General features: G+C 32.9%; 8 protein-coding genes across 10 annotated transcripts in view; 6 read left to right on the forward strand and 2 right to left on the reverse strand.

Annotated features, from left to right (window-relative positions):
- Positions 1-3,515: 3,515 nt before the first annotated feature.
- Positions 3,516-6,666, reverse strand: LOC100261538 (receptor-like protein 6). The gene has a single exon (XM_059735624.1). It carries the CDS (start codon positions 6,640-6,642, stop codon positions 4,198-4,200), a length of 2,445 nt encoding a protein of 814 aa, XP_059591607.1. The 5' UTR covers positions 6,643-6,666; the 3' UTR covers positions 3,516-4,197.
- A 9,741-nt stretch (positions 6,667-16,407) lies between these two features.
- Positions 16,408-16,904, forward strand: LOC100251299 (SKP1-like protein 4). The gene has a single exon (XM_002265103.2). It carries the CDS (start codon positions 16,428-16,430, stop codon positions 16,884-16,886), a length of 459 nt encoding a protein of 152 aa, XP_002265139.1. The 5' UTR covers positions 16,408-16,427; the 3' UTR covers positions 16,887-16,904.
- A 3,752-nt stretch (positions 16,905-20,656) lies between these two features.
- Positions 20,657-21,224, reverse strand: LOC100266734 (SKP1-like protein 4). Its single transcript, XM_019217121.2, has one exon. It carries the CDS (start codon positions 21,202-21,204, stop codon positions 20,731-20,733), a length of 474 nt encoding a protein of 157 aa, XP_019072666.1. The 5' UTR covers positions 21,205-21,224; the 3' UTR covers positions 20,657-20,730.
- Positions 21,225-24,054: 2,830 nt separating this feature from the next.
- LOC100256453 (SKP1-like protein 4) lies at positions 24,055-24,616 on the forward strand. The gene has a single exon (XM_002265032.3). The coding sequence runs from the start codon at positions 24,055-24,057 to the stop codon at positions 24,511-24,513; it is 459 nt and encodes a 152-aa protein (XP_002265068.1). The 3' UTR covers positions 24,514-24,616.
- A 1,628-nt stretch (positions 24,617-26,244) lies between these two features.
- On the forward strand, positions 26,245-47,501 carry LOC100854377 (pentatricopeptide repeat-containing protein At4g33170). The gene is made up of 12 exons (XM_019217069.2): positions 26,245-26,377; positions 27,174-27,272; positions 29,162-29,217; positions 33,645-33,877; positions 34,541-34,544; positions 34,681-35,245; positions 36,166-37,141; positions 39,817-39,928; positions 40,155-40,187; positions 41,950-45,290; positions 45,581-47,065; positions 47,178-47,501. The coding sequence occupies exons 1-10, from the start codon at positions 26,323-26,325 to the stop codon at positions 45,187-45,189; spliced, it is 5,373 nt and encodes a 1,790-aa protein (XP_019072614.1). The 5' UTR covers positions 26,245-26,322; the 3' UTR covers positions 45,190-45,290; positions 45,581-47,065; positions 47,178-47,501.
- Positions 34,377-40,449, forward strand: LOC100249573 (pentatricopeptide repeat-containing protein At3g20730). Of its 2 annotated transcripts, none has more exons than XM_010646842.3 (5): positions 34,377-35,245; positions 36,166-37,474; positions 37,928-38,066; positions 39,250-39,700; positions 39,817-40,449. In XM_010646842.3, the coding sequence occupies exons 1-2, from the start codon at positions 34,567-34,569 to the stop codon at positions 37,257-37,259; spliced, it is 1,773 nt and encodes a 590-aa protein (XP_010645144.1). In that variant the 5' UTR covers positions 34,377-34,566; the 3' UTR covers positions 37,260-37,474; positions 37,928-38,066; positions 39,250-39,700; positions 39,817-40,449. The 2 variants fall into 2 exon arrangements, with proteins under 2 accessions (XP_010645144.1, XP_010645143.1); XM_010646841.3 differs by having other exon boundaries at positions 37,965-38,066.
- Positions 47,502-49,975: 2,474 nt separating the features above from the next.
- LOC100254688 (uncharacterized) lies at positions 49,976-51,849 on the forward strand. The gene has a single exon (XM_010646840.3). It carries the CDS (start codon positions 50,284-50,286, stop codon positions 51,514-51,516), a length of 1,233 nt encoding a protein of 410 aa, XP_010645142.1. The 5' UTR covers positions 49,976-50,283; the 3' UTR covers positions 51,517-51,849.
- Positions 51,850-62,684: 10,835 nt separating this feature from the next.
- LOC100261543 (3-mercaptopyruvate sulfurtransferase-like) overlaps positions 62,685-71,822 on the forward strand; it is a 15,300-nt gene continuing 6,162 nt past the window's right edge. Inside the window, exons 1-7 of one of the 2 annotated variants that reach the window (XM_002264712.5) lie at positions 62,685-63,031; positions 65,444-65,632; positions 67,054-67,113; positions 67,356-67,418; positions 68,129-68,253; positions 68,366-68,528; positions 70,095-70,154. In XM_002264712.5, the coding sequence (XP_002264748.1) occupies positions 62,930-63,031; positions 65,444-65,632; positions 67,054-67,113; positions 67,356-67,418; positions 68,129-68,253; positions 68,366-68,528; positions 70,095-70,154 (762 nt within the window). In that variant the 5' untranslated portion in view covers positions 62,685-62,929. Of the gene's footprint in view, positions 63,032-64,558; positions 64,751-65,443; positions 65,633-67,053; positions 67,114-67,355; positions 67,419-68,128; positions 68,254-68,365; positions 68,529-70,094; positions 70,155-71,822 lie in introns of those variants that run through there. The other variant, XM_059735197.1, reaches the window with a different exon arrangement.

The raw sequence follows: 71,822 nt of genomic DNA on the forward strand, positions 1-71,822 counted from the left end.
GACGGATGGACTGGGCCCACGAAATTAAGCATAATTAATTTCATGGTATATTCAAAAGGTAGCACAATCTTCCTCAAATCTATTGATGCATCAAATAATATAAAAGACAACAAATACATATATGGTTTGTTGAAGGATGTGATCAAGGAAGTTGGCAAACAAAATGTGGTCCAAATAGTTACAGATAATGGGTCGGCATTCGTGAAGGCAGGGAAGTTGTTAATAAAGAAATACAATCTTTATTGGACTCCGTGTGCAACACATTGCATCGACTTAATGTTCGAAGACATCGGTAAAAGGACGAGTGTTGCAAATGTGATTACAAAGGCTCGAAAGATAACCAACTTCATTTATAACCATGGTTGGTTGCTTGCACAGATGCGGAAGGTGTGTGGTGGAGACATAGTTCGTCCTGGAGCAACAAGATTTGCAACCAATTATATAGCCCTCAACAATCTTTTGAAAAAGAAAGTAAACTTGAAGAAAGTGTTTATCAGTGATGAATGGGCACAACACAACTTAAGTCGTACATTAATCGGCAAAGAAGTTGAATCACTTATGTTTGACCATGCGTACTGGGAAAGAGTGGGAAAGTTAGTGTCAATATATGAGGCGCTATACATAGTTCTTCGCATTGTCGATTCAGAAGTTGTTCCTACAATGCCATTTGTGTTCGAATTGATTCGAGTTATGAAAGAGAACCTCATTCGACTTAATGCTAAAGAATGGGTGTTAGAAATAATTGCAGATCGTTGGGATAGAACTCTTAAACATCCTCTTCATGCAGCAAGTAAGGATTATTCATCTTTGAAATTTATTGGTATTTAATATGTTTCTTTCATAACATTCTAATTTTACATTTCTACTTTACTATTGTAACATTCTTTCTTAATCCAAGATTTCAATATAAACGTGGAGTTGGTACTGATCCTGATCTACTTCAAGCTGTTCATGAAGTCTTTGCGAAATTAGATCCTACATTAGAAGGTCTTAGTTAATTTGGAAATGAGGTAAATTATTAGAGTTATAATATAAATTAAATAATTGAATTTCATTTACTCAACTTTTTCACTTTCAATTATTTAATATGTAGATTATACTATTCCGAGATGCAAAAAGAGGATTCGGTGATCGAGCAGCGATTGCTTTGAGGTCAGAAATGGTTTCCGGTGAGTATTATTTGTGAATTAATAATTCATTTCATTAGCATATTATTGTAACTTTCCAATATAAGTATTGATATCATTTATTTGGTTGTAGCTGAATGGTGGTTCATGTATGGAAATCACACTCCTACATTAAGAAGGTTGGCCATCAAGGTTTTATCGCAAACTGCATCATCTTCAGCTTGTGAGAGAAATTGGAGCACGTTTGCCTTAATTCATGCAAAACAAAGAAATCGGCTTGCTTACCCGATGCTCCAACAATTAGTTTTCTGTTATTATAACATGAAACTAAAGATACGTGACATAGAAGCAGAACATGACAAAGTTGCAGAGAATGATTACCTCGATTTACTTGACATTGCAACTGAGGTTGGTGAAGAAGAAGATAACCAATTGTTTCAATGGGTTAGACCTCTTCATTTAGATGATGAAGATGGAAATCCTGACCCACGAATTGCCGCACATGTCCGAGAAGCAGGTGTTGATGTTGATCGAGTGTTATCCGAAGAAGTTCATACTATAGTTTCGGCCAAGACACGAGAGATTCATTTCGACAAGGAATTTCTCAGCCGGCAGTCACTTCTCGACCTTCTTTTGACTCCACGAGTGTTGAACATAGTAGTAGACCTAGTGCTACTGGTACTTCCGCTTCTGCTTCCGGTTATGATGGTTCAAGAGGAAAGGGGACCAATGATGGTAGCGACCCTAGAAATGATGAAGGGGATGTTAGACAACAACAACAAAGTGGACAACCATTGGCATTTACTTGTGAAGATGATTTCACACATTGTACTCAAGATGAAGACCACGGCTCTAGAAGAGTCGGTCCAGGTGTTGGAGCCATTGGAAAGCCATATAGAGGAAAACAACGAAGGATGATGCCATACAACGAGGACTCATTGTCGGCCAGTTTTGAGTCGATGAGTGTAGAGACTCAATTCAGTGATTCATCAAACGAAGCCAACATTTATGCCCCTTATGCAATGAGTTATGGTCAACCTCCTCAAAATCTTTCAAGTTCCACTGATGAAGAGTATGAAAGGTATAACTATCCTTCTTCCACACAAATGCCATACTACCTTCCACATCAGCTGCAACAACAAGGATTTCAAACGAGCACATGGGAAAACCCTGGATTTCCAATCCATGGACAAGTTGTTGGTAGGACTCAAGAAATTTATGCATGGCATGTTCGTACATACAATCAATACTATCGAAACTCCATGTCCTAGTATGAATATTGTCTTCAACAAGATGGGCTCCCTTCATCTAACAATAACAATATGATGGAACCACATCGATCTTCATTTTGGTATTAAGGACCATTGCAATGTCATATGTATTATGTTTATGTGTAAATTGTTTTCATTTAATAAAATCAAATATTTCTTAACTCAATTCTAACTTTCTAAGTGTACAATTCCAAATTTCATATTTTCTATTCTTAAAATCCAAGTATCGTAAACTGTTTACCGATATTTTTTTCTTTGACCATATTTATGTCAATTACACTTATAAAATAACTTTAACATGTATATTCTTGCTTATTTTATCATTCTTTGGATTTTTCTAAGCATTCCCATCAATTTTGGATCATTTTTGTCTCACCGATATTTGATGAAAAATATCCACCGATATTTCTCTGATATTTCTGATATATCCGTAAAATCCAAGTACCGATATATCCGTATTTACCGATATTTCAATCCTTGGAACTAGATGCAGCGAAGGACCATGAACAACTCAATGTTGAAGAAGTTGTAAAATTTATGGTTTATTAGACAACTTTAACTTAATTTAATGCTAAACAAATTCATAATTACTTATGTATGATGTTAATAGGTAAATTTTACTAGTGAAAAGAAACACCAGAATATTGCTACTTTTTGTCTATGCAGTTTCTTCAATTAATTTTTTATTGTTGAATTAATTGTTTGTGGAAACTTATAAAATAGGGCATAATTAGGAGATTTCCTTTTCTGGCATATTACAATTTCAAATGAGAGAATATGATGTTTTTTAAAAGCATCATGGTAATTAGATAAAGGCAGAAGATGACGCTTTTCATAAGTGTTAAGGTTAAGGATACCAATAAAATGATGCTTTTCATAAGCATCAACGTTGAGGATCCAAGAAAATGACGTTTTTTTAAGCGTCAACGTTGAACATGCCATATAATGACACTTATTACGAGTGTCAATGTTGTTGCTACCTGTACAATGACACTTATTACGAGTGTCAATATTGTTTCAACTTGTACAATGACACTTATTACGAGTGTCAATATTGTTTCTACCTGTATAATGACACTTTATCGAGTGTCAATATTGACATGAATGAAATTATAAACATATGATGACACTTAAAAAGTGCCAAGGTTTAAAATTATGACACTCACTATGAGTGTCATTGCTGAGTTGAAAATACTATGGCGCTTCTAAAATGCGTCAACAAATGGCAATTTATAAGATGACAGTAAAAAATATGACGCTTTTGAACAGCGTCATCTTATATCTATCTTGATGTTTAAAAAACGTCATCTTTTGACATTTTCCTTGTAGTGGGCCTAACTTCTTCTTGCTCCATGCCTACAAGTGCTCCTTGTTGACTTTCTAACCTTCTTGTGTCTATCTCCTTCAATCATTCTTACAAACCATTTAGGCTTTCTTGTTAAGAAGACGAGGCACCCAATAGACAATCCAACTACTAGTCCACAGCCATACCCCATCAATATGACTTTCCAATCAAATCCAGTATCAGATTCCACCTCCTCTTCTTTGGGAGGTTGTGGTGCTTCATCAACTACACATTTCTTAGATAAGGGAAATCCACATAATCCTATATTCCCACTATATGAATTATTTGTGAATGAATCAAATTGGTTGCCTCGAGGAATGACTCCAGTGAGATGATTTTTTGAAAGATTTAGGACTTCAAGAAACGTTAGACTTGTCAACTCCCTTGGAATTCTCCCACTGAGCTTGTTCGAAGAGAGGTCTAACGATTCAAGCACCATTAGATTCCCCAAAGATTATGGAATATGCCCTGTAATGTTGTTATGAGACAAGTTGAGTTCTCGAAGTGAACTAAGACTACCAATGAAATCTGGAATGTCTCCTTGGAATCTATTGCTTGACAAATCAATTATTGTGAAAGTAAACAAGATACTTACAAATTCAAAATCAAATCCTTTGATTGTTACCATTATTGAATCTCGATAAGAGTATTCGCCCATAAATTTTAATTCCATTTTATCCTCAGTCGCATTCATCATTGCCTTGAAATTCTTCAAATATATTTTCGATAAACTGGCAGAGAAACCATTGCGTGAGAGATCCATTATTCGTAACTTGGGAAATGGAAATTGGAAATTTGAACCCCTTACGTGACCATGGAACCTATTTGAACGCAAGATCAAAACTTGTAACTCCGGAAGAGTTTCCAACCAATGGGGGAATGTATCATTTATTCTGTTATTTCCAAGGTCTAAAACTTGCAACCTTCTACAATTGATCAAAGATCGTAGTAGAGGCCCTTCCAATTGATTTCCATTGAAGTCAAGATTCCTGATAAGATTGCCCTTTGAAAACGTTTTAGGAATGGTACCATAAAGTTGATTCATTCGCAAATCCAAAACTGAGAAAGACTTACTGAAGTTTCCCAAACATTGTGGAATTAAGCCACTCAAGTTGTTATTGGAGAAATCTAAAACTTCAATATAACTCATTTCACAAATCAATGATGGAAGTGGCCCTTGAAGCAAGTTGGAATGAAGGTCGAGATATTGCATAATCCTCCATGGAAATCTCTCAAACCTGGTTAGCATGTTTTGAGAAAGATTTAAGTAAGACAGTGTCTCCGTACCCACATTCCATGCCCATTTCGGAAGTTGTCCATAAATCTTGTTGTTTGAAAGATCTAAAAATGCCAATAACTCTTGACTGCATAAAAATCTTGGGAATTCACTTATGTCGCAAGAAGACAACAACAATGTTTCCAAGGATGGTAGTGCACAGTTGGAATGGTTGTAGTTGCTCAATGTCAGAATGTTATATGAAAGATCGAGATAGACAAGATTTTCAAGATTCATGAACATGTCTGTCTCCACAATGCCACCCAAGTTATTTGAAGAAAGCTGGAGATATGTAAGATTTACAAGTTCAAAGATGGAACTTGGAACTGGCCCATCTAACTCATTATTACTCAAATCAATGGACTCCAATGAAGGGGATTGGAATTCATCAATATGACCATTGAGTTTATTATGACTGAGATCTAACTCTATCAATGATGGTAGACTAAACAACCAAGATGGTATTGTCCCATTGAACAAGTTATTGGACAAATGGACAGAGGATAGACTTGAAAGTTCCTTCACATGAGAAGGAATGACACCTTCTAGCTTATTGTTTGAAAGGTCTAAGAAAGAAAGTTCTGTTAGATTGTCAAGTGACGCTATGAACTGACCTCTGAAACTATTACTGGAAATGTCTAATACACTTACCTTTCTAAACCTATTGAAAACATTTGAGATTTCACCATCAAATTGGTTTCTTGAGAGGTCCAAGTAAGTGATTTGTGTGAGCTTCCCTAACACCAAGGGAATGGACCCTGAAAAATTGCAGTGAGAGAGATCCAAACTTTCTAAAGACTTTAGAATGCTTATTGAACTAGGAAGCTCCCCACTGAAATTTGTTGAAGAAAGATCCAACAACAGAATGGAATTACTCTCATTGAACTTTGGGAAATTCCCACTGAGATCATGGTTACCCTTTAACTTGAGAACCTTAAGGTTGGGCAGCTGAAGATCATCATCAGGGAATCTCCCATGCAGTTGACAGGAAGAGAGATCCATAGATTTCAAAGAAGATAAATTCAGTAGGGAGATAGGCAAAATGGAAGAGACATTTATACCTCGGAGATGAAGTTTCTGCAACTTCGTTAGGTTTTGAGTAAGTGCAATGAAGCTACTTGTTTCAAGTCCTAATCCACTATAGATGGAGAGATCAAGCGAAACCAAGTTGGATAGGTGGGAGATTTCTGGAGCAATTACACCTGAAAATCCAGAGAAAGAAAGGTTGAGATGAGTCATTCTCCGGAATTGTCCAAACTTAGCTGAAATAGAGGACTTATTGAAATCATTGAAAGCAAGGTTGAGCCTTCGTAGATGAGGCAAGAGGAAGAGGCTGCTGTTGGAATGAATGGTGCCATAGAGGCCACTGCAACTAAGGTCGAGCCCGATTACAAGGCTTGTAACCCTATTGCATGTGACACCATCCCATGAGCAACAATCAGTGTCTTCCTTCCAAGTGTCTGTCTTGGCAAAAGAAGCGGAAACATCTACGGAAAATGTTTGCTTAAGTCGAAGCAAAGCAACATTCTGGTGATGAGGACACAGCTTCGTAGAATTAGAGAAAGAGAAACAAATAACTCGGGAATATGAGAGAAAGAAGAGGAAGTAAAGGATTCGATACATCGTATCTTCAAAAGCTATAACAAAAATTGGCTGATGTGTGATGAAAAAAATATAATAATGGATGGCTTGAATTTATACCCAAAGGTTCCCTTATAATTTAAGTTTAAATTTTAATTATTAGAAACTTCGTCAAAGTTTCCAATTCAAATGTGGGACCATTGACTTCAAATCAAAGAAAAATTTAGAGTCACCTCCACATTAAAATGACAACGTGGGTTGGTTGTCCGACAAAGAGTCGAACTATTTTGCCCACTTTTAATCACAAGCTAAGATTTCATGGACAAAGTGGGAGGGCAACTAAGTAGAAAAATGAGATCATATTGCTTACCCACCTTGGCCACAATAATTTCTCAAATGATATCCATTTAGTTTTGTCACTTTCAATAATATCTTTTACTATTAGTTAACCTTGCATCCTTCTTAATTATCTACAATTAAGTGAAAACTATGACTACTAGATTTCACAACTTATCAGCCTAAAGATAGAGTTTGGCTTTCTAACTACTATGTGAATCACTAAATTAGAAAGTTAAGCATGCCTAAAGCAATTAGAATATGAAGAATAGATGTATAGCAGAAGGTTCATTAAGGATAATTTTCTGTTTTCAGCTTTAAGTGAAAGATGAATGGAAACCTAATATAATATTTTTTTTTTAAAGGGGGAATATATGGTACTTGTATCCAAATGTTGTTTCCAAGTAAAGCCATGTAAAGTTTCAAAGGGAAAAAGCATTATTGTTGAAATATTGTTTCTTTTGTACTTGCACCAATATATGAATCTTATCTTAATATTTATACATTTATAGTTTTCGATTTTTCATGTTTTTCTTTGATACATATGCATATATATTTTACATGAAATAGCATTGATGAACAAATTTTTTTCTTAAATTTTGAGTCATCCATCTAAATATACTTGTTGGTTAATTTTCAAATAAAATCATTTTTGTAGTGTCCAAGGAATGTACGTAGTCAAGAAATAATTGCAAAACAAAATGTGTGCTTTGAACATTTTAGATATGGGAAAATAGTATAATAGTTAAAAAAGGGTATGATAAAAAATTTTTCAAAGATAATTTGAAAAAAAAATTAAAAAAAAAACAGAATAACAAATCTAGACTTGGATTATAAAACCATACGAAACTTCCTTATGTTATTACCCTACATAGAAGTATGCACATAACTTGGAATATTGAAGAAACCAATTAGTCTTGGTCTTCATATCATAACAAGGGCAAAAGTTTAGTCTTATCTATAAAAAGTATGGCCCATTGGATGGACTTAGATATGCAGAAGACTTGGAATAGAGAAAGCAATTAGTATTGGTCTTGGCATTCATATTGCTAGGGACAAAAGTCTAGCATTCTCCATAAAAAGTGTGGCCCATCGGATGACTTAGATTATGCAAAAGACTTGGAATAAAGAAAGCAATTAATCTTAGTCTTGGCCTGTGTATCACAAGGGGCAAAAGTCCAATTTTCTCCACAAAAAATATTATTGCCCATTGGATGACTTAGATATGCAAAGATAGCAGTTTGCATTAAGCGAAGTTTTAGTCCTCATTCCCTTAGTGTTTTAGCTGTTAGGAGGCTTTTTCAAATTTCCATCCATTGGATTAGTTTTGAAAGTTATCACATGACTTTAATTTTCTATTTTTTTTTTCTCTATCTTTTTAGAATAAAATTTCTCTCCATTCAAGTCCATAGAATTACTCAATGATTACCTATAATTTTATGTATTGTAAGTTCTTATGAGGACTCCCAGTTTTTCGATCAAGCATCTTGATTCAAATTAATGACAAAAAATTACATTTGAGAAAGTTTAATAAATCCAAATGTTAATTTGTGTTTGTATGAACATGATCCAACCCAACAAAGAGGGGAGTATTCCATTAGTATTATCATCTAATTATGTTTTCATCAATGTTAAGCAATATCTAGGCTCATTCAATTTTTAATTTTTCCTATTTGGTGTTTGGGTGAAGCTTTGTATTCATTGTTAAATGATTTCAACCATTAAAAAAAAATGATAACAAGTATACTGAAAATGAAATTAAAAAATATAGCACATTAACAAAACTAGTTGTGAGGCATAAAATTTTAATGAATTAGGTGTCATTTAAATACATCTTCTATTTTTTAAAATAGAAAAAAAAATGGTAACTCAGACTTCATAGAAACTTATAATTACCTATAATTTTCTATGTTGTAAGTTCTTCATAGGACTCCCAATTTTCCAATAAGGTATTTTGATTCAAATTAATGATGAAAACTTATATTTCAAAAAGTTTAATCCAAATGTTAAATTGTATTTGTATGAACATGAAAGAGGAGAGTATTACCATTCTATTGTGTATTCATCAATTTTAGGCGATATCTAAACTTATTCAATTTATAATTTTTCATATTCGTTGTTTGGACGAAACTTTGTTGAATGTGTCATTGTTAAATGATTCTAACCATAAAAATATATGATAAGAAGTATATTGAAAGTGGAATTAAAAAATAGTGCATTTACAAAACTAGTTAAGAGGCATACAATTTTAATGTGTCATTGGTAAATATATCTTCTATTTTTAAAAATAGAAAAATTAGTAACTCCTGTATTTTGTAGACTTACTAGACACTTATTATAAAAAAAGGTAATAAATTTTAAAATTATTTAAATATGAGTATTAATAAGTATTAAGTGTCGATAAGATTTAATGAATAATAAAAATAAAAATATTGTTTTTAATATCTTAATAAGGGTTTGATTTTTTTTTTAAAAAAAAAAGGAAAATTTAAATAACATCGAAGCTTATATTAACAACGTAAATATATATATATATATTATCAAATGCGTATACAAAATTCAAACATACGTTTTCATAGGATAGCATTTTGCAAGAACAAGAGCAAAATGGGAAAGGTAAACCAGCCCATTGTTGAATCTCGGACATCCCCTTCCAAATTCTTCTATACTCCATCATTAAACCCTTATTTCTTTTTTATTTACTGGCAGAGCTCATTCGGAAAAGTAACAATCTAGATCAACCGGGTTGTCATGCTGGGAACTGTGGCGGGTGAGTACACTCCGTTGCCTGAAAGCAAAAGTGGGCCTTCCCGAAACCTGGAGATAGAATTCCAGTGGTCTAACAAGTAACAACCATTCCTGAAACTAAAATTACCACTCGGCTGCAACTTCAATTGTAGGCAAAAATGTGATAAAAACCCCAAAAGGGTTGAAACAACCCATCCTTATTTTGTTACTCTTTTTTTCCCTTCTGTTTTTTTTTGGGTTATTTATGTGTAATGTGTCTATGTATATAGAGTATGGCAGAGATTTTGATTTTGTTGTGTTGTCCTACAGTCTTAAAAACCAGTGATTTGTTGTATTCTTTTGTAACATCATCATTTTCTACAGTTCCCGTGGATATATATATATATATATATATATATATATATATATATAATACCATTTGGATGGAAAATTTAGCTTCCACTGTATTCTTTGTAATGGTTTACGTGTGTTCCTCAACTTTGAGAGGAAAAAACCTGTGATGATGATGAGGTTACTAGTGGTTTTGGACTTCACTTTATCCTGCCTGTTACAATAATAATTACTCTTTGCTTTTGTTTATGCTTTAGCATGATGCCTTTGTTTTTTTTTCATTTTTGTAATTAACCCCATTTTAAAATTTTTTTATCAAGATATAAGTATCATTAATAAAATTGAACATTTATCAAGAGGTATATTAATGAACTTGAAATTAAACATTTTTGAAAAAAATAAAAAAGTTATATATATATATTCAAAAGTGATGTGAAAATAAAATTTTTTATTTTTAACAACTACTTTTATGAAAATAAGAGATTCAAAACCATTTCAAATACATAGATAAAAAAAATGATAATTATATAATTTTTAAATAATTTCATTGATTTAAATTTTTACGATAAAAATTCTTTCCTGTCTTTTTCCTTAAATACTTTATGAGAAAAATTGATAGAAGCACATTGATTAAAACATTCCAAATTTCATGGAGTATTGTAATGATTTTGGGCTAAATAAATAAATAAATTATAAATTTAAAAGGGCTAAATTGTAATGAAAAAGAAGGTAAACAAAGCTTATTGATAAACATTAAACCATAGCAAATGAGGAGAAAGGTAGGGATTTCAAACCTAAAATAACTTTCTGTAGCATGAGCAATCTTTGACCAATCTTCACTTGTTTCCCTTTGACATCTTTTCAATAGTCACAGATAGATTGTGGCAACGTGGATATGAAGGAACTAATCTCTTCAAGAGATGATGTCAATTCAGGGAAGCTATCAATTTCAAGGTATGCAAGTGAGGTGAGACTGCCTATAAAGTCCATTGATGAACAAATTTTTTTCTTAAGTTTTGAGTCATCCATCTAAATATATTTATTGGTTAATTTTCAAATAAAATCATTTTTGTAGTGTCCAAGGAATGTACGTGGTTAATAAATGATTGCAAAACAAAATGTGTGCTTTGAAAATTTTAGATATGGGAAAATAGTATAATAGTTAAAAAAAGGGTATGATAAAAGTTTTGTCAAAGATTATTTGCAAAAAATTATGTTATTTAAAAGGAAAAGTGTGTGTATGCATGTAAATAAATTTAAAAAAAAAACAGAATAACAAATCTAGACTTGCATTATAAAACCATAATAAACTTCCTTATGTTATTACCCTACATAGAAGTATGCACATAACTTGGAATATTGAAGAAACCGATTAGTCTTGGTCTTCATATCACAAGGGCAAAAGTTTAGTCTTATCTATAAAAAGTATGGCCCATTGGATGGACTTAGATATGCAAAAGACTTGGAATAGAGAAAGCAATTAGTATTGGTCATGGCATTCATATTGCTAGGGACAAAAGTCTAGCATTCTCCATAAAAAGTGTGGCCCATTGGATGAGGCCTACATATTGCAAGGGGCAAAAGTTTAGTCTTCGCCATAAAAAGTGTGACCCATTGGATGACTTAGATATGCAAAAGACTTAGAATAAAGAAAGCAATTAATATTAGTATGACTTGGATATGCAAAAGACTTGGAATAAAGACAACAATTAATCTTAGTCTTGGCCTGTATATCGCAAGGGGAAAAAGTCCAATTTTCTCCACAAAAAGTATTATTGCCCATTGGATGACTTTGATATGCAAAGATAGTAGTTTGCATTAAGCAAAGTTTCAGTCCTCATTCCCTTAGTGCTTTATTATGATGTTTTAAGGTTAATTTGTGTTTGTATGAACATGATCCAACCCAACAAAGAGGAGTATTCCATTAGTATTATCATCGTATTATGTTTTCATCGATGTTAAACAATATCTAAACTCATTCAATTTTTAACTTTTCATATTCGTTGTTTGGGTGAAGCTTTGTATTCATTGTTAAATGATTTCAACCATTAAAAAAATGATAACAAGTATACTGAAAATGGAATTAAAAAATAGCACATTTACAAAACTAATTGTGAGGCATATAATTTTAATGAATTAAGTGTCATTTAAATACATCTTCTATTTTTAAAAATAGTAACTCGAACTTCATAGAAACTTACTTTACAAAGGTAATAATTTTTTAAAGCTACTTAAAAAAAAATAATGCTAGTTTGAATACATATTGAATGTCAATAAGATTTAATGAAAAATAAAAATAAAAATATTGTTTTTGATATCTTAATAAGGGTTTGATCTAATTTTTTTTAAAATAATAATATTAAAGCTTATACTAACAAAGTGAAAAAAGAAACTTTTTACAAAATACATATAAAAAAATTCAAATGTGCGTTCTCAAAGGATGGCATCCAACTTGTTTGTTTAGTAGACTAGGTAATAATTATCATTGTTATTCAATTGAATTTTATACTTGAGAATTATATTTTAAAAATACTTTTATTAAAAATAAAGATAATTTTTTTTTATATTATTAAATTCTTGACTTTTAAACCCACTTTTCTTCCAATTCCTCGCTATAGATAAATATGTTCATAGTTAATAGGTGAATTCTTGTATTTAAAGAAAAAAAATGAAATTCTTAAATATCCACAAACAAAGATTAAGGCACTAGCAACAAATTGTCAAATTCTTAGATAACCCAGTCCAGTCCAATCCAGTTGAATAGTTGGTGCTTTGCCCCAAGCCCATTATTGGGTTGGGCCTAAGTTGAAATAGAAAAGATATATTACACGTGGCCTACTTACAGTGACTCTTCGTACTTTGCTCCTCTATTCTCACCATCCCAAATTATAATACCACCAAAAAAATAATTAACATTTTAATAGTTACTCGAAAAGAATATTGTTAATGCTTTTTACATAATCCCAAGATAAATATGAAAATAAAACTAAAAAATTGAAAACATTAGGATATATGGATTACATGAAATCACATTTATGAACAAAATTTTTCTTAAGTACTAAGTCATCCATCTAAATATTTTTATTGTAGTGTCCAAGGAAATAACTTCTCCACAAAAAGTATAGCTCACTAGATGATTTGGTTTGCATTGAATGAGGTTTAAGTCTTCATACCCTTAGTACTAAGAAATAATTATTATGTTTAGGGTTTGTTACTTTGGCTATTGGGAGGCTTTCTCAAATTTCTACCAATTGGATTAGTTCTAAAAGCAATTTCATGTCTCGAAATTTTTCTTTTTTGTCTTCTATCATTTTTAAAATAAAATTTCTTTTTTATTTAAGTCCATATAATTGCTTAATAATTACCTATAAAATTTCGTAGGATTCCCAATTTTCCAATAAGGTGTTTTGATTCAAATTAATGATGAAAACTTATATTTCAAAAAGTTTAATCCAAATGTTAAATTGTATTTGTATGAACATGAAAGACCATTCTATTGTGTTTTCATCAATTTTAGGCGACATTTAGACTTATTCAATTTATAATTTTTCATATTCATTGTTTGGATGAAGCTTTGTTGAATGTGTTATTGTTAAATGATTCTAATTATAAAAATATATGATAAGAAGTATATTGAAAGTGGAATTAAAAAATAGTGCATTTACAAAACTAGTTAAGAGGCATACAATTTTAATGTGTCATTGGTAAGTATATCTTCTATTTTTAAAAATAGAAAAATTAGAAACTTATGTATTTTGTAGGCTTACTAGACACTTATTATATAAAAAAAAAGGTAATAATTTTTAAAGTTATTTAAATATGAGTATTAATAAGTAGTGAGTGTTGATCAGATTTAATGAATAATAAAAATAAAAATATTGTTTTCAATATCTTAATTTTTCCAAAGATGTTGAGAAAAATTATTTTTTCTAAAATATTTTTAATTTATTTACACATACTTGGATAAGTGTGAAAAGGAATCATTCCATTGATAAAAACATGACTATTGTTAATTTATTATAATATAAAGTTTTTTATTAAGTTTACTAAAATGTTATCATAAAATATTGGTTTGGATCCTAGATTGAAGTTCGCTCAATACAACTTTAATTTAATTCAAATTTATTTTTTTTAGTTTTAGAGACCAAATAAAATAGATAGAGGTTCAAACAAAAATTTCAATATGCAATAGAAAACAAATAAAGAATTTATATAAATTTGAAACTAAAAACAATTATCAAGCTTGTTGGGCACTTTGTATTTGAGAAAGAGCAAAACACCAAGAAATACCAAGGAATACACTCAAAGGGTCAAATGACTCACTCAAATTGAATATGAATATATATATATATTTATAAACACAAAAAAAAAGTTCAAAACCTTGATAAACCATGTAAGAGAAAATACAACAATGCTAAAATAACATAAAATTGTGGAGGTAAATATTGAAAAAGTAACATCCCCAACGTTATATATACATTTCTATTTTATTGGAATTCGAATAAGAAGCACATAATATTTTTATCTCATTCGATAGATGATAACACCATTTAACATGTTAGTATTTATTGTAAGCCTTCTTACCATCCATTTTCCGAAGACTTTCAATATAATTTCTTAAATATTCATTTTTTTTTTCAATTTCAATGAATAAATTGGGTGTTAGAGACTTGAAAACTTAATTCAAAAACTTCTATTTAATATTTTAAAACCTTCATCTCATGTTTAAGAACCTTTTAATGCATATAAAGGAAAAGAAATCTCATATTTAATGAGGCATAGTTAATTATTCTTTTTTCCTTTATGAAAACAATTACTCTTGAGGTAGAAATTTAAAATTTAACCTACATACATCTTAAATTGGGTCTATTATGCATCAATAGTTGGAAAACAAAAGGCACAAAATCCTCTCTTCATTGTCTTCTCCAATTTTTTCATAAAATTACAAAAATAAAACAAAAATCAGTTCTTCCAAACAAAGGGCTTTTCTATTAAACCTTAAAATATATAAAATAATAATAATAAAAAAAAAACCCACATACATTCAACATTATATTTCTTTGAGAAATTCAAAGAATTAATGGAAAGACAAAGGCTTGATGACTTCCATCATGTCAAGATGACACTCTACTACTGAGTTATATCCATTCCCTAGTCGAGAAACTCAATGCCACTATCCTTGAATAACTGGGAGCATGCCACTATCCTTGAATAACTGAGAGCTTTCGTATGTTTTCTTAATTACTTGTGTGGATAAGTACATATTATACAATATATAACATTCTTGAATAAGTGGAAACTTTCGTATGTTTTCTTCATTACTTGTATGGATAAGTACTATGTTATAGAGTATATAACTTCGTATCGATCCCCTTTTATTTCTTTATATTTTCTTTCATATTCTTTTTTCTATTTCTTCATTCCTTAAGACCAATAGTTTATTATCTAATGGATCTTTCCCCGTTCTAATACTCCAGTTATTAGTATTTATCAAATTTGTTATTATCTAATGCAAGGCTATTAGATCAAATGAGAGACATTAATTATTGAGAAAAAAATGGTTTTTCCTAACCCTTCATACCATTATATTTAAAAATAGAAACAAAAGATCAAATAACAAGTAATGGATAGACAGTGAATCACAATAAAGGCCAAATAATCATAAACTAATAAAGAAAATTATAAGTAGCACTACAAAATTATTATTACAAAATTAGCACTATTTATATTAAACCAAATAACAAAATTTAAAAATGAGAATTCATATTTGAATAAAATTAAATAGTGTTTGAGAAGTAGATTTCCAAAGCTAGCATAAAAGTCTGAATTTGAATCTAAAGTTTAATTTATTTCAACCTTTTTTTTTTCAACATGGAATAAGTTGGACTATTTCTTGGCCTAATTGCATTCTTATAAATAAAAAGTTAATTTTTATTCTTTTAAACATATATATATATAAAATATAAGGCTTCCAAAAGCACTTATTGTTTTTAAAAAAAAATAGAAATTTTTATTTAAAAAATATACAATCTCTTCTAAAGACAATAGGCTTACCTTATAAATTTGAAACTTAATTTTAAAATTTTTTAATTTTAAAAGATATAAATTTTTTTCAATACCTCAATTTTTTTTAAACCGGTTTTAAGAATTATTTCATTTTTTAATAATTCTCTTAGAGTTATATTTGATATAGAAGTTACCACTATTTTTTACTTTTAAAAATACAAAATGGAAAGTATATCCAAAATTACAATTTAGAAACCTAATCCTAAAAGGAATAACAATAACCAAATAGGAAACCTACTCTAATTACAAATCACTCTTTTCCATCTATAAATACGAACCATACCATACTCCATATATAAATATAAACCACACCTCTTAACCATACTACCTATTTTTGTTAGAGTATAATGGCGAAAACCGTGAACCTCAAGAGCTCTGACGGCCATATCTTCACCGTTGAAGAGGCAGTGGCGTTAAAATGCCACACTATCAAGAATGTTGTTGAAGACACCGGCGATGATGAAGTATTATTGCCAAAGGTGAATGGTAAAACCCTGGCTAAAGTGATGGAGTACTGTGAGAAGCATGTGAAGGAACCCTCTGGATTGGATCAGAAGGAGGTGGATGAGATGAAGAAGTGGGACATGGAGTTCGTGGACGTGGATCAAGCTGTTTTGTATGACATGCTCATGGCAGCCAATTATTTGAGCATAGCAGGGTTGATTGAGTTGATATGCATGAAGGCTGCTGACATGATCCGTGGGAAGAGTCCCGAGCAAATTCGGGAGATTTTCAAGATTGAGAACGATTTTACAAAAGAGGAGGAGGCCAAGATTCGGGGAGAAAATGCATGGGCATTTGAATAAATTATGTCAAGTTGTAGGTATTTTAGGGTTTCGGTTTTGTATTATTTTATTTAAAGATTTTTGTTTGGTTCTATAGAAAATTTATAAATGAGAATTGATTTTAGAATTTCTCTTTAAATTTGTTCATAAGCCAAAGAAATTCATAAAACCTATCATCTAGATAAAATTTCAAAGACCTAATGAAATTTTAACAAGGTTAATGTTGGATCATAATTTTCTAAGGAAGTAATTGATCCATCGGTATGGTTGGGGAAGTTACGGTAGATTTTTCTATTTTGTTGTGCAAGTAACTTATTGGGGGGATTTTTTAATCCACGGTTATGGTAGGTTTTCTATTTTGGGTTGTTTTCTAGAAATAGTATGTTTCCATTTGGTTTAAAGTCGTTTGGTAGTAATTATAGAAAGTGTTATTATCTTAAAAAATGTTTTTGAAAAAAAAATCTATTTGACAAAATTTAGTAAACACTTCTAAAGATCTGAAAACTCAAATCATATGATTGAAATATCACTTGTGACGTTCTAGAGAAACACTTAAGTGGTGTTTGTTTTTTAGCTGAATAGAAAAAACTAAAATATTTGGTTTTTTCTATTCATCTAAAAGTACCTTGTTGATATTAAGCAATATAACTAAACTGAACTTATTATCAATAAGTTTAATTTAATTATGTTGGTTGATGTCAATGAGTTACTTTTAACAAATAATTTGACTTTTTCTATTAAGCCAAAAAACAAACACCACCTTAGTCTCATTCCATAGTACAATTAGGGTTTTTCTATTATAAATTTTACTTTTAAACTTTTTAAGAAGTAAATAAATTAACATTATATATATAAAGAGAAGAAAAAAATTGAAAATATTTTAATTAATTTTTTATTGTAAAAGGATTTTCCAATTCTTCTTTGAAACCCCAAATTCAATCTATTTTTGTTTTTAAATACTAGTCTTATTATCATTCTTAATTTGAGTATTTTGGTATAAAATTAGAAGCTTTTAAGGAATGTAAAAGAAAAAAGGAAAATTAGGTGGGAAAATGAAATTTAAAAAAGAAAGGGGAAGAAAATATAAAATTAATAAGTTTAAAAATGAAGTTTTCTATCGATGAGGATTTTGGTATTTTATATAATATATAGTTGTCATTTATTTACCACTTCTAAATTGTTAAAGTTATATAATAATTATATTTAACATAATTTAATAAATATTTTGTAGAGAAAAAATTATTTTAATTTTAATTTATTTTTAAATTAAAATAATATAAATCTATATCTAACATTAGGGGAGCAACTTGGATGAGTTGACTTGATCCAACCCAAACCCCAACTTGACGTTTGGGCGAATTTGGACAATCATTTTAAATATTTGGGTTTGGATGGGTTGACTTGATCCAACCCAAACCCCAACTTGACTTTTGGGCGAATTTGGACAATCAGTTTAAATATTTGGGTTGGGCTTAAGTTAAGTTATTTCAATTAGAATTCAATTAGGATTGTGCTTGGATTAAGGATTAGAATAATCTGAACCTAACCCACACATGATTTATATATATATATATATATATATATATATATATATATATATATATATATATATATATATATATATATATATATAGATATTATCCTAAGTAATAATATTCATTTTTTTATTTTAAAAAATAAAATTATATTATATCATATGTTTCTTATTTTCAAAAAATATATATAAATTTATATTTATTCTTTTATTGTTATCTTAAAGTTGTCTCATTTAATAATTCATATAAATACATTAAAAAAGGTTTTTTTTAAAATATTATAAAGATTTTGAATTATGCAACCAGATCAATCCAATCTAACCCAATCAATCGGACTCTAACTTGAGCAACCCAAACTCAACATGTGCTTATAAAAATGAGGTTGGGTTAGGCTTGGGTTAATTACCTCTGGTTAAGCCCGGGTTGAGTACCTCATGTTAGAGTTCTAGTTGGGTTGAGTTTGGATTAATTATATTTAATTTGGGTTAGGTTTGAGTTAGTCATCAACCTAACTAACCAGTCCAAATTGCAACCCTATTATCTAGTGTATACAAAACCATTAAAAAATAAGTGTGTTGACTTTTTTTTCCTGGACTTTTTTTTCCTAAAATACCCTATCTATATATTTTTAAATTCCGTTTGTTTTGTTTCTTTAATAAATTTTTATTATTTTCTTTATTATTAGCTTAAAAAATAATTTTTAACTTTTCATGAGTAAATCAAAACATGGTCTAAATATTTATTTATTTATTCTATTTTCATATTTCTCTAAACCTTCTCTTTCCAATTTTTAATACATTATTCTTTTTTATAAAGAATTTTAAATAATATATCATTTATTATTATTATATATGTTTTATATTTTTGGATATTAGGATGTAAAAAATACTTTGCATGAATATACCAAATATAAAAAATTTTGTATATACCAATTAAGGAATAAAAATTAAAATTTTAATATAACAAGAGATATTATTTTCATAATGATTTCAATAAAATTAGGAAAGAAATTATTATTTTACTTAGTTTTAAAATTTATCTTAGAAATCAATTAGAAGTCATTTACCTTTTTATTTATTTTTTGAAATGAAATTTACAATTTAGTTTTCCATACTTCATATCTTTTAATATAAAAAAACCTTTACAAATCAATTTATGAATAAAAAATTTAAATTTTAAGTCAAAAGATGATTTTTTTTTTCTTTCATTTTTAAGTTTATCTTCAAAATATTAATATTTTATTTTTACATTTACTAGATTTTTAAAAATTTTAAAAATAAAATTTAACACTTGTATTTTTATTTCTATTATTGAAAATATAAACATTAATATAATTTTTTAATAAATCAATCATTTATTTATTTCTTATGTATTCAATTTTTAATAATATACATTAATAGTATAATCTTTATTATAAAAAAAATTGATGTAATCTTTTTCCCTACCTCTATGCTTTCAGAATCTTATTATAGAAATTAGTAAATGATCATCCATATCAATATAAATCATCTCTTTCTAAATCTTAACAAAAATAATGGATTTGTTAGAAAATATGATAATATTATGGGAACTTATGGATGATGCTTGAATCTTATAAAGGCAAGAACCTCCTAATAAATTATTCTCTTATTTTTTTTTACTTTTTTTTCTTTTATTTTGGAAGGGGATTTTCTAGCCTATATATGAAGTGAGATTTTTAGAATTATACTAGTAATTAATATGAGCATAAATTTCAAATATTTTAAAATTTAAAAAGATAAATTTAATTTTAAATAAAGTTCTATTTTCTATTTCTTTGTATTAGAATAGAAAAACATAGTTTTATTTATAATATAAAAAATCAAATATAATCAAAATTTGTTAGAAGTTTATACGAAAGAAAATAAAATATAATTAAAATTCATTAAAAACTTATATATTTTAAAATTATCTAATTTTTACATAAAAAAATAAGAAGTATCTAATTATCAATTTTAAATCTATTTTTTAATTTTTTTTTCCTGTATTTTCTTTTCCTTGTATTTTTTTTCAAATTTTCTAAAAATCAAACAAAGGTGTATGAATTAAAATGAAATGATTCAAGGTCAAGAATTAAAATGAAATGATTCAAGGTCAAGAATTAAAATGAAATACTTCAATTCAATTTTATTTTGGATACCAATTCAATTTATTTCTATTTCTTTCCTTATCTTTAAAAAAAAGATCAATCTTAAAAGGTAAATTAATCAACTCATTCAATTTTATAAATTTTCTATACAACCAAACAAAAATCTTTAAAGAAAATAATGTAATACCAAAACCTTAAAATACCTAAAACTCACCTAATTCATTCAAATGCCCAAGCATTTTTTTTTTCTCCTTATCTCAGCCTCCTCCTCTACGGTAAAATCATTCTCGAGGTTCAAAATCTCCCGCATCTGTTCGACAGTCTTACCCCGAGTCATGTCAGCTATCTTCCCGCATGTCAAATCAATCAACCCTCGTATATTAAGAAAATAAGCGCCCAAGGCTACATCAAAGAAAAACTCTCGATCCAACAAGTACACAAACTCGGCATCCCACTTCTCCATCTCATCCACCTCCGCCTTCTCATCCAATCCGCTGGGCTCCTTCGCGTGTTTGTTGCAGTTCTCGATCACTTTAGCAAGGGTTTTGCCATCCACCGATGGCACCGAAACTGCGTTGTTTTCAACTGCGCCAGTGTCTTCAAGAATGTTCTTGATTGTTGAAGACTTCAGCGCCACCGCCTCGTCCACGGCAAAGGTCTGACCGTCGGAGCTCTTGAGGGTCACGATTTTGGTCATTGTTGGAGAACTTTGAGAGAAAAAAAATGGTAGTAAAGATGAGTGGTGTGGGTTTATATCGACATATATATAGAGAGAGAAAATTTTGAGTCATGGTTGTAGTAGGTTTTCTGATTGGGTTGTTTTGTAGAAACAGTAGGTTTCTGTCTCGGATTAGGATTCTTCTATTATAATTTTTTATATATATATTTTTTTTAATTTTTATAAGAAGTAAATTTACTTCTTTTATATAGAGAAAAAAATTTAAATAATATTTAATTTTAATTTTTATCAGTTTAAAAGGATTTTCCTAAATCTGTTCCATATTTCTACAAACCTCCTCTTTTCATATTTCTTTACTTTATTACTTTTTCACTAATTATTTTAATTTTAATGGAAAATAATATAAGGTTGTACAATATGAAAATAATTATTTTATTTTAAATAAGAATCAATAAATATTAATAAGAAATAACATAAAAACAGAATTAAAAATAAAGCAATTAGTCTCGTGTAAGCAGCCTAAAGTTTTTATACGTTTATTTATATTATTCTTTTCTTATTTATTACTAAAATCTAAACTTTCTATCTTCATATCTCCCATCTTTTCCTTGATTTTTTTAAATACATATTTTCCCTTTTCAAAAAGAATTTTTATAAAAAAAATTATTTATATATTTACCCTTATATTTTCATGTTTCTCTAAATTTTATCATTCTGTATATTCTTTAGTATATTATTATTCTTTTATAAACAATTATAAATAATTTATCAACTTATTAATTTTTTTTTCTTTTGACAAAGAATTTTAAGGACTTGGGATAGTTTCCCATTTTTTACTTTTGTTGAAAGCCAAATCAAAGTCATAATTTTTAAAGACAAATATTAGTATTATGTTAGAGATTTCACCATTTACCATTATAAAAATAAACAAATAAATAAATAAAAATATTTTTACAAAGTAATGATAATATAAATTTGTTAAATTTGAAAATATATTACATAACTTTCTTCCCTATATTAAATTATATTGTATTTAACTTTTTATCATTGAAATTTTTTCTCAAAACCATTATGAGTTTTTAAATTTTAGTTGCATTATTAATAAAAAATTATGAAATATGAAAAATTAATTATGTACTACTTTTGATTTTTTATTTATTTCTGGAAAATAAAATTATAATTTAGTTTTCCATATTTCTCTTTTTAATGAAAAACCTTTATAAATCAATTTATAAATAAAAAATTAAATCTTAAGGACTAGATTTTTTCAAATTTGAAAACAAAATTGGCACTTATCTTTTTATTTCTGTTATTAATTATTAAAAATATAAAAATAAATATAAATTTTGAATATCAATTATTTATTTACTTCTTCTTTTTTCAATTATTTTAATTAAACCAAAAGATACTATAATTTTTATTTTTTTTAAAATGATGTAACTTTTTCCCAACAACTATGGTTTAGGAATTAATAGCAAGGATAAATTTTAAATATTTTAAAATAAAAAATATAGATTTAATTTAAAACAAGTGACCTATTTTCTATTGATTCCTATTAGAATAGGAAACACACAATTTTTCCAAAATAAAAATTGTTGAAATAAATTATTTTAAAAAATATATATTTTTAATTTTTTTACACATGCTTGGATAAATGTGAAAAGAAAACACGGCTATAGTTAATTTATTATAATATAAATTTTTTATTAACTTTACTCAAATGTTATCACAAAATATTGGTTTTGGATTTTAGATTAAAATTGGCTCAATACAACTTTAATTTAATTTGAAATTTTTTGGACTAAATTTACATTTATTTGAGTTAAATTATAGAGAAAAGGTTTCAAGCCTTTTAGCCACTTAATTAAATCTTTTTTTTTTTTAGCTTTAGAGACCAAATAAAATACATAAGAGGTTGAAACAAAACTTTCAATTTTTTTTTTATAGAGAGAGAGAGAGAAAAAAAATTGATTCATGGTTATAGTAGGTTTTCATTGAGTTGTTTAGTCTCTCGGTATGATTAGGATTCTTCTATTATAATTTTTTTTTTTTTTTTAAATTTTTATAAGAAATAAATTTACTTCTTTTATATAGAGAAAAAAAATTGAAATAATATTTAAATTAAATTTTTATCAGTTTAAAAGGATTTTCCTAAATCTGTTCCATATTTCTACAAACCTCCTCTTTTCATATTTCTTTACTTTATTACTTTTTCACTAATTATTTTAATTTTAATGGAAAATAGTATAAGGTTGTACAATATGGAAATAATTATTTTATTTTAAATAGGAAAAATCATTAAATATTAATAAGAAATAATATAAAAATAAAAATAAAAATAAAGTAATTAGTCTTGTGTAAGCAACCTAAAATCTCTATATGTTCTACAATATGTATATTTATATTATTCTTTTCTTATTCATTACTAAAGTCTAAGCTTTCTATTTTCATATCTCTCACTTTTTTTTTTGTTTTTTTAATACATATTTTCCCTTTTTTGATAGATTTTTTTATATACTTACCCTTATATTTTCATGTTTCTCTAAATTTTATTGTTCTATATATTCTTTAGTATATTATTATTTTTTTAATTTTAAAATTTTAAAATTTCTTTTTCAATACGTCAATTTTTTTAATCCTATTTTAAAAATTCTTTTTAGAGTTATATTTGATGTAGGAGTTACCACTATTTTTTACTTTTAAAAATACAAAATGGAAAGTATATCCAAAATTACAATTTAGAAACCTAATTCTAAAAGGAATAACAATAACCAAATAGAAAACCTACTCTAATTACAAATCACTCTTTTCCATCTATAAATATAAACCACACCTCTTAACTATACGACCTATTCTTGTGAGAGTATAATGGCGAAAACCGTGAACCTCAAGAGCTCTGACGGCCATATCTTCACCGTTGAAGAGGCAGTGGCGTTAAAATGCCACACTATCAGGAATGTTGTTGAAGACACCGGCGATGATGAAGTATTATTACCAAAGGTGAATGGTAGAACCCTGGCTAAAGTGATGGAGTACTGTGAGAAGCATGCGAAGGAACCCTCTGGATTGGATCAGAAGGAGGTGGATGAGATGAAGAAGTGGGACATGGAGTTCGTGGACGTGGATCAAGCTGTTTTGTATGACATGCTCATGGCAGCCAATTATTTGAGTATAGCAGGGTTGATTGAGTTGATATGCATGAAGGCTGCTGACATGATCCGTGGGAAGAGTCCCGAGCAAATTCGGGAGATTTTCAAGATTGAGAACGATTTTACAAAAGAGGAGGAGGCCAAGATTCGGGGAGAAAATGCATGGGCATTTGAATAAATTATGTCAAGTTTTAGGTATTTTAGGGTTTCGGTATTGTATTATTTTATTTAAAGACTTTTGTTTGGTTCTTTAGAAAATTTATAAATGAGAAGTTACTTGAATTGATGGAAAAAATTTTGGCCAAAAAGAAAGAAAGACATAGTTTTGAATGAATTTTGTTTTTAAAGGATATATTATTACATTAAAGAAAAAAGATGAGGATTTTGGTTTTTATATAATATAGTTGTAATTTATTTAACACTTTTAAATTGTTGAGTTTATATAATAATTGTGTTTAACATAATTTAATAAATATTTTATAGAAGAAAAAAAAGAAAAAAAATGGGTTTTAACTTATATAATTATTCCTAAAAATACTCATTTTATTTGTCATATCATAAAAAACAATTGACAAATCGACTCCTTCACATAAATGTTTCCCTTCTTTTTAGATATATATATTTTTATTATTATTATTATTTGAGATTTTTTTTCTCCAAAAACAATCATCCCATAGGAAAATTTGAGAATTTTTTTTCTTCATAAACAAGCATCCCATAGCAAATGCATAAGAGGTTATCGCACATGCAATGAATGGTATTATGTTGGATGAAAGGAAGCCAATAAGTGCATTTAGGATCAATTGATCTTAATGAAGCCATGATGAATAGGTCGAGTTGGGTATTACAGTACCATTGGCAATGAGAGTTGTGGGTGGACAAGGTTTGGTTCCATCAATATAGCCAAGGAGATCATAGCCAAGTAATTGGGTTTGGAATTGAATATTTCATGATACATAGTTGGTAGTAGTTAATTTAAGTGTTTGGTGTGACTCGTGGGTGTTGTGAATATTAAGAACAGAAGATGTAGAAGAGGTGGGTCTTAAGTGGCCACGAGACTATGAGGATAAAGAGGAGCACTAGATGGTTTTGGCAAAGAGAAAGGGGTAAGAAGAAAGAACAAGTGGTGGCTAGGGTTTTCAAGCCAAGGAGCTTGAATGCTCTAATATCATTTTGAAGACAAAAAAAATTAGTAAATTATTTTATGTTATTTCTTTGATTACAAAGAATATATATACAAAGAATATAACTAATTTACAGATCTATTTATAAAAGGAAACAAATTAATAATTAAAAGAGAATATGTTATCTTTATTTATCGTATATATATTTAGAATGCGTTTGACAGTAATTTTAAAAAATATTTTTAGTCTTTTTTTAATATTAAAATTTTTTATTTTTTAAATATTAAAAATATTAAAAACACTTCCTAAAATCGCTATCAAACATACTCTTAAAAGTTTTACCAAAATTTGGTATTCTACCAATAACAAAAAATTAGTTTGTCATTTTAACGTTTTACATTGAAAATGTTTTATATTGCATTGAAATTTATTAGGAATTAATATTTTAATATTTTGCAATTAGGAAGTCTCTTATAACACCATGCTAAAAATTGGACAATACTATTTTAATATTTGCATGGAAAGTTAATCACCAATACTAAAAATGTAAGTTCAACATTGCTATTATCATCATGCATTGGAGATACCTTTAGGTCCTTTTGCATCTTAAAAAGGTTCACGAATGTGTGATTAATTCTTGAAATTTCTGAAGGAAAATATAAGAAAAAATAAATAAAAAATAAATTAAATTAAATTTAAAAAATAAATTTAAATTCAATAAATTATTTTTATTTTTTATATAAGGATTAAATAAAATAAAACCTTTTTTTTTTTTTTGGGATTTTCCATTTCCTGTCGCTCTCAGTTTTCTTTCTTAGGATTAAAAGAGTAAGGGTAGGAAATTAAAGAGGAATCAAAACTCAATGGGAAGCGAAAGCAAGGAGAAGAAGAGAAGGAGCTCACCTTCTATTTCATCAGGTCAATTTTAACCTTCTTCATAATAATTTCTTTCCATTTTCTCTTTCTTTTTGTTTGTTTGCCGATGAAAGAGCACCTTAGAAAGTGAAAAACCCACCCACAGTTAGGGCCAATAATCCTATTTGTTTCAGTTGAATTGTGGGTTTTGTCTCGTCAGGTCCTAAGTAACTGAATTTTTAATATTTCAGCAATTCTAAATAATCCAATTGAATTGTGGGTTTTGTTTCTTCAGATCCCAAGTAATCGGATTTTAACATTTCAGGATTTTCTCTGTTTGTTTGTCGAGAAAAGAAAATTCAGAAAGTGAAAAACTCATCCCAACTAGGACCAGTAGCCCTACCTGGCTCGGTTGAATTGTGGGTTTTGTCTCATTAGACCTAAATATTGATTTTTAACATTTCAGAAAATTTTCTTTGCTTGTTTCCTGAGAAAACCTAACCCAGAAAGAAAATATCCACAACACCCCCCCGCCCCCCAATTAGGGCCAATTATCGTATTTGGGTCTTTTGAATTGTGGGTTTTGCCTCCTTGTATCCATATAATTGAGTTTTTAACATTTTAGAATTTTTCTCTCTGTTTGTTTCCTCAGAAAAAAAAAAAAAAAAAAAAAAAACCCAGCAAAAAAACGAAACAAAAAACAGAAAGTGAAGAACTCACCCCAACTTAGCCCAATAGTCCTATTTTGCTCAATTTAATTGTGGGATACCAGAAATTGAATTTTAAAATTTCAGAAATTTCTAGCTCACAAATAGGGTGTTGGAAATTTCATTGATTTTTGTTCTTTGTAATTGCACAGATGGAGGAAAAGGGAAAAGGCGGAGGAGTGTGGAAGATAAGAAAGAGAAGCGGAAGGACAAGAAATCTCATAGGCACTCCAAGCACCATTCTGACAAAGGTTCGTTTGGGCCTGTTTCCCCCACCCCCCTGGGACTGTTCCCCTCTCTTTCCCTTTATATTTACAATTTATTGTTTTTATTTTCAGTTTGAGATGAAATTTGAGCTAGGTACAATTATTCTTAAGATTATGGTATCAGTGTTTGAGCTTTGTGTTGTTTTAATTTGAACATTTGAATGATTGACCTTTTGTTACTGTATTATACCATTGTGGAGCAAAATTATCAACAAGTTATTGAAAAGATTAAATCTTCAATCATCATTTATATTATTGTTATGACTGGTAAGAATAAGCTTGACGAAAAACAGATGATGGAGAAAATAACTCCTTAGCTGAGGTCTTGAATCTCAAATCAATGATTGGGACAGAATAACATGGAAGATGTCTACGAGATATTGAAGGTTTGGAGAGTTGGAGATGTTAGTGAAGATATCGACCACTTTTATGTTAATTGATATCGGTTTGGAAGATATGAGTGGAATCAGTAATGACATGGAAATTAAGCTTACACTTCGGAAAGAATTGATGGGATTCACATGCTTCTTTACTGGGATCTCCTGTTGAGCTAACCAATCAGTGGATACTTTGGCTAGGAGAGGTGCCTCAATATTAGAGGTATTTGAGGGAGCACTCGTCCCCCTTGAGCTTTGTATTGTTCTTTTTGTGGTCAGAAATGTATTTTTGCTTTGTGGTCGGTCTGGTTACTTTGGCTTTATTTTCTTTGTTATTGTTATTTCCCTTCAAGTATAACTCATCCTTTTTATATTCATGGATCAATGAATTATTTCTTGTTGTGATAAAAAAAATTTGTTAATGGAGGTGGAATTTCATTATCAAATATGATGTTTTATAATCTAAATACATGCTTGATGAGCACTTCATATGTAGGTGCAAAATTTTTTTGCTTTTAAATCTATCACTTCCGTCTCTATCTGGAGAAAGACCGGAAAAGAGATCTGTAGACCTGCAGAGGAGGAGATTTGATGAATATCTCAACTTTCTCAACAAGATTTAAGGCTGTGAACAAAACCTTATGGCTGTAGGTTATTCAGAAGCATCTCCGAGTTGTTTAGGGAGCAACATTAGGGTGAGATATTGATGTATTCAGTGGGGGGGCATATGCTGCAGTATGCCACTTTCCATTCATATTTTACAGGCAAAGAGGCTTCAGTGTGTCTGCAGATTGGATAATAGACTTGTGGGTTTTACCACTTAACCATAAATCTATATCCTATAGTTATTACCATACTGAAATGTGTCACAAATTGCAAATGTGATAAGTTCCATTCTCTTTCTCCTGTTGTTTTCACAACCATTTTTAATTTTCAGTTTCTTTTAATTAACTGGTGTAGCATATTTCAGTGCGACTACTGTATTTGAGCAAATAAACTAATAGTTTGTTTTTACAGCATGTGCTCACACTAGTATCAACTAAGTGGTATTGTTGAAGTGTATTTATGTGTTACACGCTTCTAAAAGTTGCTCACAGCTTTTTGTTACTCTTAAAAAGATTAATTTCAACCCAAGTAGTCGGGGTTAAGATTATGTTGAGTTTTTTAGTCATGTTTTATTTCAGAGGTGGAGTTTGTTTTAATTCAATTTTCTTTCCTTTTGAAATTTTGCATTCTATTTCATAAATTATAATTCCAAATTTCCAATTAAGTTGAATGATTTCTCTGTTCTTCACCAATTTTAGTTTATTTTATGGAATTAATCAGGTCAGTATGCGTTGCTGGGGAAAAATAAAGAGGAATTCTACTGAATTAGGCTCATATTTATTCTTGGCCAAAGCATTCACTCTATCAACTAAATGTGTTTAATGATCATTCATTACTACAATTAAATGCCTTTATGGTTTCAATGATACTGACCTGCTTATCTTGACACAGAAAAGAAGTCTGAGGGGAAGCACAAAGATAAACGCCACAAACGCGACCGTCACTTGGTGAGTTCTCTTGTTCTTGTGTTATAAATTCAAATAAAGGATTTCTTAATGGTGCCCATCACCCCATGTCTGGGCCCTTTGTTATTACTATTATTATTTTTTTTATCACCCTCTCTCAAAAGAAAAAGGGAAAAAAGACTTGTGGTTGTGTATTTTATGTTTCACTGGGTCCTGAGCACTTCATGACCACCCCTTTCGTTAAAGCACTATACTGTTGGTTATATTAACATTTAAATTGCTCAAGGACCCTTTCAAATATAACCATATTTCACTAATTTAGTCTAATTCTTAAGTCATTCTGGGGAAGAAAATGCATAGGATTGTTATAGAAGTCCTGAACTCAAGTCAGCTTGATAATGTAGTTCATTCCACTTCAAATTTGTTCAGTAAACACATGATATTATAAAGCAGTTTGAAGTTCTCCAGATGTCATGCCTAGAAACATCGGTTCATTAAAATAATGTTGACTTTGTTTCCCTTGTACCTGGATGCTAATGAAAACCTGGCTGACCAAGTTCACAAACTGTTAGTGATAAGTGAATAGAACTTATATATTCATATATCAGGGTTTCCTTGCTGTGTCAGTGTGGTCGTGCCCTGTGTTAGCATTTGCGTCCTTGCTCATAGCTCAAAACAAGAAAAAGGTCTACTAAAATACAATCTTAGACTAAGTTACCCAGGATACCAAAAATTAAACCCTTTAATAACTTGGTATTTTCTATTTGGGGTTTAATTTGCTTATTTATTTGATACCCGTTTAATTTTTCTATTGCACATTCCTATACTTGACCTCATCCTTTCAAACTACAACCATTGGTCAAATCACATGCAGTATTATTTGAGAATACCTCTCTTTGAAGAGTGGGTATACAATTCAATAATTAGGTTTAAAGTCCACAAATACTTGAGGTAGGTGAAGGGTTGTTTGATATTCTACTCGTTTAGTGTGTTTGATAATACAAATTGTTTATCACTTAAAAAATGGCACTTGAAGAAACTTAAAATTTTGATTTATACAATCCCAATGCAAGACTAAATCCACCAACACGCTTAAATTTTATTTATTCGAACTGTTGTTTTTGCCCTTGTCTCCTTCAAACCTAAACCCTTATGGAACCTTATAACTCTCTTTTTATATGGACAAAGCAAAATCCACTTTTTCAAACTAGTCGAGATGAAAAATGGTATCTCTACTGCTGGAGCAAAACTTTTCAATAAACTTCTCTCTCCAAATCCTCACTTTGCAACTCAACTAGCAACTACAACAACTCCATCCACCAACTAGTCTCACACTTATTGAATAATCTCTTGCAAACAAAGGGAAATGTATGATATTGGTTTTCCGACAAATCCCCCTTCAATGGCCAAGCTAGCACCAAGGTTGCAAAAAGAAAAGAGGAATGACAAAGATGGTGGTTGAAGACTCTAGATGTGTCTTGCATTGGCCTCGAGCTAATCATATATATACAGTAGGGGGACACTTAGTTGATCTTTAACACATGGATTTGCCTCTTGAGAGTGTTAATACCATTAGCATGTGTCTACTTATGATTCCCATGTGATGACAATATGCTAATTCCACATGTACCCTTATGAAACATGATGCCGGTAAAATGTGTTCATTCCCCTTGAAGACGGATGAGGGATAAAACCTAAGGCAACTATCCTTCCTGATGGGGGTTGATGGAAGGTAAGAGTGACTTTGTCCTAAGCACACCCAAACAAATACTAAGTAGAAGGGAAGAAGAATGGGGCTGGCCTTTTGGGGATGAACGGGTTAATCTGTAAACCCTATATTGCTCGGAGCATTAGGGGCAGATTTTGGTTCCTTCATCTACTTACTCGTCACTTTGATTTATGATTACAATCTAGGTTAAAATTGTCAAGAAATTTCGATGATATTCATTGAAATATTGCATGTCAAAAGGCCCAACACGATTTAACACAATAAGTGGTGGGAATATCTCATTACTCTAATGTTTCCAATTTTTCATCATTGTTTTATTGATTTTCGTCAATTTATTGGCAATATTCCAACGATTCACCACTTTTGCCAATTTTCTCAGTGCCACATCAACATCGGTTTTCCTTTAAAAAATTTCACACATGTGGAAATGGGCCTTGGAGAGGCGGCAACCTAGCCTAGAATCCAGCAATGATAATGGGATGAGGTGTTCCTTATTAAATCCACCTTTTTTTCCTTTTCGCTTTTCGACATGGGATTACTGTATCTTAAACCTAAGAAAAAAACATTAAAGCACAGCCACAAGGCCAAGGATCAAACCTGGGTCCTCGGGTATGAGATGGGATGGCTTCGACCACTGGACCCAATATCATTAGTATCCTTTTTGGCTATGTGGAGATGTAATTTTTTTCTTTCTTTTTTTTTAAAAAAAAAAAAAAAATTGATGCATGTCTGTTTAGATTTAGGCTAGTGCAATCGTTAATTAGGATTGTTTTAACCATTTGTGAGTATCAAAATTGTTTTTCCCATGGATATATGCTTGGGGATAGAGATTTTATTCTAATTAGCTTTGTCAATAGGAGATTAATTTTTAGGAATTGTGATTTTATTGTATTTTAAACAATTTAAATGCAACTTTTCTTTTTTAATCTTTTTGTGTGAGAATTTTTCAAGCTCCACAAGGGTCTCCATTCAATAGTACCTTGTGAAATTTTCACCAAAAACAGCTCCATCATCCATAGTAGTCTTACCTCATTTTTTTCCTCTCATTATTTCTTCTTTTTTCTTCTTTGTTCTTGTTTTGCCTATTGTTTACTTTGGAAAGAGCTTTCCTCAACACATAAGAACCATTCCCAGACAAAAGTCAAGTGCAAGCTATATCCTTAAGATGTTTAAAACCTCATTATGAAATGAATTTGAATGCAAGGCAGTGTATAAAATCTATAATGAGGTATCTAATATAATCTCATAATGCATAGTGAGTACATAGAATCATTATGAAAGTTTTTTCTTAAAAAACTTGAACTATCCTTCAAGATTGTGGTACTATGTGTAAATTGAACTCTTTGTAACTTGGGATGCTTTTGGAACATTGAAAGAGGGGGAGTGAGGATAGAAAGGCCATTCCGTTTCTCATTCACTACTCTGTTTGGGTTACACTTAGAAATGAGAATTAGAATAAACAATTCATTTCCATGAATACTAAAACCCACCCTTGGAACGATTTTGATTCCTTCTTTGCAAATAGTATTGTGATTCACCTTCATTTCTGCTCCTATTCCATACCAATCACACCCTTGGTGATTAAAAAGTCTTCTACACATATTTGAAATATAGGTCAGCTATCAGTATTCTATCTAAAATCAAACATAAAAAAATATATAAAAAAAATCTGAATGCATCAATTGAATTTAGTGCACAAATTTCAGACGATACTGACAATGTTTACATTTCTTCAAACTCTCTGATGAAACTGTCCTGGAGCAAAGAAATCCTTGTGGACAGTAAACAGCAAACGAGAGAGGATTATAAATCCCACAAACATAATTTAGTGGTGTCACCTTTCTTTGTTTTACTTCATTACCAGACATAAACTCAGATGTGTTCCACTGGCTTCTGTTGAGGATTTAGAAGACTTTGAGATAATGCTTTAGGTTGGGTGGGTGGTGGATGCCTGTGAATTCGGTTTGATCCAAATATGTTCAAACTCAACCTGTTGGCACCTTCACTCAGGTCTAGGAATAGAACGGCCTTGCTTAACACCAAATTATGTTCACAACTCAAATTGTTTGTAGATATTTTTTTAGCATTCATCTATTTGAAAATTTTGTGAGATTTTTTCTTTTATTTATCTTTTTCTCTCTTGTCATGGTGGTTTAAATTTTGGGTAACGTATAAGAATCATCCCTGTGGTTTCACCCATGTCTCAACTTAACCCCTAAGCTTTTTTTTAAGTACTATCAACCCTAAAATATACCTAAATATCAAATAAGCCCTTCTTTAAGATTTTTCATTAGAAACCCAAGTGACAAGCATGTAGACATTAGTATGAGTTTTAATATGATATCTTTGAATATATTGAATTTGTCTACATGCTTTTTGTAGAGATTTCTTCATCCATATTTGCCAGAATATCTTAAAGAAGGGTTCATTTGATATTTAGGCAGAGTTCAGGATTAATATTGCTTTGAAAATAAAAGTTCAGAAAGTATAATAGTGATTTGTGTAACATACCCATAAATTTTAGTTCCAATGGAGTGGTAAACAGTCGAGGTTCTTGCACTCATTCACCTGCAATTTTCTGGAATGGACAGCTATGAGCATAGTCATTTGCACATAACGAAATTCAACAATTGAACCAGAAAATGTTGCTAAATTTTGGGTGGCATCGGGTTTAATCTTCTGTTTCTGGGCTTACATATTGCCATTCTGACACTTGTTTGATCCTTGGTTTGTTTTCCAGATACTTGAGTTCCAAGAACTGTCCAATGATGACTACTTCTCCAAGAACAATGAGTTTGCAGCCTGGCTGAAGGAGAAGAGGAAAATATATTTTGCAGATCTTTCAACCGAGTCGGCACGCGAACTTTTTACAGAATTCGTCAAGGACTGGAACAAGCAGAAGCTTGAATCCAAGTACTATGAAGGCATTGTGACCGGGCCTCGGACGTCCCATAAATGGAACATCAAGCAGTAGCAGTAGACATTAGGGTTTTGCTTCCATGAAGAAGAAAACAGAGTGTTACACTACTCCTTATAATTTGTATGGCGTATTTCTGGGTATCATGTTTTACATTCTGCTTGTGAGTTTCATGGTAGAAATGGGTATCAATCTCTGAAATATGCTTGAACCTAATTGATATGAGAATGCTACAGCATATGTGAAGTCACTGCGAAAAATGATTTTCATTTTTTTAAAATTAATTTCAAATGAACAGGAGAAAACATTTGTGTGATTTTTGTTCCTCCAAAAATGTTTGTTGGGTATAAAAAATTTGTGAGAGGATATTTTTTATCCAAAAAAAATCATTTTCCCTGCTTCAAAGAAAGTGAAGATCATTTTTATTATTTCACCATTTAAATCAAATATTCCTAAGAAGAGATGTCACGTGTGCATTTCTAAACAACTAAAATTATAAATGGGGAAAAGGTACTAGGAGAAACCGAAAAAAAACAAAAAAAAAACCTACAACGGTGCATATACAGCGGATTTGAAAAACAACGGAGGATGCAAAACGACGTCGTTCTATTTCAAAACGGACCGTTTGTGCAAAGTTCAACTGTTTTCCAAATGTACCGTTTTTATTCCCTCCGAAACGCATCGAGTGAAAAGAAATTGATGTTTTGATGTGTTTGCAGTGGAGTGAGTTGAGCTAAGACTAAGCATGTTTTCAAAGATTCAATCAGCATGCAATTTGGGAAGATTAGCAGAAGCGCTGAAACTCTTGTCCTCAAACCCAACTCGCTTAGACCCCTCTTTGTATTTGAAAATTTTGCAGCTTTGTATTGACAAAAAAGCTAAAAAGCAAGGCCATTTGATTCACACCCATCTCATAACAAATGGGTTTGGCTCAGATTTGCACTTAAACACCAAACTCATAATCTTTTATGTGAAAGTGGGTGATGTAATTGCTGCTCGCAATGTGTTTGATGGAATGCCTGAGAGGAGTGTTGTTTCTTGGACTGCTATGGTATCTGGGTATTCCCAAAATGGGCGTTTTGAAAAGGCTTTTGTGCTGTTTTCAGATATGCGGCATTGTGGTGTTAAGGCGAACCAGTTTACATATGGGAGTGCTTTGAGGGCTTGCACTAGTTTGAGGTGTTTGGACATGGGGATACAGGTACAAGGGTGTATTCAGAAGGGAAGGTTTGTTGAGAATCTGTTTGTGAAGAGTGCATTGGTTGATTTTCATTCCAAGTGTGGGAAGATGGAGGATGCATCTTATTTGTTTGGGACGATGATGGAAAGAGATGTGGTTTCATGGAATGCAATGATTGGTGGGTATGCTGTCCAGGGATTTGCTGATGATTCATTCTGTATGTTCCGCTCGATGCTTAGAGGAGGTATTTTCAATTGTTCTTTGAGTAGAGTTGAATGTAATGTTCGGTGTGGACTTCTGGAATATTTTTATTTGAGTTATATTTCATTTTTCAGTCCTATATTGGGTACTTTCCTAGAAGTTTTTGTTAGTTATTATTAACCCTCTTACTGAATATGCACCCAAGAAAATGATGATTTAGTTACCATGTGTAAATGCATGTGTATGGTGCATCTGTTATTATCAAGGGCTATATTTGATGAAATGAGAATGCTTCATGATGACTAGCTGAAAGGTGTGTCAAAGAAACATCATGATTGGAGTTGTTTAAGCCAAAAAAAAAGGTACTAATAAAGATATCGTTTGATGGAGTTATGGTTAAGGTGCTACCAACAGACATGACTTCTGAGACCATTTTTATGACAATCAGTCACACCTAATATGATGGAGGAAATTAAGGTCGCTCATTTTGACCTGAATCAAGTTATCATTTAATATTTCCTCTTTTTATATGAAAAGTTCACTGCACATAAAAATTACAAAGTGGAAATCCTAACCATCTGTTTTCTTACTTTTCTCCTTAGCATGGGTATTTTTGTGGACTCTGTGGATTTTATCTAAACATTTATGGCTGTCTGATTAGTATATTTTTATATGTATTTCCAAAGTAAAAAAATGACCATAAATGGATTCTGTCGATTGATGAGCAGGGTAAGAGGCAGTGTGGAATGCAGTTTGTATGTATATTTACCACCACCTCATCTTCTCTTTGCTGAGGATTTGACCTTATGTGGGGAATATTCATCTTCTTTTAGCCAATTTCCTTTTTCTCTCCGTGTCTGATCAAATGTTCAAAATAGTTGTCTCGTCTTTTTCAATTTCTCTTGCTGCATACTAAAAATTTTGTTCTTTGTTGCATCCTGTTGCAATACTGAAACAAAATAGGTCTGGTGCCTGATTGCTACACCCTGGGTAGTGTTCTGAGAGCCTCAGCTGAAGGTGGTGGTCTCATTATAGCCAATCAAATACATGGAATCATCACCCAATTGGGGTATGGATCATATGATATTGTAACTGGATTGTTGATCAATGCATATGCAAAAAATGGAAGTTTGAGAAGTGCCAAAGATTTACGCAAGGGTATGCTTAAAAAGGATCTATTTTCTTCCACTGCATTGATCACTGGATATGCACATGAGGGCATCTATAGTGTAGATGCCTTGGACCTCTTCAAAGAAATGAATCAGATGAACATAGGAATGGATGATGTTATATTATGCTCCATGCTTAATATATGTGCCAATTTAGCATCATTCGCTTTGGGTACACAGATACACGCCTTTGCATTAAAATATCAACCTAGTTATGATGTAGCCATGGGCAATGCTCTCATTGATATGTATGCTAAATCTGGAGAGATCGAAGATGCTAAACGAGCTTTTGATGAGATGGAAGAGAAAAATGTGATTTCTTGGACATCATTAATTTCTGGATATGCAAAACATGGGTATGGGCACATGGCTGTTTCACTATATAAGAAAATGGAAAGCAAAGGGTTTAAACCAAATGATGTTACATTTTTGTCCCTTCTTTTTGCTTGCAGCCATACTGGATTAACTGCTGAAGGATGTGAATGCTTCAATAATATGGTTAACAAATACAATATCAAGCCCAGAGCTGAGCATTATTCTTGCATGGTAGATCTCTTTGCACGTCAAGGGCTGTTAGAAGAAGCCTATAATTTGTTATGCAAGATAGATATTAAGCATAATGCCTCTCTTTGGGGTGCAATTCTAGGGGCATCTAGCATCTATGGCTATATGTCTCTTGGCAAAGAAGCAGCCAGTAATCTTTTTAATATGCAACCCGAGAATTCTGTCAACTATGTTGTTCTAGCAAGTATATATTCTGCTGCTGGCCTGTGGGATGATGCTTGGAAGATAAGAAAATTGATGGAAGAGAGAAGTACAAAAAAGAATGCAGGCTATAGTTTTTTCCAAGCAACAAAGAAGAGCATACCGCTACTGCAGGCTAGTTGAAATACAGAAGTCTGCTGTCATTTTAATTCTTTGAGGAATTAATGATATTGACAACAAAATTGTGCAAAACACCTGAATCATTGTGAATGCTGCCATGGAAGTTGGAGCTGCCTTTACAAATATCATATGTGACAAGGACTTCAGAATAGTCCGTCAGTGCACTTCAATACCTGCTTTACGTTCTCATATTCCATCAAGTGTTTCAAAAGACTCAGGTATTTACCCATCCTATGAACTTTTGCTAGTCATTTCTTAATTGGTTACTTATATTCTCGGCTGAAATAATGTGAAAAACAAAATTGAAGCTTTTTGAATGTGTATTTTCCAGATGTTTGCTTCATAGGAGCATAAAATCATCCACTGAATTACTTACACAAGATTTCTTGCTACATGCTCTACACAATGTGATTTAGTTTGGACAATAAAAACCAAGCCATCTGTAAAATTAGGGATGATATAGTTAATTGCCTTTATCCTAGTGCTTGTTTGTTTCTTTTTTTTTCTTTTTTTTTATATGTCAGTTTCCAGTGTGTCCATGGAACATGAAGTAAGCAACTTGACCACTTTAATTTCTCCACAACTATCCCTGTGCTTCATTGCTCTTAAAGTTGCCTTATTGTAGCTCAACTATTCTCTGTTCTGAACTTATTTTTGCTTATACTTTTAAGGTTAATAGATAACTAAATTGTCTGTCTGCATCCAAAGTTCTGAGGCTGACCTGGAGGAGAGATGCTCCAGAAGAAACCCAATCAGAAGGAGACTGATGCAATGATTGTTCAAGAGGCAAAGCAGATGTGCAGCAGCAATGTAACTTTCTTTTATCATAATCATTTTATTTGATTTTACCAATAAATTTTAAGATTTTTTGAGAATAGTTAATTTCAAGTGGTCCTCCAGTTTCACTTCTAGATAAGAAATTGAAAATCAAAATTATAGGTGAGCACTCTGCAGGTGCTCACTGAAGTCAAATACGATTAAACTGATTGATTTGGGTGGTATTACATTTGATAATCAGAATTGCAGCCCTATTGTCTTCTCAAGGCATTAGAGCACCTGAGAACATTCTATGTAAGTAGTTTTCATGTTGACAAAACACAAATGATAGCTTATGTTTATATATTGCTCAATTGAATTCCATAAGTAACCTAAGTTTGGCAGCAAACATGCCTAATTAATATCTTTTTGAGTATATCATCTAAACACCAACTCCAACCAAGGCTTAATTTAATGGTTGAACAGGACTGGGGTTGAGCAATTTTGATCTTATTGGTTTGTATTTTTAATCTACAAGATATTTTTCTTTAATATTATTTCTTTCAGTGTTCTTACATAGGTACTTCACCAAATGATCACAATGTCAAAAATTAAAATAAACACATTTCTATGACACACCATGTATGCCATGGATAAAACAACACCCCACATATGTTGTTAACAAGAGGACACACCAGTGTCCTGTTAATTCAAATAGGATAATTAAGTCTTTTGTATATTATATTCAGATCCCTGCTGAAACCTTGCAGCACAACACTTCCCTCTTGCTCTTATTTAGCTCTCTCCCATATCTCAATTCCTTATTGTGGAATTCAAAATGCAAACCCTCCTACACTGTCATTTCTCTGTTTCTTCTCTCAGTTTGGTGGCCAGATTCTCACTTTGGTACATCAATCCAAAGCAAGTCCAGAAACATATGGAGAAATCAAGCTCGGTTTCTGAACCTTCATTTCATCTCTGCTCTGATTTTCACAGTAGGGTTTGGCAGCTTCACATCCAAAACTTGAGGCACTGAGAATATTATAGTGTTCTTTTTTGAGCTGAGAATATTCATTCTTCAGCACCTAAGTCTGCCTATATCTGTTTGATGCATTGTTTCCAATGAGTGAATAATAGAAAAGCTCTCTGCTAGTTTTTTGCCCCTAATTTGCACATGAGGCAATTGGGATTTTCGATACTCCCACCACTGTCACTGACCATGATAACTTCCTTGCAGGTACAGCATGGAGTTAGCAGAAGAGATTTTAATATTCTGGACTTCGGTGCAATCTTCTTGTCAAACAGAACTCCACAAGAAGAGTGTCTTAGAAGGAACTCTCTGGCCTTCCCACTTTCCTAGAGCCATCTCAGTATAAAATGTTAAGAATGGAATGTTTTTATTTCTTCTTGAATATGTGATGAAGGATGAGATATTTTAGACATAGATGGTGCAGTTACTATGGATCAGGTTCATGGAATCTGATATATAGCACTCCCATTTTTCAGCTGTCTTCTTTCATTCAAGATTGTGCTTAAAATCAAGCTTTCCCAAGTTGAGAAATCTACTCAAAGACATCTGTGTGACTTGTTAAGTGAGAAAAGGCTCCATCCATCTACATGGGAATTCCTGGTATTCCTTGGAAGCTGTAGTTGCTTTAATCCATCAACTACTTTTCTTAGATACCCCTGTAAGAATTTCTGTTCTTGGTCCTGGTTTCTAGTCTCCTTCCATGTTGCTGGTTTTCTTTATGCACTTCTTTTTACCAGAACAAAGGTTTGTAATCTGCTCTGTCATGTAATGCAGATGCTTCCCAGACACCTTTGTGCTGGAACCATCTTTCCTGCCCCCTTCTGCTGTCTGGAAATCGTCTGATCACCGATCGGTGCAGCTAAATGGTAATCTCACAGTGTCTGTAGTACTGGGTTGAGGAGTGTCTCCAAGTTAAACCAGATCCCATCATCGAATTTGGCATGAAATCATCAGTCAAAGACGAGCAGTAGCTCTTGGATCCTTCACAAATCCACTAGCTTTCCTCCAGAAGATTTTCTGGTTTTTCCAGTTAATTTTTATGGAAAATTAGTGTGCTTCTCATGTCTTCTGATTAAATTTTCATACTTTAGACCTGGGTTTTAATGATATAGGATGAAGTTGGATCTGCCTTGGGCATGAGGCAGGTTGAAAAGCCAAAAACAGTGGGGAGCCACACAGGGCAAAAGTTTTCCCAAAGAAAGGGAAGGAGTCTGCACTGATTGCAGCGAAGGATGGGAATCAAAAAGGTGATTCAAATTCTCTACTGCAAATTGACATGGGCAAGTTTGAATGGGTTAGGGTAGAGTTTAAATTCGAACAATACTAACTCGAAAAATATTGGATTGATAGGAGTTGAAATTTATTTGTTATTGATTTTAATTATATTATTTATTATTATCGGAAAAATATCTTATTTTCTATTTTTAATAACAAAAAATTATTTTTGAATTGTAAAATATGTTTTTTGTTTCTTTTATTTTATTTTGAACAATAGATAATTATTTTGAGAAATAGTTGCCAGACATAACCTTATATAGGTTTTTTAACTCAAAAAAAAAACATAATAAAAAATTACTAAATTTAAACTTCTTTATTTTTATACATTTTTTTCTAGTTGATTTATATAAATATGCACTAATTATAAAATATAGATGAAAAAATAAACTAAAAAAAATTATTTTAACATTGAGGAAAATAATTCTTATTTCATGCACTAAAAAAAGTGTATACCTCACATTGCTTGAAAATATCATTATGGCTATGTTTGGTTCCCGGAAAGTACAAAGGAAAGAAAAAAAATGCTAAGGAAAATGATTTTCTCATGTTTGGTTGTCTTATGAAAAATATCAAAGAAAATCAAATATAATTAAAACTAATTAAAAATTTATGTATTTTTAAATTATTTAATCTTTATGTTGATGAGTTAAAATAAATAAAATGAGTTTAAAGTAACAAAAAAAATAATTTATCAACTTTTAATCTATTTTTTTATTTTCCTTCACTTTTTCCTTCCTTCTACTTTTTCTTTGTATTTTCTTTCCCTCACATTTTCCCTCAAATTTTTCGGGAACCAAACATAGCCTATGTGTATATGTGTTATCACTCATACCAACCCAACTCACATAAGAATGGTACATCATTCAACCAATAAAGGTATTTTAAGTCTAAAATAATATTATTTTAAGACTAAAATAATATTACTTTAAGACCAAAACACGTGTAAGCATATTTTTAGGTACTTTGAGGTAAATATCATTCTAATGCATGAAATGAGAATTATTTTCCTCGAAATGCACTTCACATAAAAATGGTTTTTTTGAGTTATCTTTTCATTCATATTTTATAAATAATGAATGTTTAAATAATTTTCCCATCTTTGTTTCCTACAAAATTTCTAGAATGTTGAAACTAACCCTTCAATTCGCTATCGAAATTGGGGACCAAAGCATCAATTAACGCTTAGATGTTGGCTTTAAAATTTATTTTTAACATAATTTTAAATTACCATTGGTTTTCTCCAATGGTATAAAAAAAATGTTTCAAAAGATTTTTTTGAGGGATCCATTTTAGAGAACTGTTTTATAAAAGAATATTATTTAATTAAAATAATGATTTTAATTTTTGTAGATATGACAAAATTTTCTACAAGTATTTTCCATGATAGGAATAAAAACAAACAAATGAATTCTGAACAAACAAACTAAAAACATCTGTTTTTTTACAAAAAAAAAAAAAAAAATTGATTATTTTTCCAAATGAATTTATTAACGTTCTTGCCAAAACCGCAGCGTTTTAGCCCCTTGCCTCGGATTACTCTTCTCTTCAACCCCATAAATATTGGAGGTTTTTGAATTGATTTCTTGTAAGCCGAATCAATGCTCAATTTTCTTCTATTTTCCATACTGATTACTCACATATGACATGAAAACCAAAACCCACTTCCTATTCTCGGTTTCAAGAAGTGTTTTCAACACAATTCCCAAAACCCCAGTTGGAAAAACTAGGCAATGGGCACCGGTTAGTACAATTACCACCGCTTCTGCTTTGATCAATGAAACACCAGTTGAAAATTTTGCGGAACAAGTTAAGGATGATGACCTCAAAACCTCTAATGCTGGTTCGAGGAGATGGGGCTGTTTGGATGGTGATATAGCTAAGGTATTCTTGCAACAACAACACACAGACTATGGCATTCGATGCCTTAATGCGGTGAATTTTCCTCTGAAGGGTTTCTCAGAGATCACCAGCCAGATGGCTGGAAAAGCATTGCATGCATTTTGCATAGTGGGTTCAGTCAATCTCGGCATTTTTCAAACTAATACATTGATTAATATGTACTCAAAGTTCGGTAATATTGAGCATGCTCGTTATGTGTTTGATGAAATGCGTCATAGAAATGAGGCTTCTTGGAGCACTATGTTATCGGGTTATGTCCGTGTGGGTTTGTATGAAGAGGCAGTTGGGTTGTTTTGTCAAATGTGGGGCCTGGGAGTTGAGCCAAATGGTTTTATGGTTGCTAGTTTGATTACTGCATGCAGTAGGTCGGGGTATATGGCTGATGAAGGATTTCAAGTCCATGGTTTTGTTGTTAAGACTGGTATTTTAGGTGATGTGTATGTGGGAACTGCACTTGTGCATTTTTATGGCTCAATTGGGCTTGTTTATAATGCCCAGAAGCTCTTTGAGGAGATGCCTGATCATAATGTAGTTTCTTGGACCTCATTAATGGTTGGGTATTCAGACAGTGGAAATCCAGGGGAAGTTTTAAATGTATATCAAAGAATGAGGCAGGAAGGGGTTAGTGGCAATCAAAACACATTTGCAACGGTGACTAGTTCTTGTGGTTTGCTCGAGGATCAAGTTTTGGGTTATCAAGTTCTTGGACACATTATACAGTATGGATTCGAGGATAGCGTTTCTGTGGCAAACTCTCTCATATCGATGTTCTCTAGTTTTAGTAGTGTGGAAGAAGCCTGCTATGTCTTTGATCACATGAATGAATGTGACATTATATCATGGAATGCAATGATTTCTGCATATGCACATCATGGACTTTGTAGGGAATCACTTAGATGTTTTCATTGGATGCGACATCTACATAATGAAACAAATTCCACTACTCTCTCAAGTTTGTTGTCGGTCTGTAGTTCTGTGGATAATCTGAAGTGGGGGAGAGGAATTCATGGTTTGGTAGTTAAATTGGGACTGGACTCAAATGTTTGTATATGCAATACTCTTCTTACATTGTATTCTGAGGCTGGAAGATCAGAAGATGCAGAGTTGGTGTTTCAAGCAATGACGGAAAGGGATTTAATCTCATGGAATTCCATGATGGCTTGCTATGTTCAGGATGGAAAGTGCCTAGATGGACTAAAAATTTTGGCTGAACTTCTTCAGATGGGAAAAGTGATGAACCATGTGACATTCGCAAGTGCATTGGCTGCATGTTCAAACCCTGAATGTCTCATTGAAAGCAAGATTGTCCATGCTCTCATAATTGTTGCAGGCTTCCATGATTTTTTGATTGTTGGTAATGCATTAGTTACCATGTATGGTAAACTTGGTATGATGATGGAAGCAAAAAAGGTATTGCAGACAATGCCCCAGCCTGACAGGGTTACTTGGAATGCTCTCATTGGTGGTCATGCTGAGAATGAAGAACCAAATGAGGCTGTAAAAGCTTATAAATTGATAAGAGAAAAAGGCATTCCTGCAAATTACATTACCATGGTAAGTGTTCTTGGTGCTTGCTCGGCTCCTGATGATCTCCTCAAACATGGGATGCCCATCCATGCACATATAGTTCTGACTGGATTTGAATCAGATGATTATGTGAAGAATTCTCTCATCACAATGTATGCTAAGTGTGGTGATCTCAATTCAAGTAATTACATCTTTGATGGATTAGGTAATAAGAGCCCTATCACATGGAATGCCATGGTTGCTGCAAATGCTCATCATGGCTGTGGGGAGGAAGCTCTAAAAATTTTTGGGGAGATGCGAAATGTGGGAGTAAATTTAGATCAATTCAGCTTCTCTGGAGGCCTTGCTGCGACTGCCAACCTGGCTGTATTGGAGGAAGGTCAACAGCTTCATGGATTGGTTATTAAACTTGGGTTTGAATCAGATCTCCATGTTACCAATGCGGCAATGGATATGTATGGTAAGTGTGGGGAAATGCATGATGTGCTGAAAATGCTTCCCCAACCAATCAACAGGTCACGATTATCATGGAACATACTGATATCAGCTTTTGCCAGACATGGGTGTTTTCAGAAAGCTAGAGAGACTTTTCATGAAATGCTTAAACTGGGTCCAAAACCTGACCATGTCACATTTGTCTCTCTTCTATCTGCTTGCAATCATGGGGGTCTAGTGGATGAGGGTCTTGCATATTATGATTCAATGACTAGGGAGTTTGGGGTCTTTCCAGGAATAGAGCATTGTGTATGCATAATTGATCTTCTTGGACGATCAGGAAGACTTTCTCATGCCGAAGGCTTTATCAAAGAAATGCCAGTCCCACCAAATGACCTTGCATGGCGGAGCTTGTTGGCTGCATGTAGAATCCATGGCAATTTGGAGCTTGCAAGGAAAACTGCAGAACATCTTTTGGAATTGGACCCATCAGATGACTCAGCTTATGTCCTGTATTCAAATGTCTGTGCTACTAGTGGGAAATGGGAGGATGTGGAGAATCTCAGGAAAGAAATGGGATCAAATAACATAAAGAAGCAGCCTGCATGCAGTTGGGTCAAATTGAAAGACAAAGTTCATTCATTTGGGATGGGAGAAAAGTATCACCCACAGGCCAGCCGGATAAGTGCAAAGCTGGGAGAGCTTATGAAGATGACCAAAGAAGCAGGTTATGTCCCTGATACTAGCTTTGCATTACATGATATGGATGAGGAACAAAAGGAGTACAACCTTTGGAACCACAGTGAAAGACTTGCCCTTGCATTTGGGTTGATCAATACGCCAGAAAGTTCAACTCTCAGAATTTTTAAGAATCTCCGGGTATGCGGTGATTGTCATTCCGTTTACAAGTTTGTTAGTGGAATTGTTGGGCGGAAAATTGTGTTGAGGGATCCTTATCGATTCCATCATTTTAGTGGTGGCAAGTGTTCTTGTGGTGACTATTGGTAATTAAGCTACTGATTTGCTTAAAAATGAGGCTCTGTTAAAAATTTTCAGTAGTGGCTTCCAAGATCAAGATTGGGACCTCATTGTCAATTACTGATAACAAGGTTAGCATTTCATTTCATTCTTCATTGTGGCTATTTTCCATTTAATTGCACCAGTCCTTTTTGCACAAGATAGTAGAATTTATTCACTACATTAAAATTTTGGAAATGAAAATTCAAATGCTTTACTTGATGATCCAACATGGAGACACTGATGCATAAGCGGTATACTATTCTTAAGTTGACATAATGATCTTGATTGCTGTTTAAGTAACTTGTTTCAATGGATAGCTTCTTTGAGTTGATTCAGCAGTGCAGCATCTAATGAGAGGTTGTGATTAATTTGAGTGCAGTTAGAGGACCTTGAGCTGTAAAAAACCAACAAATCAAGTTTTGATGGTTATACTGAAGCCGGTGATGATTGTTTTTCAGCTTTTTCTAAGGTAAGAGCATCCCAATAAGTGGGATCCTGCACAGAGACACATCCTATGTGCTTTATCTTCAAAACATGAATGCAAACCAGAATTTTAGTTTACATTTTAAACTGAATTTGTCTTTGTCCATTATGAAGTAAATCTTCTCTAACAGAATGACGAAGGTACCAATCTTGCTGCAGACTGAAAATTATTAGGAGTAGAGAACAGATGCTCTTAGCCATACTGGATTAAGTGATGAATTATGTGAATCATTCAATTACAATAACATGCTCAAAGCTGAGCATTACTCTTGTATGATGCTTGGAAGGCAAGAAAATTGATGGAAGAGACAAGTTCAAAGAGGAATCCTGGCTTTAGCTTTTACCAATCAACAAAGATGAGGATACCTCTACTGCAGGTGAGTTGAATTGGAATCCCCCATCTGTTGGATGCAGATTTGAAGTTTTTCATTGAATGTGGGTGAAGAGTTTTCATTGAAGTATTCTGGACTTTGGCACAATCTTCATCAAACAGAACTGAAGAAAAAGAGTGTCATAGAAAGAAACTCTTTGGCCTTCCATTCTCAGAGTGATCTACGTAAAAATTGTTAAAGATGGAACATTCTTGTTTCTTCTGGAGTACAAGTGGAAGGAGGTTTATGGCATCTTATGGACAACCATAGATCATGCAGTTAATATCAAACCAAGAATTCGTGTTTGTCAAGGAAGCATTTCTCTTACAGGTCATAAATTCATGTTGCTTTCTTGTTTGTTCTTCCAATCCTTTCTTTTGATGCTTGGTCAGGACCATATTTCTCCATAATCTTACACTTCTTTCGATTTGATGGGGCAAAGTATATTTTGTGCAATCTCTCTCTTTTGTTCATAAGACCACATTTTTAATTCTACACTTATCCTGCTGTTTATTTTTATGCAGGTTCCATTTAACACAGCCAGGTACTGTCATTCTCTTTCTGAGCATGATTCCCACAGTGCTGTTAAAGAGTAACTTTCCAAACTCTCCCTCTTGATAATCCAATTTCTGTTGCTGTTTCCATGTGCAGTGAAATGACAACAGTTTATATTTTCATATTCATGTGGGATGGTGGCATGTCTTTACCATGAGCAGAACTTGCACAGAATCAGTTGTTATACTAGGAAGAAATGTAATAAGGACCTCAGGGACCAAGCTCCCACTTTTCAGAGGTCATTCTTGTGCTTAAAATCGAGCACTCTCTCAGGTTAAGAAACCTACTAAAAGATCTGGGCAGCTGCTGTTATTTCATCCATCTATACCCAAATTACTCATACTCCCTGGATTTCTTGCTGCTTCAATCTGCAAACTTCTGAGCTTGTTGCATATTGCCCTTTTCTTTGTTTTCCCAATTCCACCCACACATTCTTCTGGTGCCTGGAGACATATGTAAGGATTTCTGCTGTTGATCTCATCTCCAGTCACCCTCTTCATTACTGGTTTTTGTTGGGTGTCCTTTTACCATATTAAGGTTTCTGATCTGCTCTGTTGTGTAATGCAGGCGCTTCTTCAGGTCGCCTTTCTGCTGGTGCTATATCTCCTGCTCCATTCAGTTGTCTGGAATTCAGGTGGATGTTTGAGAAACAAATCAGCACATATTCATTGTCTGATCTCTGATACTTGCTGCTAAATGGTACTCCCTATGATCTGTTCGATACAATTATAGTTGTACTGTTTTCCAATGACTAGTAATCCCATGTGATTTTCTTAACAAGTATGTTGGAAAGTGTTTGTTAGGTTATGTTTGTATTTTGGAGATTTAAAAGGGAAAAAAAAATAGAGAGGAAAAATAAAAAAAGTGAGGAAAAAAATATAAAATTTTTCTCTTGTTTTGTCCATGGAAAAATTGTAGCAAAGAAAATTAAGTTGTTTGTTATTCCAACCATTCTTCTTAGTCTTGATCTTAAGAATAAAAAGGCCAGCAACAGCAAAGTAATTATACCAAACCTTTTAGATATATGAGTTTGTTAACGGTGAGTTAAAGGATGTTTGATAAAACTTAATACTTATTATTTAATTATTTGAATTGATTTTGAGTAAAATTATTTTTAAATTATTAACTTAAAATTTATAATATGTTTATATATAAATAATAGTAAAAAATGGATGCAAAATTTGAATGGGTTTGAAGTATATTTGGGGTTAAGATTTGAGATTAAAAATGTTAAAATTTTTATAATATCTTTGCCAAAAAAAAAAACATTTTTATAATTGAACTCCTAAATATAATTTTATGTTTAAAAAATGTTCCCAAACGTAGATTTTTGTGAAATGTGTGAAATGTTTTCTAAATCATAAATGCTAAAATTTCTTTGAAATATGAATTTCATATAAAGATATAAAATTAAGATAATTCTAGAAAATTATTGGGAAAAGTGTGTTTTCATACATTGGAACGAAAAAAAATCACAAAATGGGAACTTAAATTTATAAAATATAAATTTGAAGCCATTATCTAAAAATAATTAGGATTTCATACATTTTTTTAATCAAAATCAATGCATTTTTTGTTCAAAGTTAATCCATTCAAGTACTATCTTTTAATAATAGAGGTATTACTTTTGGCCATTTTAGGCATTACCTTTGATAGATGAATATATGAAATTTGAGTTATTTTTAGAGGTTCCTATTTTGTGATTATATTTACATAAATGTAGTGCAAAGATTAAAATAAGAATATGGAATTTTTTTATATATATCCTTTTCCATGACCAGAGGGCTTATATTTTTTTAAGTATTAAAAAAAATACTTTACAATTTTTTTAAAAAATATTCATTTTGTGAAAATAATATTTTTTTGTCATATATTTTTAAAATAAATAGAACAATTCTTATTTTCAATATCAAACATATAGTATATTTTTTGAAAAAAAAATTTGAATAATATAATCAAGGAAAACCCATCAAACTTGAAACTTCAAAATCATATTCATAGTGTTTTTTCTTTGTATAAAAAATATATATAATGTACATTAATATTTTAGAATATTTTTTTTAATCTTTGACAATGAGATTAATCTTCATTGAGGCGAGAAAATATTGTTCTTTACAAAAAATTTTGTAGCTAAAACTTGAAGTTAGGAGAGATTTTTCATAGATGGAATTTTGAAAAGCAAATATTTTCTTTATAAATTTTTATATAATTAAAATTTAAGCAAAGAATTTCATAAAGTAAAATATTTTCTTTATAATTATTTTTAGATAGTCGTTTGAAATTTGTATTTTGTAAACTTGAATTTCTATTTTTTGGTATTTTTTTTTTATATAAATGTATAAAAAGACTTTTCATTTTTTTTAGGAAAAAAATGTGTTTCTACACACTCATATAAAAATAATTATAAAATATAAATCTTCTTAAAATAATTTAAGGTTCATGCACTTATCGATCAAATGCAATATTAAAATAGTCAAAAGTAATACTTATATCATTAAAAGTTAGTACATGAATAATCAAAAGTAGTATCTTTGAACAAAGTATATAAAATATTAATTATTTTTAAATAGTCACTTAAATTTATAATTTATAAACTTGAATTCCTATTTTGTAGTATTTTTTTATATAAATATATAAAAAATACATTTTTCCTTTATATATATATATATATATATATATAAAATGAATTTATTATAGAAAAAAAAATTCAATTATAAAACTTGTACCTAAATGACACGTAATATCTAATCTCTAATCTAGGAGGTTCTTAAATATTTTGGTTGAAATGGCTTCAAAAGATTATGGGTCACGTTAAAACATAAATAAATTACATGAAATATTTAAATATCTAAGCTTTTAGATATTTATGTTCAAAAGCTAATGATTTTAAAAATTGAGGTATCAAAAAAATTTACATTTTGAAAGCGATTTTTAAAAATCTAAGGTAAATCTACCAATTAAAAAGTACAAAATAAATACGAAATTGTAAATCTAGTATCTTATTTTTAATTATTCTACATATTTGTATAATTATTTTTTAAAACACTAATAGAATAAATAAGTAAAAAGAAAATAAAACAGTTAAAAACCGTAAAAACATCCTATTTTCTATTATTAAAAATATGAAATAAAAAATAGTTTTTTATTATAAAATATGTTTTTTTTTTTAATAATAGAAAACTATTCTTAAATACATTTCCAAACATGTCCTAAAATTTTTAGTGGATTATTTGATTAAAACCGTAATTAAAAACCCATATTCCAAAGAATCACCTTCAATTTATATATATAACATAATATTATATAATTCTTTTAATAAAATATTACTTAAATAAATATAAAAAGTAAAAAAATGGGGAGAGAGATTCGAGTGCCCCGCAACGCAGATTTTGTAAACGGCAGACTCGGCGCGCTTCTCGGCTTCTGAGCTGCCATGAAAACGCAGCATTCGAACCCCTTCGGCCGCCAAAACTTCGTTTTCTTTCTTAGCAGCTTCTGAGTTTTGAGCTCAGGTCACTCCCTCTTCTCCATTCTCTCAAATTCTTAGTCAATTTTGAAGAGTTTGGATTGATTTCCTGTTTCTTTTCTTGTTAATCTCCCAACCAATGCTCATTTTTTCGCTTTTCTCCTACTGATTTTTCACATTTTTTTTGCACCTCAGTATCCACCTAGCATGAAAACCAAACCCCATGTTTGGATCAAGCTGAGATTTCTATTCTCAGTTTCAAGTAGTTTTTTCAATCTAATTCCCAAAACCCCAGTTGCAAAAACTAGGGTTTGGGCACCAGTTGCTGCAATTAGCACCATTACTGCATCGGTAAACGAAAGCCCAGTTGCAAAAAATAGGGTATGGACACAAATTAGTAGAACTGCCGCCACTACAGCATTGATAAACGGAACCCCAGATGGAAATTTGGTAGAAGTGAGGGATGATCACCCCATAAACTCTACTGATGTTTTTAGGAAATGGGGTTGTTCGGATAGTGAAATAGCTAAGATATTTGTGCGTAGGCCATCTCTGCGCAGAGCAGACCCCAACCTAATTCAATCCAAACTCAATGTACTCAGTTTGTTGGGACTGACCTCAGCTGACCTTGTAAAGATTATCAATTGTCGCCCCCGGTTTTTGAGTTGTAGAATCAACCGGTGCTTTGATGAGCGCATTGAATTCTTCTTAGAGTTGTTTGGATCGAGGGACTTCCTTCGTAAAGCCATTGTTAGGAATCCATCGCTGTTGATTTATGACCTTAATAGTAAGATTAAACGTGTGGTTGAGCTCTATGAAGGAATGGGTGTTGCTCGAAAGGACTTCATTTTGATGGTATCGTCTAGGCCTACTATGATTTCACGAACTTCGTTTAATGATGAGAAGTTGGAGTATATTAGGAGGACTGGAGTTTCCAAGAAATCAAAGATGTACAAGTATGTGGTTGTTCTCATGGGAATCTCACGCCTTGAAACAATCCGAGAGAAGGTGGGAAACTTGGAGAAGTTTGGCTTTTCAGAGGATGAGGTGTTGGGGCTATTTGGGCGGTCTCCACTTGTGTTGACACTCTCTGTTGATAAGGTTCAGAGGAACATGACTTATGTTTTGGGCACAATGAAGTTGCCTGCCAGAGCAGTCCTTGATTGCCCCTTTCTGCTGTACGCTAATTTGGAGGTTGTGTTGAAGCCACGTTTTCTTCTTGCAGGGAAGATTGAAGAAATGGGCCTGGCTCCTCAAATCAAAGGACCTAAATTGTTCAGGGCATTGAGGATGAAAGAGGATAGGTTCTTGGGGGCATTTGTTACATGTCACCCAGAGTCTCTCTCTAATGCATTAATGGAATACTACAGAAACATGAAAGGTCTCAAGCGATTAGCTGTAGCTTCAAAGAAGAACTTGCGTCAAGGATTCCCTTTCTGAACAGTTCTTTACTGCCAGGTGCTCTTTCTTTTGTTGAAACTGAAAACTTTGAATGCACCAGCTTTGTGATTTTTGTAACCCATTCCATCATTATTGTTGTCCTCTCTCTCTCACACACACATTCTCTTTTAGGGTTCTATTTATTGCTTTGTTTTATTATCTTTGAGAAATTTCTGTACCTCCGGATGGTGCAGAGAATGCCCTGAGAACTCATTTCTTCAAGGTACATGTTCTGCTAGATGTAACCCCTGTCAAGAAGTGGAAGGATACTACTAGTTTTACTAATTTGGTTAAGAATATGATTCTTGGTCCTGGATGTCCAGGTTTATGGCCTGTCTTCATTAGTCCATTAACCACAACTCTTTATATAGGAGAAGAAAAAGAATAGGAAAGAAGAAGAATTTGCTATTCTGTAATTAAAAATAATGAAGAGAAAAAGGCTTCTTCTTGGATTTAAGTGTTTATATCAATAAAGAGATTCTTGAGTCAAGGCATATTGATGTCTATTTATATTAGAGCTGATTACGCTAGGCAACAAGCCGACAACTTCTAATGCTATATCAATTGACAGATGCTAATATAATAATTATTGTGCCTGCAGTATGTTGGTGATATAGTGATATGCTTTCTTGTATTTGTAGATGTAGAAGTATTTGTGTATATGTGTAGGAGTTCTATTTGTCTTTATTGGAATGTGTTAGTGCTCTTCGGGCAGAGGATTCTAGGAAGATTTTTAAAAAAATATTCGTTGGAGTAATTGGGCATTGAAATTATGGAAGACATGAACCTGCGTCCCTGGAAAAAGTGAGATTTAGGCATTTAAGGATGATTTCTCTTTAGCTGTATCTGCTGTGAAAATTTAAAAAATAACTGCCTAGAATGTGCTATATGTCTGAAACAAAGACAGTCTGTCGTTCCCTCTTTCTGGGTATGGATGCAAAAGTTGCAACCTTGGTATTTTGTATGAAACCAAAAGGAGATTATTTAACAGTATGTGCTTCATTATGGGCGTCTTTTAGTTGAAACTGGTTGATTTGCCCTCATTTCTTGAAATAACTTGATTAATAATCTGAACATGCTTTATTCTCTAAATAAGTTACTTCTGATCTACATGTGCTTTTTTAATGGTGTGCTAAAAAGAATTCCTAGGGTTGCAATCATGAAAAATTGATGTGTCAGATGAAGTGAAATTATGGTTAATAAGGTTTTGTATTTCAAATTTACATAAAGAATTTCAAATGCTGTCACTGGCCTTGGGAAATTTATGATGGACTATTCTGGAGATGTAGTGGAATAAGTGGCAGCTATTGGGTTTAAAAATGCTATCAGGCTCATCTATGGTGAAGAACTTAAATCACCTGTGGTCATGGTTGCTTGATCTGTGGTCTTGTACTTAATTATTGTTTTCCTTTTTTAGTTATCTGAACTCTTTTGGGTGTAGAAAGCATAAAATTATTAAATGGCTTTTATGACTATGATATTGAAAGACTCTGGATCTGCGTACTTGAGTTGTTACTATAGTTTTCCTATGGACTATGCTTATGAAATGGTATGTATTTCCATTGGCACTTTCCCAGTTCAAGCCCTGCCTAAATTCTGGAGTTGGGGTTCTGTGGAACAGGTTATTATAATGTGAATATGCTTAAATTATTATTATTATTATTATTACTATTTTTGATAGGCAAATGAGAATTAGTAGCATAAGGCAAATATGATTTTTGACGTTGAAATTAATGAAAATCATGGTCATTTGCAATGGCCAATTGGTTATGGATACCTTAGGTTAGGTTATGGAAAATTCGGTAGTTACTGATGAACCTTACCAGTTTGCAACTTTGTTATCACCATTTCATTCTCAAGCTGCAAATCTTTCGTGCAAGGAAGCTAATTGTTTGGTTAATGTGGAACCTTCTGTCATAGAGGTTAGGAACTGAAATGTGTGCATTGGCATTTTTTGTTATCAATTGTTTATGCTCAATAGTGATTCTTGTCTTCCTACCTCCGAACACTGGAGTGTAGTGGTTGGAATTGTAATTAGGTGGATAGTTCCGATAATTGAAGCGTTAAGATAGGGTCATCCAAGAAAATGGGTGCTTTATTTCTTTATGATCAGATAGAACAACAGTCTAAGTGTCAATATAAGAGATGAAATGAACATAGATGGGTAAGTACAGTGAGATGAAACTTTTGAAAAGATGGTTTGAAATATAGGTTGAGAGCAGGACAGGTTTGAGGAATGTGGTAAGGCTTGTAGTTTGAAAATCTAGGGTCCAAGAGAAAGATACCCCAAATGAATATGACACCAAAGGATCCCAAACTTGTGGAGATTTGGGTAGGGTTGATGGGAGTTTCCACCAAGTACAAATGAATCAGTTTGTGATCTGTGAATATGAGGTTTCGGTCAGGGCCCTTAATTACAAACAGAAAGAGCAGGTCAAAGAGCCTAATATTTGAAACCATGTGGATTCGACATTACATGCAACCTGTTAAGTGCTAGCTAACCTGGTAAACAGCATTGACATATTCCTTATAATCTCGAGTTGTTGAAGTAAATGGTAGCTTAATATGGTATCAAAGCTTTAATTCTTATGCTAGTGGCTGCACATAAGTGAGTTGTCCAGCATTAACCAGTCTACTAAACTACATTGTCAACCTATTTCCTATAAATTTTAAGTTTTTGGGTAAATGGAAGTTTTAACATGATATAAAGCTTTGATTCATGCGCAAGAGGCTGCCCGTGAGGTGGGATGTCAAGTGTTAGCCAGTTTAATAAATATTGTTGACCCATTCGAGGTAGGTTTAACCTTATAGGAAAAACGGTTGTTTAACACGAATATGATTTCAAACAACTAGATGTAACAGCTAGATTAGAAAGTGAAGTTCGAGTCTAGGTGAAGAAATAGAACTAGGTTTTTTTGTTTCATTGCTTTGAATCTTGGAAACAACCAGATGGTTGATGAACTGATAGGACTCTCAACTCATCATAGTTTTGGCCTTGTTCCTTCCTTGAGATGACAAGGTTTTGTTGGTGTAGCAATGACAGCTGATCAAGATCTCTGGAGGAGTAAATGAGTAAATTATTTTGGTATTGACCATTCTACCAATTGTATTTGATGAAGTAATCATTCATTTGGCTTGATTTTCTGCTCTTGATCCTTGTAACGGATCCAATTCTGTCATTGTGGGAGTCGAAAGAGTCAGTTTGAAAATTGTTTTTATAACTTTGGAACAGAAAACAGTTTTCTAATTTCAAAAGCACTTTTTTTTAGATAAATAAAGAGATTGTATTAAAAACCACCGAAGCAGTGGCTAAAAGTACAAGAAGGAGAAAAGAAAAAGAAAGAAAAACACCCCACGCTCCCTAGCAGCCTGCCAAGGAACGAAGAGCCACCCTATCCACACCCTTAATGGGAAGCCACCCACCCGACAAAATCAACTAAGGTCGAGGGACCATCTTTTATAGACCTCTTCGTCTCCGACCAAAGAAAATAAACAAAAGAAGCCTTGAGTCTTTGGATTGACAACTCCTCTTCCTCAAAAGCAACTTTGTTCCTTGTCTTCCAAACCGTCCAAAAAAGGCACAAAGGACTTGCTTTCCAAACACCCTTCCTCTTCTTCCCCACAAAAGACCCATTCCACCCCAAAAGCGTCTCCTTAACCGTGGCAGGCAGCACCCACTGCACCCCGAACATTGAGTAGAGCAGCACCCAAAGAGTTCTAACCTTTTCACAATGAAGAAGAACGTGATCAATTGATTCTTCATGTCTTTGACAAAGGTAACATCTGTTCGCTAGAGCCCAACCTCTCCTTTGAAGCTGATCCAAGGTGAGAGCCTTTCCCCACGTTGCTTCCCACCCAAAAAAACTCACTCTAGGCTGCACCGTAACTTTCCAAATAGCCGACGATGGGAAAGAGATTGGATTGCCTGATACTAATGATTTGTAGAGAGACTTAACCGAAAACTTCCCACAATTAGTCTCTCTCCAAATCACCCTATCATCCACCCCTTGCTGAATCTGCTTCCTATTTAAGGCCACAAAAAAACTGCACACCTCTTCCAACTCCCAATCATTAAATGGTCTAGAAAACAACGGGCTCCAACTTCCCCCACCCTCATTGCACCTCCACACATCCTTAACCCACGCATCCTTGGAAACAGCCAATGCAAATAGAGAAGGAAAAGAAACACAAAGGGTTTCATCCCCACACCAAATGTCTTTCCAAAAATTTATCCTTTTCCCATTCCCCACAACGAAAACAAGCCTACTTTTCACGACTTCCCATTCTTTCCTAAGAGTTTTCCACAATCCCACACCATGCGTCTCCCCCCTTGCTTCCTTTGAACTCCAACCCCCTTGCTCCTCCCCATATTTTCCCCTAATCACTTTGTTCCAAAAAGCCTCTCTTTCCATAGCAAATCTCCAACTCCATTTACATAAAAGAGCCTTATTGAGGATAGAAATACTCTTGACCCCCAACCCCCCTTTATCCTTCTCAAGACAAACCAACTCCCACTTAACAAGATGGATCTTCCTCTCAAAGGCCCCACCTCCCCATAAGAACTCCCTCTGAATCCGCTCTAACCTCAGTCTGACTTTTCTAGGCATAGAGAGCATGGACATAAAGTAAATGGGCATATTAGCTAGAGTACTCCGGATCAAAGTAATCCTACCTCCTTTGGATATGTATTGGCTCTTCCATCTAGCCAATTTTTTCCTCATTCTCTCCTCCACACCGTCCCAAACAGCCTGCGACCTATACTGTGCACCTAAAGGCAAGCCCAGATAAGATGTTGGGAGACTTCCAACCTTACACCCAATAGCTGCAGCCAACTCCTCCACATTATTCACACAACCCACCGGAATAAGCTCACTTTTGTCAAGATTAATTCTCAAGCCGACATGGCTTCAAACCACATTAAAATCCAATTTAAATGCAGCAATTGCACCTTGGAAGCACCACAGAAAACCAAAGTGTCATCAGCAAACAAAAGGTGTGACACATTAACTCCCTCACCACCCCTACTTCTTGCTTTACAAGCAGACACAAAGCCCCCAGCTACTGCCTTCCTTAGGAGACTACTAAAAGCTTCCATCACCAACACAAAAAGATACGGAGAGAGAGGATCCCCTTGCCTTAAACCTCTAGAGCTTTGAAAAAAACCTGAGGAAGACCCATTCACCAAAACGGAGAAGCTAACAGTGGAGATACACCACTTCATCCATCTAATCCATTTTTCCCCAAACCCCATCTTCCTCATGACTGAAAACAAAAAGGACCATTCCACATGGTCATACGCTTTCTCAATGTCCAGCTTACACATCACATCCTCTTCCTTGTTTTTTAAAACCGAGTCTAAAACCTCATTAGCCACCAGAACAGCATCTAGAATTTGCCTTCCTTGCACGAAGGCATTTTGAGCCTTGGAAACCACCTTCCCCACCACCCTCTTTAATCTATTAGCTAAAACTTTAGCCAACCACTTATATAGACCTCCCACCAAGCTGATAGGCCTGAAATCCCTTAACTCTTCTGCCCCTCCTTTCTTTGGAATCAAAACAATAAAGGTGGCATTAAGACTTTTAACAAACCTGCCATGGTTATGGAACTCCCTAAAAAACCCCAAGACCTTCTCTTTCACAAACTCCCAAGAAGATTGCCAAAAGGCCATAGAAAAACCATCAGGCCCGGGAGCTTTATCCCCATAAAAACCTTTAAGCGCCTCCATCACCTCTTGCTCCGAAAACGGCTCCTCCAAACTGGCTGCATCCACCGCCTCCAATCTCTCAAAAGACAATCCCCTTACGCTGGGTCTCCAACCTCCAGCAGAAGACAACATAGCTTTAAACTCATTCACCACCCCCTCTTTAACCTCATTCTCCTTTGTTAACCAAACACCATTTATTTTGACCCGGGCTAACATGTTCCCCCTCTTGTGAGCGTTAGCCATCTTGTGGAAGAACTTAGTATTCCTGTCCCCCTCTCTCAACCAGATTTCCCTTGATTTTTGTCTCCAAGATATCTCTTCCATCAAAGCCCACTTCTTAAAATCCTCTTTAGCTCCTCTCCTTGCATCCACCTCCTGAACAGAAAGAGTCCGAGATAACTCCATTTTGTCCCAAAAATCCACCTGACTCAAAGCCAAAGCCTTATTGACCTCCACTTTCCCAAACTCCAACTTATTCCAATCCCTCAACAGAGACTTCAAAGCTTTCAATTTAGAAACCAACACATAGCTCGCAGACCCACTAAAATTGAGCCCCACCCACCACCCCTGCATTTTTTCTTTGAACCCCTCTTCCTTCAACCACATATTCTCAAACCTGAACGGCATCGGACCACTCCTTACTCCTCCCCCGTCTAGAAGAATTGGAAAATGATCCGAAGTCGGCTTAGGAAGGACATACTGCACAGACCCAGAGAAATGATCCTCCCATTCATTCGAAATCAGAAACCGATCAAGCCTTGAATGGGATTGATTATTCAATCCTCCCTTCCAGGTGAAGGAGCCTCCTTGCAAAGGCAGGTCCCTCAACTCTAAATCCTCCATAATCTCCGAAAATCTCCTCATTAAAGCAGATAATCTGCCTCCCCTACTGCTCTCCACAGGGAATCTCACAACATTGAAATCCCCTGCCACACACCAAGGATCACTCCATAGACCCCTAACCGCTCCTAACTCCGCCCAAAAATCTTCCCTCTCTTTCATCAACGAAGGCCCATAAACTCCAGAGAATAACCAACAAAAGCCGTCCTCACAATTTTTGAATCTGCAAGACACAGAAAAGTTCCCCACTGCCGCTTCCAATAAATGCAGCACCCTCTTATCTCAGAACACCAGCACACCGCCAGAAGAACCCCTCGAATTTAACACCTTCCAATCTAGACATCTTCCCACTCCGAGGCTTCTAACTATCATCCTTGACATCTCCTGCATTTTGGTCTCTTGTAAACACACTACATCCACCTTTTGACTCTTGATCAACGCCTTAATCACCTTTCTTTTCTCAATATCATTAGCCCCTCTAACATTCCACGACAATACTCTTAATTTCATAACATCCACCTTAATAAGCCCCTCTCCCCTCACTGGACCAACAAACCCAAACTTCAGTTAGCAATCTGAAGCAACCCCGCACTCTTTCTAGTCCCACAATAATTCACTGAACTCTCCAGTTTTTTCAATTCTCTCTCTGACTTGGAGACCTTTTGAACCTTCCTTTTTTTTCTTGCCACACCACCCTTAAAATTCTTTCGCTCTTCCATTCTTCTTAATAACAATAAAATTTCCCCCTCAAAACCCACCGTAGGCATACCCAGACACTTGCAAAGCTTTATAAAATCACCATTCATCCACGAGCCCAACACACTTCTATTATCTTCCTCCGTAACTCTTCCCGTAACTTCTACCGTCATTTCACCCCCCTTACTCTCCTTAATATTCTTCTCTATGTCAAAAGAAATATCCCTCTCCCTCCCATCAGCCTCAATGATTCTCAACGGATCGGCCCTCCCTTCTTCGTTCATCACATATGGCCTCTCGAGTGCCACCAAGTCCCGAACAGCCATAACATCCTCATTTTTTTCCCCGCAGAAAGAAGAAGAAGAAGAAAGAAGACCCCGATCCCCGAAACTAAGAAGAGAACAGTTTTCGGGAAGAGAGTACCTGGATACCTCCTCCAATAGGGCCTCATCTGCACCAGTCTTTCCTCCTCCTTCAGCCCACAACGCAGCACCGACGATGGCCTCGATCAGCCTCGACTCCTCGCACGAAGATGGAATCGCCGGAGCCCTAGCTTTCATAAAGCCATCATCGTGACCCATCTGGGCCACACCCTGGCCCAATCCCCTCAGCCCACCTTCCTTTGAGAAGCCTAAAGAGGGGTCACAACCTTTTTTACTAAGGCCCACTCCAAAACCCTCCTGGGCCAGAGGCTTCTCTCGGCCCACAATCTGCCCACAGTCCCTTTGGGCTCCCCCCTTCTTTAAACTTCCCCCCTTACTTGACTCAGCCCAATATTCCATAGGCCCACTACCTTTTCCCCTTAAGTCCACTCCCTCTGATGCAAAACCCACTTCTTCCGCTGCCCCCTTACCCTTTCTATCAACTTCCTCACCTGCTTCAGTACCCCCCGCCATACCCCGACCGTACTCCACAGTATCAACTCCTACCTGCTCTTCACTGCCCACCTCACCTACTGCCATGGTTCCTTGTACCCGCGATGGCCCCACGCTACTTCCCACGTGTGAGGCCAAGCATCCCTCATCTCTGCCCTGCAACCTCTCCCTTCCTTGCGCCGGTACCGTCACCGACACCCATGGCGGCACCTCCCACCAAAGCTGAATAGCAAAACACAAAGACCCCACCACCAAATTTAATGCCCCAGGTAAATCCTTTCCATCCGACTTCACTAAAAACCTTGCCCATTGGAGCTGAGAGAAGTTAGTTGTGTCCTCATCCACAGCCACCAACCCTCCACAGCTGTCCCCCAATTTTCTAAACACTTCCTGATTCCAGAAATTGAGAGGGAGCCCCACCGCCCTCACCCAACAACGGTTTGTATGAACTCCATGACGAAAACAACCTGCTTCTGGACCCCATCTTTCTAACTGAAAATGTTTGTCCTGAACACGTCGGTTTCCTCTTTGCAACACTCTTTCTGCTTCTTCTGCTAATTCAAATTCTGCAAGAAAATAAGTGCCTCCCAAATATGAAAACCTCACTCCCCCTTTCAAGTTCCATAAGCTCCTTCCCCACAACTTTAAACAATCTAGATTTGTACATTGCTTATCCTCTGTTTCCCATCTTCCCACAAGACAACGCCCTAATTGCTCATCTCTTCCTTTTAATGCTCTGTCCCCTAGCTGAATCCACACTGCATCCCCTATTCTCCCCGCCTTTGCCTTTGCTACTTCAACAAATGAACGCGTATTCTCCTCCCCCTTCTTCTTTTCTTCGTCTCTCCATCCTTCCTTTGCTCCTACCAGACCTACACCCGCCTTATTTTCAGCTAGCAGATGAATACCTAAAGAACGAAGCTTTTCAGCTAGCAAAACCCATCCCCCACTAAGCCCTCTGCCTTCCGGAAACACCAAGTTGAACCTTTTCGCTTCCAGATCACGAACAGAACAGAGGATGTACCTCCCCGCCCCATTAGCACGCAATTCTAATCTGAATTTCCTCCCCCCCTCTTCCCAAGTTTTGATGACTTTCCCGAACTTATCCTCCCTGCAGCAAGCCTCCACTCCCCCAAGCAAACACCTAAACCCAAACTCTCCGAACCTAATCCACTTTTGACAAATTTTGAACTAAAAACATTATTTTTAGTATTTGTTCTAGAAGGTAATTTACTAATTTTTAGAATAAATTTATTAGAGACTGTTTCATAGTGATTTTAGGAAGTGTTTTTAATATTTCTAATACTTGAAAATTTTTATCATTTAAGTATTAGAAATATTAGAAATGATTATTAGAATCACTCCCAAATGTACTTTAAGGTGTTTTCAAGTGTTTCTTGTAAAATATTTTAAGAAACAATTGGAAACGTGGAGATCACATAATAGAGCGAGAAAATTATTTTTCACATTTGAGTTCTAAAATAGAATTTTATTCTTAAAAACTTATTTTTAAATACTGTTTACAAGACATTGATTGTAACAGATCTTTTACCCTTGTTGGATCAATTTATATTCTTTATATTAATTTTTAAACATGTGAAAAAAAAAATCTTTAAGAAACATAGAAATTGTGGTCGACTTGAATTTTATTTTAATAAATTCAAATTTTGTGAAATGTCACCAATTTTTTTTTTTTTCAAATAATTGAAAACTTTAAATGGCTCTCACAAATATATGAATCTAATATTGAGAATTGTTTAGTTCATTAGTATTTTGATTAGGATGAATACAACATTTGAAATTTTATCTTTCATATCTTAGCATATAATATCCAATAAAATATGGTATATCATGTTCATATTTTACACAAAAAATAATAAAAAAATAAAATAAAGTAGAAAAACATTTTGCATTTGAAAATTTATTTTTCAAAAATAAATAAATATATAAACATTATCTAAATTAATTTATAGTTTGGGAACTCTTTTGGTTATTCAAAAAAAAAAAAAAAAAGTAGAAAACATGTTTGGTAATCAAAAATTGTTTTTTGTTCTTAAAAACAGAAAATATAGTATTTTTATATAATAATTTTTACATGTTATTTGTTGTATTCTGGGGGTAATTTTAAGAAATAATTATACAAATATGTAAAATGATTAAAAATAAAATATTAAATATAAAATTTATTTTTAAAACATATATAAATACGTTAAAAATAGGTTAAAAACATTTTATATTTTCAAACATACTTTTATTTTACAAAAATCAGAAAACAATTTTCAAAACATGTTTTAAAAAATTAATTTTTAAAAATAATTATCAAATAGACCCTAAATTACAATTTTTTACACTTAATGCTAAAAATTGAAATTCAATTTAATTTGCAAGATAGAAATTTGCTTGGATCATAAAAAAATATTTCATTTTATTGTTTCATATTTTTTGGAAAGTTTCTTTTCTTTTTTTTTAATGTATATATATCTTTTATTTACCAATGAAAAAAATTACTAAAAAAGAAAGTAAATTGCGATTTTTTGTTATTCAAAAACTAGAAATTTACTTATATTTTTTTCAAATATCTTTTATTCTATTCCTTATTATCCTAATTTTTCATAATAAAAAAAATAACAGAAGAATTAGATATAGAAAATGATGCAAAAGAAAATAAATAAAAAGATAAACATTGAAAAAGTGGTAAATTTATAATGAGAAATCAATATTCAATTTTTATGTTGTTTTTAGTTTTAATAATATTTTTTATTTTTCATTTAATTATTGATGATAAAAAGAAAAAAGAAAAAAAAAAGAAAAAAGAAAAAATGGATTGCTTAGAAGGTGAAGACTCAAGTGGCCAAGTCTACATGATGATGAGGGAGGATTTTACCAAATCGGAAAACTCAAAGCATTAGGACATGTTTGGCAACATGTTTTGAAATTAAGTTTTTAAAAATTAATTTTTTGATATATGTTGTTAAAAATAATTTGTAATTATTTTCAAAAATAAATTTTTGTTATGGAAGAATAAAATATAGTGTTATTCTTAAAAATGGTTTTTTTTTTGTCAAAGCTTGTTTAAAATCAATCATTTTCTCCCAAGAAAGTTTCCAAACAAGCCCTAGGATTTCCTATGATAGAAAAAACACGTTAAAAGGCAAATAAAACCATACGAAACAAGCCCCTAATGCCTCTGCCTTGTCTACTAGTTTAATATTAGCAGCATGACTCCATGGTGTTGGAGAATCTGTAGATAATTCGAAGAGCCTCTCACTCCTTCTTTCTACATGGTCTCTGAGCAATGGCAGCAGCCCTTTTCGCCAGAACCCTTTTTGGAAATCGCTTGATTCGTTCCTCACTTGCCCTCTATCAGAAGCCTCAAATCTTCACCTCTTTTTTCAATGTGAGTGTCCCCATGCAACCTCATCTTTCTTTTCGGGATTTTGCTATGGGTTTGGGCCTTTCCCAGGAATTGCTTCGTGGGTGTTGATTAATTTTGTTTGATTTTTTTTTTTTTTGCTTGTTTCTACTGTTGTGTTGTTGCAGTGATTGGTTTTTTCTGTGTGGGGTTTTGGTATTTGTGGTCTTTTTTTTGTGTGAATTATCACCTAGTTGTTTTTGTTTCGATTCAATTTTCGCTCTCTCTATTGCAATCCTCACATCTTCACTTCTTTCTTCAATGAAACTCCTCCTCCAGTCAATCGTTCCCGGAATTTTATTCTGAGTAGGTTTCATATCCTGGAAATGATTCATGGGTATTGATCATATTAGTTTGATCTTTTATCTTTTTTCTTGTTTTGATTGTTGGCTGTTCCCATAACTAGTTTGTCGATGTGAATTTTTGGTTTTGTTGGTTTGTAGGTGTGAAAAATTACTCCTTTTTTGGTAAGGGGTTGTAATTGAGTGGTTGTTTTGGTTTGAGGAGTAGGGTTTTAGTCTGTTGCTTGTGTTTTTTGTGAGGGTTTTTCAGGAATGGTTTGATTTATGGGATGGTGTTTGTGATTCTTGTTGTTAAGAAATTTAAGTCACTCTTGTCATGTTGTACTAACATTAGTTTGTGGATTATTGCAACGTTCTTCATTCCATTTTTGTATAGATTTATCAATCAAGTATTGTTAGTGCTGTTTATAAATTGTATTGTTTTTTTTCTTCTTTTGTGTTTTATGAAATAAATGTGAGGTTTTGTTTGGTCAGTAATTATTGATTGTTTTGAATGAATACAAGGGAGTAAACATATTTACTTGGTTCTTGCTGTGTTTATATTAGTAAAAAAAAAATAATTTTTTGCAGGTGGCTGCAATGGATCTCCTTTGGAGGAAAATTAATGGTACAAAAAAAATGTGTGGTGTATTAACAAGCCCCTAACAAAAGGGGATGCATCTGCATTTGCAAATTTACTGATTTTATTGAACAAATACAAGGGAATAAACATATTTACTTGGTTTGTGTTGTGTTCATATTAGTAAATAAAATAAACTTATGCAGATTGGCTGCAATGGACCTCCTTCTAGAGGAAAATTAACGGTACAAAAATTATTTGCTTTATTGACAAGCCCGAACAAAAGAGGATGCACTCACATTTGCAAATTTAATGATTTTATTGAACAAATACAAGGGAATAAACACATTTACTCGGTTCTTGTCGTGTTTATATTAGTAAATAAAGTAAATTTATACAGATTGGCTGCAATGGAACTCCTTCTGGAGGAAAGTTAATGGTGCAAAAACTGTTTGTTTTATTGACAAGCCCCTAACAAAAGGGATGTGCCCCGCATTTGCAAATATACTAACGCATCCACACATCCAACATATATCCTATCCAGAGTTTATTACATTTTCCTTTTCCTCATGCCTTGCCTATATGATTCCACACCAATTAAAAATCCTATCCTGAAAGTTCTCACCCGGAAAGTGACCTTTCTTTTGTCGACTACTTTGTCCAATAATGCCACTGTGGCTTCTCGTGACACCAAAATCCCCTTGGTTTTTCTTCATATTTGGCTTCTTACTTTCTCTAAGCAATGACATCAGCCCTTTTGCAAGAGCACTCCCTAGCCACTGCTTGATTCGCTTCTCACCCTATGTCTATCATAACCTTGAAATCTTCACCTCTTTTTTCTATGTAAGTCTCTCCATTATGTCAAAATCTCGTTTTTGATAATCTGATAATCCTGTTTGTTTTCTTGGATTATCATTTTGGGCTTGGGTTTCTTTTTTTGTTTAATAATGGTTTGTAAATTTAGTGGTAATTTTTTTGTTTGAGAAGTGGAATTTGGTGAGTTGTTTAATGATGTTTTTTCATCAACTGAGTGATTTCATTGGTGATGTTTGTGATACTTGTTATATGCTGTACTTATATTATTTGTCAATTATATTTAATTTCTTCATTCTTGAATGGTTTCATCAACCAATAATAGTGGTTATAAATTGTTCTCTTTCCTTGTTAATGATGAAATTAAAGTGGGGCTTCACAAATGGAAAGGGATAATGATATATAGTTGAGTATCATCATATTTGTATCAGTAAAATAAAGTTGTGCTCCTGCTGTTCTGGTAAATGTATAAAGACTGCCCTTTTTTATAAAAAAAAACGAAATTTTTTTTTTAATAATTTGTTTTTTTATTTCAGTTTAGTTCATTATATTTGTAGCTTATTAGGGAAAGAAATTAGCTTGAGAGTTGAAATCCTATTACTCATCTTAGGTACATCTTGGTTACGTCTTGGTTATGTCAAGTCATCTTGCTATTTCTTTTACGTGTTATTATTTCTTGCCCAAAATCTTATGTTCTGTTTTTTTTTTAAATTTTTTTTGCAGAAGAGACCATTTTACTCACGGCCCAACGCTGTCTATTTGGTGTATAGAAGTTCTGGTTTTTCCACTTGTGCTATGGCTTCTTCAACTTCTGGGACAAGGTCTTCTTTTTCAACACAGTCTGTGTCTCCAAATGAACCTGTTGTTTCCGTTGATTGGCTCCATGCCAACATTAGGGAACCTGACTTGAAGGTACCTGCATCATGCTACTTCTATACTGCTGTGGGCTTGAAATGATCTGGATATGCTTATCATCAAGTGCTTAAATTACTACATTACAGCTTCTCCAAAGCACAGAAGTTTCTAATAGTCCAATATTATATTTAAGAAAGAAATTATATCCACATTGCTTGCAGTGGGATCAAGAAACTGGTTTGGTCATCTTGCATGTTACCCAAGTTGGTGCAAATCTTTATCCACAGGCATATACTTTTGATCTGAGAAACATATTATTAGGGCCTTAAGGTTGACTCAATTTTCTCTGAGCTGGTTGCATTTTGACTTAGTTGAGTTGTCATGGTTTGTGGTTGAATTAGTTTGACAAAGTCGTGTAGGCTTATATAGCTTCTACTTGATTTATACCATTTCATGAGTTAGTTGTCGACAGTTGACATGGTGTATGGAATTTTTAAGTGACATTTATTTAAAACATCATGGCATTAATGCTTGAGGATGGAAATGGGCTCAATCAATTTGATTTCTTCTCATTTAAGATTAAGTTGAGTTTAGAGTGGGTTCAAGCTAAGCCCAATCTTTGACCAAACTCAATTGGCCTTATTTAGGCTCTGGTATTTTCAGGTAAAAAAGATGAAACAGAAAAAATATTGAAGTCTGTCAAGAAGCAGATTCAGTACAAATCCCAATTACTGGGATCTGTCAGATAATAGTTTCAGAGGGGGTTTTTATTAATTATTTAGTAGATCATTCTTGGATGTGCTTCATTGCATTCTGAATTTTATCTTACAGTTTAGTTTAAACTAATAGGCTGAAACTTCTTCTATTCCTAAAAGCAACAAATAATTCGTTGATTCCTGAAAGAAGATGGAAAAACAGCAACAAGATAAAAACAAAGACAACACATCCTAATGGTTGTATGACAGAACCAAGGTGGCCTAGAGTTACAAAGCTCAAGGAAGCATCTACTCTCCTACAAAAACTTCTAGAATCTTGCTGGGCAATATATCTGTTGATTGGCTAGCCAGATGAGACATCCAAGTAGAGGAGCATCTTAACTTTGTTGATAAGTTGATGATCTTATTCAGCCAGTTGTCCCATCTCCAAGGTCCTTGGTTTTTTTTTGTGAGATCAGAATAAAGTTGTGGATGAATGACCTTCCACAAATAAATTGCTGAAGCCCAGAGGCAGCTCGATCTAAAGATTCTAGCAATGCTAGCAAACCTGCCGAGAATTTATGAAGTTTGCATGATTGATTTCATATGGCATCTATTCCAATAGTAATAATAAAAAAAATCATATGGTACCTATTTTTTCCTTCAATGATAGCTTAAGCCTACTTGCAAGTTTATTGAACTAAAGTACATCATGCTTATATTCTTTTAGATGCTTTATGCTGGTTATCATCACTTAATTTTATTTGTTTATTGTTCTTTTAGGTGTTGGATGCGTCCTGGTACATGCCAGATGAGCAGAGAAATCCACTTCAGGAGTATCAGGTGTACATTTTGATTTTACTTTGAACCAGTAGACCTTTGACACTGTCACTATTTTATAGTTTATTATATTAATTAGTTAGAATTTGGTCATTGTTATTATTTGAGAAGGTCTTTAGATTAGTGATTCTTATAAGACATTCGTATTACTTCAATGTCTCAGCTCTAACTTCATTCTATTTGTTTAGTTGGGTTTTTTTTTTTTTTTATCATTCTTTCTCATGGGGGTTGGGGGTTTTCAACAGGTTGCCCACATTCCAGGTGCCCTTTTCTTTGATGTGGATGGCATATCAGATCAAACCACAAATGTGAGATGCTTTTTCCTAATTTTTATGTGTCTGTTCATTAGCACACTGGATTTCACATTTCTGGATTTCACATTCCCTTGCATATTAACAGAAGTCTCTACAAGAGAGTTTGTGTTTCCCTTTTAAAGTGAAAAGGAAGGATGTATTTTATTTAAAGTGTTATTAAACTTCAGCATCTGTATCTATCAAAAAAAAGCTTCAGTGTCTGTGGTTTATATCTTCAAAATATTGTAGAGTTTAAGCAAATCAATTTTATGCTTAAAGATAACTAGTTTTCCTATTGTGGCATATTAGTATGCAACTTTTAACAAAGGATTTTTCAGGCAGGCTATAATCCTATACAGCAAGTTATGCTAGACTTTCTCTTTGAAGAAAATTACATTTACCTTCCCTGAGGTTTTGAATTGAAGACACATTCCCAAGCATTTTTCAGAGTAGTACTGATCTTTCCTATAGTTTGCTAACATTATGAAGAACCTTCTTAAATTTAGTTGAAATATTTTTATACCCTCACTTTGAAACACAAGTATTTAATAGTAAACTAGCAAAGGGATGTCCTTGATGATATTAGCAAACCATAAGGGAGTCTATATCTATTTTAGACATGTCCAGGCTCAAATTACAAGAAATCTTCAGGAAGGCTAGTTTAGCTTCCCCTTTTCTTTATTTATAACATTTGAAATCTTACATCCTTAACTGACTTGCATCAGTTGCCACACATGTTGCCATCGGAGGAAGCTTTTGCCGCTGCTGTTTCTGCCCTTGGTATTGAAAATAAAGATGGAGTTGTTGTTTATGACGGAAAGGGAATTTTCAGTGCAGCTCGGGTTTGGTGGTGAGTTGTGGAATTCATGTTAAGTGTTTTAGCATCACTGAAATCATATCATGTTCCTTAATTATATTGTATTATTAGCTGATGACTTTATTTTTGTTACTTGAATGAAAAGGATGTTCCGGGTATTTGGGCATGAGAGAATCTGGGTGTTGGATGGGGGCCTGCCAACATGGCGTGCATCAGGATTTGATGTAGAATCTAGTGCTTCTGGTGATGCTATTTTAAAAGCTAGTGCTGCCAGTGAGGCCATAGAGAAAGTATATCGCAGACAGGCAGTAAGTTCATGCTCTATTTCCTAGATCCTTGTATGAACTTTATTTAAATAAGCAATATTATCATCTTAATGTTCCATATAGTTTATTTAATACTATGGTATATACCATCTAAAGTAATTTAGTGAGCATTGATAAGAGAATTAAAATTTCCTGTATTCTATATGATGTTAATCTTGCATTTGTAGACTTGAATATTCATCCTTTGTTACTAATAAAAGAGAACTGATGTTACATTTAATTGAAGAGATATTAAAATTGTATAGGAAGATAGATATGAGCTTGTCTAGTACAAAGATAATGTTGTGGGGGTGCAAGGAAATTGATCTAAGGTTTGCTTGTGCATGGACAATCCTAATAAGAAATTATTTCAATAACAGAAGCAATTTTGTGGACTTGTTTTCACTGTAAGCCTGTGTTTGCTTGTGTTGGACCAACTTCTGCATTTGGCCAGCTCCCTTTGGATTTCTTTGGTTGACTTCAACATGTAGCAGAAATTTTCTAGTGTTGCACCTTCTACTGGATATGACATGTTTTTCTTGGAATTTTCTTACTGATTTCAACTGGTACGGAATATGTCACCAGTTAAGCCTTTTGAAGTTGCTTAAGACATTGTTAGGTTTCATGACTTCTAATGGATGTAGAGAACATTCTTTTCAGTTTGAAAAATTAAAGGGATCAAGGTCTTCAGTAGGATTTCCTAGAGGTCATATAGGTTCTTCTATGAAGGAGGCAAAGGTCTAATTTTCTTTACTCTCTTAATTTGGTGTGAAGGGGGATTACAAGGTTCGGGTCATTTTGGGATTGAATTTACTTTGCGGAGACCACAATTATAATTCTTTAGAAATGAAACTCCAAAGCACATGACTTTCAAACTTCGAAAATTTTCAGGGGCATCATTACCCCCCTCAGCTTGCATGTAGCTCTGCTTTGCATTGATATCTGATTGATATCAAACGGTTGTTTTTCTTGTTTACGTTGAAAGTTATTTACCACCAACTACCTATTTAGTCACCAACCTTTTCTACATGAACCAATCCGTTGCTCTTTTAAACAATAAAGTGTTTTTTTTCAACTGGTTCCCTTGAATTTTGGAATAACTGATCGTCCAATTGATAATTGATGAACAAGAATGCTTGATTAACATTGTTGGGGACTATACTTCAAATGTGCTTGTTGGACTGCTTCACTTGGATTATGTAAAACCTTTTCTTGTTTTTCACTATTCTTTTGGTGATTCTCTTTTAGTTCTTGGAAAGATTTGTATATGCTGTGTAAGGTTTTCCTTATTCTGATGCAATTGACTTAAACCATTAAGAGGCAAAATGTTATTTTAATTAAGATATAGTTAATTCGATTGGAAGTTTGAACCTTGATTATTAAAATAGTCTAAAATATTATCTTTTGCTGGGGTTAAAACTTCCAAGCCCTATTCAGTTGGATTTTCTTCTCTTTTCTTTTCTTTTTTCTTTTTATATCCATGTTATTTTAGACTATTTTTCTGTTCATATTCTTATGGATTTTTTTTTTTCCTTTTCCTTTTTCCTTTTTTGTTGTTTGTGTATGCAGGTCGGGCCAATCACATTTCAGACAAGATTCCAGCCACATCTTGTCTGGACTCTTGAACAGGTTAGATTTCTTCAACTTAATTAATCTTGTTTCTTTTGTAAAACCATAAAATTCATATTATTTTCATTCTTGAAAACAGTGCATCAGTTATGATTAAGATTTGTTGGTGGACCTATACATTGATCTTATATATTATTGTTGGTGGTAACATGAGCAATGATTGATAACCTATAGTTGATCACACTAATTTTTTTTTTCCCCTGACCTTTACAAACTCACACAACAAGATGCATGACCAGACGGATACAGCCAGTGTGCATGAGGATGAGTTTTTGTATCCATTGGAAATCCATGCCTTGATTTGAACTTATTTCTTTTTTGGATTCCTTATGTTTTAAGTTTCTATTCTATTTTCATGTTTAAATTTGGTGATGGAGCCAATTGTGGCCAGAACTGCTCTCTTATCATGTTTAGGACTATGAATAAGCATCCGTTTGGTAGTGATTTTAGGAAGTATTTTTAACATTTTTAATACTTAAATTTTTTTATCATTCAAGTGTTTGAAATGTTAGAAACGTTTTCTAGAATCACTACCTAACGCACTCTAAATCAGGTTTGGTCAGAAAAAGATGCATATACTTTGACATAGTTATGTTTGGAGATTATTGTTGTTATTATATTCTATTTTGGAAAGGAGTAACCAGTGTAATCAAAGGCGATCGCTTGGGTCGCCTAGGCCATTAGGCCAGGCAAGGTAGATAAAAGTCGCCTTTTGAAGACCTAGGCAAGGCGACTTCAAAGAGGCAACGTCTAGGCAAGGCTTAGGCAATCGCCTTGGGATAAGGCAATAAGGCATAGAGGCGGTCGCCTTTGACCATGAATTAAGATTAAACATACTTAGATTATAATTTCATTTAATATAACATTGGATTAAACAAAGTATAAGATAAAATATTATATTATCATAGAGATAATAAGATGGAGGGTTATCAATCTAGTCTTGATGAAATTAATGACAATTTTAATTTCAATAATGACTATGATGATGATTGCCTAAAGCTTCTCTAGAATGTTCAATCTCTTATTTTTTTATTTAATTTTGCTTTTTAGATGTTTGAAAAATTAGAATATACATTTAGATAGGATGAATATCTTTAAACAATATGATTTTTTTTTATAATATGGGGTATAATATTTAACACTTTCAATAATTATTACTATTTTGTTAATTTTATAAGACATCGTGAGTGATGAAAAATTAATAGTGTTGATTGTTGAAGACAACACTTATATTGGTTGAATATCGAATAGGTAAATATATGTATATTTTTTTATCGCCTTACTATAGTTAGGCTATTGCCTTGTTTTTCGCCTTTCACCTTAGGCTAAAAGGAGTCTTATTGCCTTGATATCGCCTTTTGCTTTTGACAACATTGGGAGTAATAGTTTTCTATTTCTTATTACCCATTATTTTAGGTATTCTTTGGACTCAATGAGACCTTAGCTGCCCTAATATTATAATAGACTCCATTGAGTTTTCCTTAGATTGACATTACTTCATCTATGGTCGTTGATTTGTGTTGGCATATGACAATAACATGCCCATCAAGTAGGAAGTACTCGTATCAACTACACTGAGAGCCCATTTGGGAGTAATTCTAGTTAAAGCGGTCTTAGTTTGTAGCATTTTTGTTAGTAGTGCTTCCATTAGAAACAAATTTAAGGAGA

This window comes from Vitis vinifera, chromosome 19, assembly GCF_030704535.1.
Source record: "Vitis vinifera cultivar Pinot Noir 40024 chromosome 19, ASM3070453v1".
NCBI lineage: Eukaryota > Viridiplantae > Streptophyta > Magnoliopsida > Vitales > Vitaceae > Vitis > Vitis vinifera.

Coding starts and splice junctions, on each gene's coding strand:
- LOC100251299 (XM_002265103.2), top strand. CDS start 16,428: ATGGCGAAAACCGTGAACCTCAAGAGCTCTGACGGCCATATCTTCACC.
- LOC100254688 (XM_010646840.3), top strand. CDS start 50,284: ATGAAAACCAAACCCCATGTTTGGATCAAGCTGAGATTTCTATTCTCA.
- LOC100261538 (XM_059735624.1), bottom strand. CDS start 6,642: ATGTATCGAATCCTTTACTTCCTCTTCTTTCTCTCATATTCCCGAGTT.
- LOC100854377 (XM_019217069.2), top strand. CDS start 26,323: ATGGGAAGCGAAAGCAAGGAGAAGAAGAGAAGGAGCTCACCTTCTATT. Junction 26,378..27,173: donor CTCACCTTCTATTTCATCAG/GTCAATTTTAAC, acceptor GTAATTGCACAG/ATGGAGGAAAAGGGAAAAGG. Junction 37,142..39,816: donor ATATATTCTGCTGCTGGCCT/GTGGGATGATGC, acceptor CATGTAATGCAG/ATGCTTCCCAGACACCTTTG.
- LOC100256453 (XM_002265032.3), top strand. CDS start 24,055: ATGGCGAAAACCGTGAACCTCAAGAGCTCTGACGGCCATATCTTCACC.
- LOC100266734 (XM_019217121.2), bottom strand. CDS start 21,204: ATGACCAAAATCGTGACCCTCAAGAGCTCCGACGGTCAGACCTTTGCC.
- LOC100249573 (XM_010646842.3), top strand. CDS start 34,567: ATGTTTTCAAAGATTCAATCAGCATGCAATTTGGGAAGATTAGCAGAA. Junction 35,246..36,165: donor CCGCTCGATGCTTAGAGGAG/GTATTTTCAATT, acceptor GAAACAAAATAG/GTCTGGTGCCTGATTGCTAC.